The sequence below is a fragment of the Bufo bufo genome, chromosome 8 (assembly GCF_905171765.1).
Source record: "Bufo bufo chromosome 8, aBufBuf1.1, whole genome shotgun sequence".
Lineage (NCBI taxonomy): Eukaryota > Metazoa > Chordata > Amphibia > Anura > Bufonidae > Bufo > Bufo bufo.
The window spans coordinates 127,570,423-127,642,511 of NC_053396.1; positions in this window are offsets into that span (position 1 = coordinate 127,570,423).

Here is a 72,089-nt window from a genome sequence, read left to right on the forward strand (position 1 = left end):
TCAGAATTACTGGATGATTCTGGACTTGCTCAATTACAAAAGATCATGATATATGTGGGATTCATGGACACAGGACTACAGCAAACCACCAGCCCTAACCCATGGGAATTTGAATGACATTTTGCACATTTGGATCCATTTTTTTAGTTTGCTGAATTTACTTTCTAGCATGCGTCTCTCCTCCTTTTTCCTTTTTTTTATACATCCAGTGGACAATATTATGTTACCCATACTATGCCAGGTTGGAAAAAGATGTGATAATATCATGAATTCTTCCTTTCCATTTAAATAATAATTTTTATGAGGAAATAGTGACACAATTTTATATTTTGTATTAGTTTTTCTAAAGTATTGTGGGGTGTCAAAAATCTTTGTATGTCACAGGTGAATATGTTTGCACAGGTGTCTTGTGTGATCCGGACTGATTATTTTACCTGCCCTGGATTTCAATGTCCCTCCCTGTGGGCGGACACTCCAGAGGTGAGCCCTATTTCAGCCCGGCACACACCAGACGCCATAGATCATGACTAAGGACAACATCGTCCGAAACGCGTAGATCGTGGGGACAAGTGGGTCATTGTGTCACTGTCGCTGTATGCACCGATATGCTGGTGATTTGAATAAAGACCGGGAATTTTTTCATTACGTCCTTCTGGTGCTGGAGCATTTCTTTCATCGTGCAAATACATTGTGACATCATAATGGAATCCTCAATACTATTTTCTGCTGACCATACATTGTGACATCATAATGGAACCCTGGATACTATCATCTTATTACTATACATTGTGACATCATAATGGTATTCTGGATACTATTATCTCCTGACCATACATTGTGACATCATAATGGAACCCTGGATACTATTATATGCTGACAATACATTGTGACATCATAATGGAATCCTGAATACTATTATCTGCTCACCTTACATTGTGACATCATAATGGAATCCTGGATACTATCAACTGCTGACCATATATTGTGACATCATAATGGAACCCTGGATTCTATTTTATGCTGACAATACATTGTGACATCATAATGGAATCCTCAATACTATTTTCTGCTGACCATACATTGTGACATCATAATGGAACCCTGGATACTATCATCTTATTACTATACATTGTGACATCATAATGGTATTCTGGATACTATTATCTCCTGACCATACATTGTGATATCATAATGGAACCCTGGATACTATTATATGCTGACAATACATTGTGACATCATAATGGAATCCTGGATACTATTATCTGCTCACCTTACATTGTGACATCATAATGGAATCCTGGATACTATCACCTGCTGACTATACATTGTGACATCATAATGGAATCCTGAATACTATTTTTATTTTTATTTTTTATTTTTTTTGCAAATACAATTAATATAGAAAATAACCAAAGTGATAAGATCATACCCAACCCACCCCGCGAACCCCTTTCCCCCCCACCTTGCAGGAAAAAAAAGGGGAAAAGGGGGAAGCCGGATTAATTAACCATGTCCCAATTCTTCCACAGTTTGCTCCACCCTAAGTAGGATCCTCTTTGTTTATACAGAATCCTCTCATAGCTTTTCACTTTCTCAACCAAACCCAACCAATTATTACAATCTGGGGCAGAGGAGGAGAACCATGTTCTAGATATGAGAAGCCTGGCTAGGAACAAAACCTTTATCAGCAGTCGGCATTTCATAGGCTGGCAGTTAACCTCCGATAAGTCTCCCAGGACCCATATCCTGGGGGACAAGGGAACGTCAATGTTGAGTTTCCGAGCCAAGTTAGTTTGCACCAATCTCCAATACTTGCCCACCATTGGGCAGTCCCAGAACAGATGTAAATGATCTGCCTCAGGATCTCCACAACGTGGGCAATCAGAGGAGGCTCTAAATCCTCTCCTACATAGCCATATAGGTGTTACGTATATTTTGTGCATAATATTAAATTGTACGACAGTGTGGTTAAAATTATGTGAAACAAAATTTAAACTTTCCCCTATCTTCTCCCAGTCTGGAGGGCCCGCCTCTAAAGGTAAGGTGGACCAAGATCTCTGTCCTGGAGAGAGAACATCCAAAAAAAAAAATTTCATTAAGTGTCTATAGCAATGTGATACTTTAACTTTCGTGACAGCTTTCTTAGAGATTAAATCATGTAAAAATTCAGGAGTATCTACAGTAAATAAGTGACTATTAGAAGTACTAGAAAGTGCTAACCTCAATTGAAAATATGGGTACCAAGCCACCTCACCAACATTTTACTTTTGCTTTAGCTCCATAAAGGAGAGAATTTGTCCGCCCCTGACCACTTGGTGCAAGTACTGAACATTTTTGATCCTCCAATACTGCCGACAGTTTGGGTCGTCTAAATTCAAAAGCTTTAAATTGTGCCATAATGGGGTACACATGAGTGATGCCTTAACTCTACACCAACTCCTTATAGCCAACCAAGCCTTTGTGGCCATTCTGCAGAAAAATTTATAACCAATCTGTGTGTTTGATAGATAGTCAGACTCTAGTACGGTGAAAAAAATCAGAAAAACCTGAGTCTTTCACCAGTTTATGTCACGGAACCATGAACCAGACGTACAACAAGAGATAAGTGAAAATAAGAAGGCTTTATTGAAAATAAAGCTGTAAAGCAAAAGTCCAAACGGATAGTGAAACCGAGCAGAGTCCTTGCGAAGCCAGAGGTCAGGAACCAGAAGGGTAGTCAGACGAAGCCAGGATCAGGAACCAGCAGGGTAGTCAGACGAAGCCAGGATCAGGAACCATCATATTGGAACCCTGGATACTATTAAATGCAGACAATACATTGTGACATCATAATGGAATCCTGGATACTATTATCTGCTGACCATACATTGTGACATTATAATGGAACCCTGGATACTATTATATGCTGACAATACATTGTGACATCATAATGGAATCCTGAATACTATTATCTGCTCACCTTACATTGTGACATCATAATGGAATCCTGGATACTATCAACTGCTGACCATATATTGTGACATCATAATGGAACCCTGGATTCTATTTTATGCTGACAATACATTGTGACATCATAATGGAATCCTCAATACTATTTTCTGCTGACCATACATTGTGACATCATAATGGAACCCTGGATACTATCATCTTATTACTATACATTGTGACATCATAATGGTATCCTGGATACTATTATCTCCTGACCATACATTGTGACATCATAATGGAACCCTGGATACTATCACCTGCTGACCATCCATTGTGACATCATAATGGAATCCTGGATACTATCATCTGCTCACCTTAATTTGTGACATCATAATGGAATCCTGGATACTATCACCTGCTGACAATACATTGTGACATCATAATGGAATTCTAAATACTATCACCTGCTGACCATACATTGTGACATCATAATGGAATCCTGAATACTAATATCTGCTGACCATCCATTGTGAAATCATAATAGAACACTGGATACTATTATCTGTTGACCATACATTGTGACATCATAATGGAATCCTGTATGCTATTATCTGCTGACCATCCATTCTGTCATTGGAAATTTTTCAGTATGCATTGAGTTGTAAAATTCTTTGGTATTTTTAGCAAGTTTACATGTTTTACATCTTGTGTATCCACATTTGGAGAACCCAATGTATTTTAACCATGTAGGTGGATTTTTGGGGTGCATGGGAGTATACATGGAGGGGGAGAGCGTTGTACCCAATGCATCAGGTCTTTTAGATACTATCCGGCATCCATGTCTCAGGGTTTCCCTCAAAATATGATCTTCATATAGGATAGGGAGACATCTGTGAATTATATTCTTGATTTCCGCAAATTGTCTGCTGTATGTAAGTACAATTGTTGGTATACTATTATTATTTGTTTGGGGGATATCAGATTTAATATGGTTTTTGTTATTATATTCGTCCATTCGTCCCCTAGTAGCGGAATTGAAATCTTTTTTTACTTTTTTTACTATCTAAGATTATAACTGCATATATATTACTTGGACTAATATTACATCCCGTAACCTAAACAGCACGGTGTGAGCGCTGACATTCCCAGCCAAACATGGCTTTTGCTGCATGTATTGACCGTAAATCCAAAGCGGACAAAGTGTTTTCAACATGTGAATTAATCCCTAGTGATGAAAGCGGCATGAAATTCCAATTACAGGAATTGGAGAGACTTTTAACACATGAGATCAAAATCTGGTGGGACCACACGACCCTGATAAAATATGTGGAAAAGGATATGATACCAAGGGGTCTCAGATTAAAAAAGGTCCCAACCACGATATTCTCAGAGTCATTTGTCTCGAGTTGGAACAAAGCACTGAGCGACTGCTCACTACAATTAATGTCTTTGATCATAGAACATGAGGCAGAGAGACTCATCCACATACACACAGAAATGGACACATGCAAAAATGCCTTAGAAAAATACAAAACATGTGAAAATTTTGCAAAAAAAGAAGAAGAGATCATGATATCCATCAAGGAATTGGAGGATAATATAATGGATATGAAGCACCGCAAATTTCAAAGGGATCTATACGACTATAATAACAACCAAGTATATGAATGGGGGAGAAGGGAAAATCCATATGGTACACCTAAATCTATCTTGAAGAAGAAACACATTAACAAAAAATACACCAAAAATAATAAAAAAAACTCAAATAAACAGGATTTACCTCGCAGGGTCAGTTTCAGTAATTCAGAACCTGAAACCTCTGAATCCTGTGAATCATTGGGAGATGAAATGATGACTGATCCACGCACCTGTGAACTGCACCAGTCAAAACCCTCTTATTATCAGAGAAATAGAAGTAACCGGGACAGACTGGAGCAATCAAAAAACGACACAGAAGGGGGGGCCGCAAACACAAAAAGACCCCACCAGATGTCGACCCGTTTACAGAACAAATGAATGCTGGATCCTCTGAGAGTACTGTGATTTTAGATGTTATAAATCTGTCTGGTCAGGAATTAACCCCCGCCCAGACAAATGTACTCTCCCTTGGTTTGAATTTCGTGCCTAATACAAATTTTGACCCTTTTTCTACTATTATGCAGATGAATAGATTCATTAGGAATCTCACACTGAGAAGGTGCTTCTTTGAGTCTCCCCCTCCACATGAGGATCCAGCGACAAACAAGGATAAAAAAATAGCTGATAATATTTATACCAATTTATCTTTCAAAGAACAACAATCCTTGCTTTGTCTCATGGATCTTCATGGTGAGGGGGAAATACTATATGATGATATTGGACAACATGATTTCATGACCCCTAATAAAAACTACTACCCTTTGAAATACCGTACCACCTGCATGGATACATTTCAAGAAGTAGTAGAGAGTGAATTACTTAGAGTACAGGATTCGATCCCTATTGTCAAAAAACATAATTTGAATACATTACAGAGAACTGCTTTAAAACAATTAGAAGACAATAAAGACCTTGTAATAAAAATGGCGGATAAAGGAGGGTCTGTGGTGGTGCTCGACAGAACATGTTATCACTCACTGATGTTGGGGGTCCTGTCTGACACCACTACTTACCATATCCTCAAACAGAATCCCCTTATAATGTATAAAAAGGAACTGGTCTTAGTTCTAAATAAAGGTTTGGCAAAGGGACATATAACTCAGAAACAATTTGACTTTCTCAATGTTGAACACCCTGTTACTCCCATAATTCACGCTCTCCCTAAGATGCACAAAGGGGTCAACCCTCCGCCATTACGCCCCATAGTATCGGGTATTGGATCCCTAACGGAGAAGTTGGGAGAATGGTTGGACTCAGTGCTACAACCTCTAGTCAAAAGATCGCCAGGATATATAAGAGATACTACCAGTGTACTTAAATATATGTATGATTGCACATGGTCTAAAAAATATACCTGGGTTACACTGGACGTTGTGGCACTGTATCCTTCCATTCCCCACTCATATGCTCTCCTAGCCCTAGAATACAATCTACACAAATATAGTGGCTACTCTGAAATGTTTATCGATTTTGTGTTGGAGGTCACAATGTACCTCCTAACACATAATTATTTTGTATTTGACGAGGTCTTTTATGTCCAGGTCTCGGGTGTTTCTATGGAGCTAAATTCTCCCCGTCTTTGGCTAACATAGCCATGTCTTTTTGGGAGGAAAATTATGTTTTCTCAGTTGACAATCCGTTCTCTGAGTGTTTGGTCTGGTATGGCAGATACATCGATGATTTGCTCCTCATCTGGGGAGGCGATGTGTCTGCCATACCAGACTTTCGCTCGCTATTTGAACCAAAATACATACAATCTTAGGTTTACCTGTGTGCATCATGCCACAACTATTCCATTTCTGGATTTGACTCTGATTGGGGTTGCGGGTCAGGTGGTGTTAACGGAGACCTACCGCAAAGAGGTATCTGGCAACACCATCCTGAGGGCGAATTCCCATCACCCTCTCCATACCATTAAAAGTATCCCTGTCGGGTGAATTTATAAGAGCTAGAAGGAACTGCAGTACAGATAAGGCATTCAATGAAGAATGCATGAAGATATGGAGACGTCTTAAAATGCGAGGTTATCCTCAATGGATGCTCCATAGGGGTTTTAAAATTGCCAAAAATAAATCAAGAGCTATATTATTAAACCTCAACCCCAATAAAGAGGGAGAATCAGTAAAAAAAGATTTCAATTCCGCTACTAGGGGACGAATGGACGAATATAATAACAAAAACCATATTAAATCTGATATCCCCCAAACAAATAATAATAGTATACCAACAATTGTACTTACATACAGCAGACAATTTGCGGAAATCAAGAATATAATTCACAGATGTCTCCTATCCTATATGAAGATCATATTTTGAGGGAAACCCTGAGACATGGATGCCGGATAGTATCTAAAAGACCTGATACATTGGGTACAACGCTCTCCCCCTCCATGTATATCTCCCATGCACCCCAAAAATCCACCTACATGGTTAAAATACATTGGGTTCTCCAAATGTGGATACACAAGATGTAAAACATGTAAAGTTGCTAAAAATACCAAGAATTTTACAACTCAATGCATACTGAAAAATTTCCAATTAAAAGTTTTATAAACTGCAATACAATAGGAGTCATATATGCCATTAATTGTACATCTTGTGATCTGACATATGTCGGTTGCACCAGCAGGAAATTCAAAGATCGACTGCGTGAACACCTCAATTATATACTGAACCCAATAGCTACAGGAGTCTCTAATGCAGCACATCACTTTATAGATGTTCATAACCGTAATATAGATACATTTAGTACCTTTGCTTTCGAACGGGTTACAATGTCTCAAAGAGGGGGTAATATTAAACAAAAAATCCTCCTCAGGGAAGCTTTTTGGATTTGGAGACTGAACACAAGATTTCCATACGGTCTCAATCTCAAAAAAGAATTAATGTACTTGTATTAATATCTACATGCAGCATAACCAAGGTTTTGCCTTGTTTTTACACATACCCATATATATATTTTTTATGGTTATTTTTAATTTTTGTGTGCACTATCTCTGAAGTTCATGATTGAGTCACTGCTTAACTGGTGTATGGGCCTGACATGCACATAATTATAAGAGATTTTCCCTATGAGGGTCATGTATATTATATTTGAGACACCAATATTGTGATGGTATGCCTGTCCTGCTGCGCTTTAATTGTGCGCTCCAGCACATATGCACACTGTTTGTTTGTATAATGCCGGCCTATAAACTCTAAAGACAGGCATTATCCGTTGGTGTACTTCTCATGGTCTCTTTCTGAATCAACATTTCTCTCCCTTTTTTTTTCCTTCACGATCTCTTCAGAGATTATGTCTGGACAGACATTTAAAATATCAAAATGTAGTTGAATTATGGATGGGAATGGAAATAGAGAAATAAGGATATGAAAAGACATAGGATGATGACAACAGTATCCAAATGTGTCCTGTCAGTAGATCAATAAAAAAATTTTTTTTAATCTAGACCAAAACCACAGGTAACAGAAATAAAATGTATGGCATCTGTCTATTCCTTAAAGAGAAATATAATACATCCACAAATTCTGTTTAGACCGATGCTATACATATTTCTTTCATAGTACTAAGTTATCATCATATTGAATCACTAAGTTGCCTTTATATGAAACGGTCTGTATCTTGGAGTGTAGGGCACTGTTCACATGAAACAGAATTTCCTTTCCCTCTTTTTAGCAAGATAGATGTGAATACAAATTGATGATTTGTCTCAGGTGAACTGGCAATGTGATTAGTGATTTTCGAACACACTATAATTATATCAATGTGCTTAAACTTGCCATGAATCTAAGTGTTTGTTCACACTCTGCGTTATTTTTGCTCAGAATTACTGGATGATTCTGGACTTGCTCAATTACAAAAGATCATGATATATGTGGGATTCATGGACACAGGACTACAGCAAACCACCAGCCCTAACCCATGGGAATTTGAATGACATTTTGCACATTTGGATCCATTTTTTTAGTTTGCTGAATTTACTTTCTAGCATGCGTCTCTCCTCCTTTTTCCTTTTTTTTATACATCCAGTGGACAATATTATGTTACCCATACTATGCCAGGTTGGAAAAAGATGTGATAATATCATGAATTCTTCCTTTCCATTTAAATAATAATTTTTATGAGGAAATAGTGACACAATTTTATATTTTGTATTAGTTTTTCTAAAGTATTGTGGGGTGTCAAAAATCTTTGTATGTCACAGGTGAATAGTTTGCACAGGTGTCTTGTGTGATCCGGACTGATTATTTTACCTGCCCTGGATTTCAATGTCCCTCCCTGTGGGCGGACACTCCAGAGGTGAGCCCTATTTCAGCCCGGCACACACCAGACGCCATAGATCATGACTAAGGACAACATCGTCCGAAACGCGTAGATCGTGGGGACAAGTGGGTCATTGTGTCACTGTCGCTGTATGCACCGATATGCTGGTGATTTGAATAAAGACCGGGAATTTTTTCATTACGTCCTTCTGGTGCTGGAGCATTTCTTTCATCGTGCAAATACATTGTGACATCATAATGGAATCCTCAATACTATTTTCTGCTGACCATACATTGTGACATCATAATGGAACCCTGGATACTATCATCTTATTACTATACATTGTGACATCATAATGGTATTCTGGATACTATTATCTCCTGACCATACATTGTGACATCATAATGGAACCCTGGATACTATTATATGCTGACAATACATTGTGACATCATAATGGAATCCTGAATACTATTATCTGCTCACCTTACATTGTGACATCATAATGGAATCCTGGATACTATCAACTGCTGACCATATATTGTGACATCATAATGGAACCCTGGATTCTATTTTATGCTGACAATACATTGTGACATCATAATGGAATCCTCAATACTATTTTCTGCTGACCATACATTGTGACATCATAATGGAACCCTGGATACTATCATCTTATTACTATACATTGTGACATCATAATGGTATTCTGGATACTATTATCTCCTGACCATACATTGTGATATCATAATGGAACCCTGGATACTATTATATGCTGACAATACATTGTGACATCATAATGGAATCCTGGATACTATTATCTGCTCACCTTACATTGTGACATCATAATGGAATCCTGGATACTATCACCTGCTGACTATACATTGTGACATCATAATGGAATCCTGAATACTATTTTTATTTTTATTTTTTATTTTTTTTGCAAATACAATTAATATAGAAAATAACCAAAGTGATAAGATCATACCCAACCCACCCCGCGAACCCCTTTCCCCCCCACCTTGCAGGAAAAAAAAGGGGAAAAGGGGGGAAGCCGGATTAATTAACCATGTCCCAATTCTTCCACAGTTTGCTCCACCCTAAGTAGGATCCTCTTTGTTTATACAGAATCCTCTCATAGCTTTTCACTTTCTCAACCAAACCCAACCAATTATTACAATCTGGGGCAGAGGAGGAGAACCATGTTCTAGATATGAGAAGCCTGGCTAGGAACAAAACCTTTATCAGCAGTCGGCATTTCATAGGCTGGCAGTTAACCTCCGATAAGTCTCCCAGGACCCATATCCTGGGGGACAAGGGAACGTCAATGTTGAGTTTCCGAGCCAAGTTAGTTTGCACCAATCTCCAATACTTGCCCACCATTGGGCAGTCCCAGAACAGATGTAAATGATCTGCCTCAGGATCTCCACAACGTGGGCAATCAGAGGAGGCTCTAAATCCTCTCCTACATAGCCATATAGGTGTTACGTATATTTTGTGCATAATATTAAATTGTACGACAGTGTGGTTAAAATTATGTGAAACAAAATTTAAACTTTCCCCTATCTTCTCCCAGTCTGGAGGGCCCCGCCTCTAAAGGTAAGGTGGACCAAGATCTCTGTCCTGGAGAGAGAACATCCAAAAAAAAAAATTTCATTAAGTGTCTATAGCAATGTGATACTTTAACTTTCGTGACAGCTTTCTTAGAGATTAAATCATGTAAAAATTCAGGAGTATCTACAGTAAATAAGTGACTATTAGAAGTACTAGAAAGTGCTAACCTCAATTGAAAATATGGGTACCAAGCCACCTCACCAACATTTTACTTTTGCTTTAGCTCCATAAAGGAGAGAATTTGTCCGCCCCTGACCACTTGGTGCAAGTACTGAACATTTTTGATCCTCCAATACTGCCGACAGTTTGGGTCGTCTAAATTCAAAAGCTTTAAATTGTGCCATAATGGGGTACACATGAGTGATGCCTTAACTCTACACCAACTCCTTATAGCCAACCAAGCCTTTGTGGCCATTCTGCAGAAAAATTTATAACCAATCTGTGTGTTTGATAGATAGTCAGACTCTAGTACGGTGAAAAAAATCAGAAAAACCTGAGTCTTTCACCAGTTTATGTCACGGAACCATGAACCAGACGTACAACAAGAGATAAGTGAAAATAAGAAGGCTTTATTGAAAATAAAGCTGTAAAGCAAAAGTCCAAACGGATAGTGAAACCGAGCAGAGTCCTTGCGAAGCCAGAGGTCAGGAACCAGAAGGGTAGTCAGACGAAGCCAGGATCAGGAACCAGCAGGGTAGTCAGACGAAGCCAGGATCAGGAACCATCATATTGGAACCCTGGATACTATTAAATGCAGACAATACATTGTGACATCATAATGGAATCCTGGATACTATTATCTGCTGACCATACATTGTGACATTATAATGGAACCCTGGATACTATTATATGCTGACAATACATTGTGACATCATAATGGAATCCTGAATACTATTATCTGCTCACCTTACATTGTGACATCATAATGGAATCCTGGATACTATCAACTGCTGACCATATATTGTGACATCATAATGGAACCCTGGATTCTATTTTATGCTGACAATACATTGTGACATCATAATGGAATCCTCAATACTATTTTCTGCTGACCATACATTGTGACATCATAATGGAACCCTGGATACTATCATCTTATTACTATACATTGTGACATCATAATGGTATCCTGGATACTATTATCTCCTGACCATACATTGTGACATCATAATGGAACCCTGGATACTATCACCTGCTGACCATCCATTGTGACATCATAATGGAATCCTGGATACTATCATCTGCTCACCTTAATTTGTGACATCATAATGGAATCCTGGATACTATCACCTGCTGACAATACATTGTGACATCATAATGGAATTCTAAATACTATCACCTGCTGACCATACATTGTGACATCATAATGGAATCCTGAATACTAATATCTGCTGACCATCCATTGTGAAATCATAATAGAACACTGGATACTATTATCTGTTGACCATACATTGTGACATCATAATGGAATCCTGTATGCTATTATCTGCTGACCATCCATTCTGTCATTGGAAATTTTTCAGTATGCATTGAGTTGTAAAATTCTTTGGTATTTTTAGCAAGTTTACATGTTTTACATCTTGTGTATCCACATTTGGAGAACCCAATGTATTTTAACCATGTAGGTGGATTTTTGGGGTGCATGGGAGTATACATGGAGGGGGAGAGCGTTGTACCCAATGCATCAGGTCTTTTAGATACTATCCGGCATCCATGTCTCAGGGTTTCCCTCAAAATATGATCTTCATATAGGATAGGGAGACATCTGTGAATTATATTCTTGATTTCCGCAAATTGTCTGCTGTATGTAAGTACAATTGTTGGTATACTATTATTATTTGTTTGGGGGATATCAGATTTAATATGGTTTTTGTTATTATATTCGTCCATTCGTCCCCTAGTAGCGGAATTGAAATCTTTTTTTACTTTTTTTACTATCTAAGATTATAACTGCATATATATTACTTGGACTAATATTACATCCCGTAACCTAAACAGCACGGTGTGAGCGCTGACATTCCCAGCCAAACATGGCTTTTGCTGCATGTATTGACCGTAAATCCAAAGCGGACAAAGTGTTTTCAACATGTGAATTAATCCCTAGTGATGAAAGCGGCATGAAATTCCAATTACAGGAATTGGAGAGACTTTTAACACATGAGATCAAAATCTGGTGGGACCACACGACCCTGATAAAATATGTGGAAAAGGATATGATACCAAGGGGTCTCAGATTAAAAAAGGTCCCAACCACGATATTCTCAGAGTCATTTGTCTCGAGTTGGAACAAAGCACTGAGCGACTGCTCACTACAATTAATGTCTTTGATCATAGAACATGAGGCAGAGAGACTCATCCACATACACACAGAAATGGACACATGCAAAAATGCCTTAGAAAAATACAAAACATGTGAAAATTTTGCAAAAAAAGAAGAAGAGATCATGATATCCATCAAGGAATTGGAGGATAATATAATGGATATGAAGCACCGCAAATTTCAAAGGGATCTATACGACTATAATAACAACCAAGTATATGAATGGGGGAGAAGGGAAAATCCATATGGTACACCTAAATCTATCTTGAAGAAGAAACACATTAACAAAAAATACACCAAAAATAATAAAAAAAACTCAAATAAACAGGATTTTACCTCGCAGGGTCAGTTTCAGTAATTCAGAACCTGAAACCTCTGAATCCTGTGAATCATTGGGAGATGAAATGATGACTGATCCACGCACCTGTGAACTGCACCAGTCAAAACCCTCTTATTATCAGAGAAATAGAAGTAACCGGGACAGACTGGAGCAATCAAAAAACGACACAGAAGGGGGGGCCGCAAACACAAAAAGACCCCACCAGATGTCGACCCGTTTACAGAACAAATGAATGCTGGATCCTCTGAGAGTACTGTGATTTTAGATGTTATAAATCTGTCTGGTCAGGAATTAACCCCCGCCCAGACAAATGTACTCTCCCTTGGTTTGAATTTCGTGCCTAATACAAATTTTGACCCTTTTTCTACTATTATGCAGATGAATAGATTCATTAGGAATCTCACACTGAGAAGGTGCTTCTTTGAGTCTCCCCCTCCACATGAGGATCCAGCGACAAACAAGGATAAAAAAATAGCTGATAATATTTATACCAATTTATCTTTCAAAGAACAACAATCCTTGCTTTGTCTCATGGATCTTCATGGTGAGGGGGAAATACTATATGATGATATTGGACAACATGATTTCATGACCCCTAATAAAAACTACTACCCTTTGAAATACCGTACCACCTGCATGATACATTTCAAGAAGTAGTAGAGAGTGAATTACTTAGAGTACAGGATTCGATCCCTATTGTCAAAAAACATAATTTGAATACATTACAGAGAACTGCTTTAAAACAATTAGAAGACAATAAAGACCTTGTAATAAAAATGGCGGATAAAGGAGGGTCTGTGGTGGTGCTCGACAGAACATGTTATCACTCACTGATGTTGGGGGTCCTGTCTGACACCACTACTTACCATATCCTCAAACAGAATCCCCTTATAATGTATAAAAAGGAACTGGTCTTAGTTCTAAATAAAGGTTTGGCAAAGGGACATATAACTCAGAAACAATTTGACTTTCTCAATGTTGAACACCCTGTTACTCCCATAATTCACGCTCTCCCTAAGATGCACAAAGGGGTCAACCCTCCGCCATTACGCCCCATAGTATCGGGTATTGGATCCCTAACGGAGAAGTTGGGAGAATGGTTGGACTCAGTGCTACAACCTCTAGTCAAAAGATCGCCAGGATATATAAGAGATACTACCAGTGTACTTAAATATATGTATGATTGCACATGGTCTAAAAAATATACCTGGGTTACACTGGACGTTGTGGCACTGTATCCTTCCATTCCCCACTCATATGCTCTCCTAGCCCTAGAATACAATCTACACAAATATAGTGGCTACTCTGAAATGTTTATCGATTTTGTGTTGGAGGTCACAATGTACCTCCTAACACATAATTATTTTGTATTTGACGAGGTCTTTTATGTCCAGGTCTCGGGTGTTTCTATGGGAGCTAAATTCTCCCCGTCTTTGGCTAACATAGCCATGTCTTTTTGGGAGGAAAATTATGTTTTCTCAGTTGACAATCCGTTCTCTGAGTGTTTGGTCTGGTATGGCAGATACATCGATGATTTGCTCCTCATCTGGGGAGGCGATGTGTCTGCCATACCAGACTTCGCTCGCTATTTGAACCAAAATACATACAATCTTAGGTTTACCTGTGTGCATCATGCCACAACTATTCCATTTCTGGATTTGACTCTGATTGGGGTTGCGGGTCAGGTGGTGTTAACGGAGACCTACCGCAAAGAGGTATCTGGCAACACCATCCTGAGGGCGAATTCCCATCACCCTCTCCATACCATTAAAAGTATCCCTGTCGGTGAATTTATAAGAGCTAGAAGGAACTGCAGTACAGATAAGGCATTCAATGAAGAATGCATGAAGATATGGAGACGTCTTAAAATGCGAGGTTATCCTCAATGGATGCTCCATAGGGGTTTTAAAATTGCCAAAAATAAATCAAGAGCTATATTATTAAACCTCAACCCCAATAAAGAGGGAGAATCAGTAAAAAAAGATTTCAATTCCGCTACTAGGGGACGAATGGACGAATATAATAACAAAAACCATATTAAATCTGATATCCCCCAAACAAATAATAATAGTATACCAACAATTGTACTTACATACAGCAGACAATTTGCGGAAATCAAGAATATAATTCACAGATGTCTCCCTATCCTATATGAAGATCATATTTTGAGGGAAACCCTGAGACATGGATGCCGGATAGTATCTAAAAGACCTGATACATTGGGTACAACGCTCTCCCCCTCCATGTATACTCCCATGCACCCCAAAAATCCACCTACATGGTTAAAATACATTGGGTTCTCCAAATGTGGATACACAAGATGTAAAACATGTAAAGTTGCTAAAAATACCAAAGAATTTTACAACTCAATGCATACTGAAAAATTTCCAATTAAAAGTTTTATAAACTGCAATACAATAGGAGTCATATATGCCATTAATTGTACATCTTGTGATCTGACATATGTCGGTTGCACCAGCAGGAAATTCAAAGATCGACTGCGTGAACACCTCAATTATATACTGAACCCAATAGCTACAGGAGTCTCTAATGCAGCACATCACTTTATAGATGTTCATAACCGTAATATAGATACATTTAGTACCTTTGCTTTCGAACGGGTTACAATGTCTCAAAGAGGGGGTAATATTAAACAAAAAATCCTCCTCAGGGAAGCTTTTTGGATTTGGAGACTGAACACAAGATTTCCATACGGTCTCAATCTCAAAAAAGAATTAATGTACTTGTATTAATATCTACATGCAGCATAACCAAGGTTTTGCCTTGTTTTTACACATACCCATATATATATTTTTTATGGTTATTTTTAATTTTTGTGTGCACTATCTCTGAAGTTCATGATTGAGTCACTGCTTAACTGGTGTATGGGCCTGACATGCACATAATTATAAGAGATTTTCCCTATGAGGGTCATGTATATTATATTTGAGACACCAATATTGTGATGGTATGCCTGTCCTGCTGCGCTTTAATTGTGCGCTCCAGCACATATGCACACTGTTTGTTTGTATAATGCCGGCCTATAAACTCTAAAGACAGGCATTATCCGTTGGTGTACTTCTCATGGTCTCTTTCTGAATCAACATTTCTCTCCCTTTTTTTTTCCTTCACGATCTCTTCAGAGATTATGTCTGGACAGACATTTAAAATATCAAAATGTAGTTGAATTATGGATGGGAATGGAAATAGAGAAATAAGGATATGAAAAGACATAGGATGATGACAACAGTATCCAAATGTGTCCTGTCAGTAGATCAATAAAAAAAATTTTTTTTAATCTAGACCAAAACCACAGGTAACAGAAATAAAATGTATGGCATCTGTCTATTCCTTAAAGAGAAATATAATACATCCACAAATTCTGTTTTAGACCGATGCTATACATATTTCTTTCATAGTACTAAGTTATCATCATATTGAATCACTAAGTTGCCTTTATATGAAACGGTCTGTATCTTGGAGTGTAGGGCACTGTTCACATGAAACAGAATTTCCTTTCCCTCTTTTTAGCAAGATAGATGTGAATACAAATTGATGATTTGTCTCAGGTGAACTGGCAATGTGATTAGTGATTTTCGAACACACTATAATTATATCAATGTGCTTAAACTTGCCATGAATCTAAGTGTTTGTTCACACTCTGCGTTATTTTTGCTCAGAATTACTGGATGATTCTGGACTTGCTCAATTACAAAAGATCATGATATATGTGGGATTCATGGACACAGGACTACAGCAAACCACCAGCCCTAACCCATGGGAATTTGAATGACATTTTGCACATTTGGATCCATTTTTTTAGTTTGCTGAATTTACTTTCTAGCATGCGTCTCTCCTCCTTTTTCCTTTTTTTTATACATCCAGTGGACAATATTATGTTACCCATACTATGCCAGGTTGGAAAAAGATGTGATAATATCATGAATTCTTCCTTTCCATTTAAATAATAATTTTTATGAGGAAATAGTGACACAATTTTATATTTTGTATTAGTTTTTCTAAAGTATTGTGGGGTGTCAAAAATCTTTGTATGTCACAGGTGAATATGTTTGCACAGGTGTCTTGTGTGATCCGGACTGATTATTTTACCTGCCCTGGATTTCAATGTCCCTCCCTGTGGGCGGACACTCCAGAGGTGAGCCCTATTTCAGCCCGGCACACACCAGACGCCATAGATCATGACTAAGGACAACATCGTCCGAAACGCGTAGATCGTGGGGACAAGTGGGTCATTGTGTCACTGTCGCTGTATGCACCGATATGCTGGTGATTTGAATAAAGACCGGGAATTTTTTCATTACGTCCTTCTGGTGCTGGAGCATTTCTTTCATCGTGCAAATACATTGTGACATCATAATGGAATCCTCAATACTATTTTCTGCTGACCATACATTGTGACATCATAATGGAACCCTGGATACTATCATCTTATTACTATACATTGTGACATCATAATGGTATTCTGGATACTATTATCTCCTGACCATACATTGTGACATCATAATGGAACCCTGGATACTATTATATGCTGACAATACATTGTGACATCATAATGGAATCCTGAATACTATTATCTGCTCACCTTACATTGTGACATCATAATGGAATCCTGGATACTATCAACTGCTGACCATATATTGTGACATCATAATGGAACCCTGGATTCTATTTTATGCTGACAATACATTGTGACATCATAATGGAATCCTCAATACTATTTTCTGCTGACCATACATTGTGACATCATAATGGAACCCTGGATACTATCATCTTATTACTATACATTGTGACATCATAATGGTATTCTGGATACTATTATCTCCTGACCATACATTGTGATATCATAATGGAACCCTGGATACTATTATATGCTGACAATACATTGTGACATCATAATGGAATCCTGGATACTATTATCTGCTCACCTTACATTGTGACATCATAATGGAATCCTGGATACTATCACCTGCTGACTATACATTGTGACATCATAATGGAATCCTGAATACTATTTTTATTTTTATTTTTTATTTTTTTTGCAAATACAATTAATATAGAAAATAACCAAAGTGATAAGATCATACCCAACCCACCCCGCGAACCCCTTTTCCCACCACCTTGCAGGAAAAAAAAGGGGAAAAGGGGGAAGCCGGATTAATTAACCATGTCCCAATTCTTCCACAGTTTGCTCCACCCTAAGTAGGATCCTCTTTGTTTATACAGAATCCTCTCATAGCTTTTCACTTTCTCAACCAAACCCAACCAATTATTACAATCTGGGGCAGAGGAGGAGAACCATGTTCTAGATATGAGAAGCCTGGCTAGGAACAAAACCTTTATCAGCAGTCGGCATTTCATAGGCTGGCAGTTAACCTCCGATAAGTCTCCCAGGACCCATATCCTGGGGGACAAGGGAACGTCAATGTTGAGTTTCCGAGCCAAGTTAGTTTGCACCAATCTCCAATACTTGCCCACCATTGGGCAGTCCCAGAACAGATGTAAATGATCTGCCTCAGGATCTCCACAACGTGGGCAATCAGAGGAGGCTCTAAATCCTCTCCTACATAGCCATATAGGTGTTACGTATATTTTGTGCATAATATTAAATTGTACGACAGTGTGGTTAAAATTATGTGAAACAAAATTTAAACTTTCCCCTATCTTCTCCCAGTCTGGAGGGCCCGCCTCTAAAGGTAAGGTGGACCAAGATCTCTGTCCTGGAGAGAGAACATCCAAAAAAAAAAATTTCATTAAGTGTCTATAGCAATGTGATACTTTAACTTTCGTGACAGCTTTCTTAGAGATTAAATCATGTAAAAATTCAGGAGTATCTACAGTAAATAAGTGACTATTAGAAGTACTAGAAAGTGCTAACCTCAATTGAAAATATGGGTACCAAGCCACCTCACCAACATTTTACTTTGCTTTAGCTCCATAAAGGAGAGAATTTGTCCGCCCCTGACCACTTGGTGCAAGTACTGAACATTTTTGATCCTCCAATACTGCCGACAGTTTGGGTCGTCTAAATTCAAAAGCTTTAAATTGTGCCATAATGGGGTACACATGAGTGATGCCTTAACTCTACACCAACTCCTTATAGCCAACCAAGCCTTTGTGGCCATTCTGCAGAAAAATTTATAACCAATCTGTGTGTTTGATAGATAGTCAGACTCTAGTACGGTGAAAAAAATCAGAAAAACCTGAGTCTTTCACCAGTTTATGTCACGGAACCATGAACCAGACGTACAACAAGAGATAAGTGAAAATAAGAAGGCTTTATTGAAAATAAAGCTGTAAAGCAAAAGTCCAAACGGATAGTGAAACCGAGCAGAGTCCTTGCGAAGCCAGAGGTCAGGAACCAGAAGGGTAGTCAGACGAAGCCAGGATCAGGAACCAGCAGGGTAGTCAGACGAAGCCAGGATCAGGAACCATCATATTGGAACCCTGGATACTATTAAATGCAGACAATACATTGTGACATCATAATGGAATCCTGGATACTATTATCTGCTGACCATACATTGTGACATTATAATGGAACCCTGGATACTATTATATGCTGACAATACATTGTGACATCATAATGGAATCCTGAATACTATTATCTGCTCACCTTACATTGTGACATCATAATGGAATCCTGGATACTATCAACTGCTGACCATATATTGTGACATCATAATGGAACCCTGGATTCTATTTTATGCTGACAATACATTGTGACATCATAATGGAATCCTCAATACTATTTTCTGCTGACCATACATTGTGACATCATAATGGAACCCTGGATACTATCATCTTATTACTATACATTGTGACATCATAATGGTATCCTGGATACTATTATCTCCTGACCATACATTGTGACATCATAATGGAACCCTGGATACTATCACCTGCTGACCATCCATTGTGACATCATAATGGAATCCTGGATACTATCATCTGCTCACCTTAATTTGTGACATCATAATGGAATCCTGGATACTATCACCTGCTGACAATACATTGTGACATCATAATGGAATTCTAAATACTATCACCTGCTGACCATACATTGTGACATCATAATGGAATCCTGAATACTAATATCTGCTGACCATCCATTGTGAAATCATAATAGAACACTGGATACTATTATCTGTTGACCATACATTGTGACATCATAATGGAATCCTGTATGCTATTATCTGCTGACCATCCATTCTGTCATTGGAAATTTTTCAGTATGCATTGAGTTGTAAAATTCTTTGGTATTTTTAGCAAGTTTACATGTTTTACATCTTGTGTATCCACATTTGGAGAACCCAATGTATTTTAACCATGTAGGTGGATTTTTGGGGTGCATGGGAGTATACATGGAGGGGGAGAGCGTTGTACCCAATGCATCAGGTCTTTTAGATACTATCCGGCATCCATGTCTCAGGGTTTCCCTCAAAATATGATCTTCATATAGGATAGGGAGACATCTGTGAATTATATTCTTGATTTCCGCAAATTGTCTGCTGTATGTAAGTACAATTGTTGGTATACTATTATTATTTGTTTGGGGGATATCAGATTTAATATGGTTTTTGTTATTATATTCGTCCATTCGTCCCCTAGTAGCGGAATTGAAATCTTTTTTTACTTTTTTTACTATCTAAGATTATAACTGCATATATATTACTTGGACTAATATTACATCCCGTAACCTAAACAGCACGGTGTGAGCGCTGACATTCCCAGCCAAACATGGCTTTTGCTGCATGTATTGACCGTAAATCCAAAGCGGACAAAGTGTTTTCAACATGTGAATTAATCCCTAGTGATGAAAGCGGCATGAAATTCCAATTACAGGAATTGGAGAGACTTTTAACACATGAGATCAAAATCTGGTGGGACCACACGACCCTGATAAAATATGTGGAAAAGGATATGATACCAAGGGGTCTCAGATTAAAAAAGGTCCCAACCACGATATTCTCAGAGTCATTTGTCTCGAGTTGGAACAAAGCACTGAGCGACTGCTCACTACAATTAATGTCTTTGATCATAGAACATGAGGCAGAGAGACTCATCCACATACACACAGAAATGGACACATGCAAAAATGCCTTAGAAAAATACAAAACATGTGAAAATTTTGCAAAAAAAGAAGAAGAGATCATGATATCCATCAAGGAATTGGAGGATAATATAATGGATATGAAGCACCGCAAATTTCAAAGGGATCTATACGACTATAATAACAACCAAGTATATGAATGGGGGAGAAGGGAAAATCCATATGGTACACCTAAATCTATCTTGAAGAAGAAACACATTAACAAAAAATACACCAAAAATAATAAAAAAAACTCAAATAAACAGGATTTACCTCGCAGGGTCAGTTTCAGTAATTCAGAACCTGAAACCTCTGAATCCTGTGAATCATTGGGAGATGAAATGATGACTGATCCACGCACCTGTGAACTGCACCAGTCAAAACCCTCTTATTATCAGAGAAATAGAAGTAACCGGGACAGACTGGAGCAATCAAAAAACGACACAGAAGGGGGGGCCGCAAACACAAAAAGACCCCACCAGATGTCGACCCGTTTACAGAACAAATGAATGCTGGATCCTCTGAGAGTACTGTGATTTTAGATGTTATAAATCTGTCTGGTCAGGAATTAACCCCCGCCCAGACAAATGTACTCTCCCTTGGTTTGAATTTCGTGCCTAATACAAATTTTGACCCTTTTTCTACTATTATGCAGATGAATAGATTCATTAGGAATCTCACACTGAGAAGGTGCTTCTTTGAGTCTCCCCCTCCACATGAGGATCCAGCGACAAACAAGGATAAAAAAATAGCTGATAATATTTATACCAATTTATCTTTCAAAGAACAACAATCCTTGCTTTGTCTCATGGATCTTCATGGTGAGGGGGAAATACTATATGATGATATTGGACAACATGATTTCATGACCCCTAATAAAAACTACTACCCTTTGAAATACCGTACCACCTGCATGGATACATTTCAAGAAGTAGTAGAGAGTGAATTACTTAGAGTACAGGATTCGATCCCTATTGTCAAAAAACATAATTTGAATACATTACAGAGAACTGCTTTAAAACAATTAGAAGACAATAAAGACCTTGTAATAAAAATGGCGGATAAAGGAGGGTCTGTGGTGGTGCTCGACAGAACATGTTATCACTCACTGATGTTGGGGGTCCTGTCTGACACCACTACTTACCATATCCTCAAACAGAATCCCCTTATAATGTATAAAAAGGAACTGGTCTTAGTTCTAAATAAAGGTTTGGCAAAGGGACATATAACTCAGAAACAATTTGACTTTCTCAATGTTGAACACCCTGTTACTCCCATAATTCACGCTCTCCCTAAGATGCACAAAGGGGTCAACCCTCCGCCATTACGCTCCATAGTATCGGGTATTGGATCCCTAACGGAGAAGTTGGGAGAATGGTTGGACTCAGTGCTACAACCTCTAGTCAAAAGATCGCCAGGATATATAAGAGATACTACCAGTGTACTTAAATATATGTATGATTGCACATGGTCTAAAAAATATACCTGGGTTACACTGGACGTTGTGGCACTGTATCCTTCCATTCCCCACTCATATGCTCTCCTAGCCCTAGAATACAATCTACACAAATATAGTGGCTACTCTGAAATGTTTATCGATTTTGTGTTGGAGGTCACAATGTACCTCCTAACACATAATTATTTTGTATTTGACGAGGTCTTTTATGTCCAGGTCTCGGGTGTTTCTATGGGAGCTAAATTCTCCCCGTCTTTGGCTAACATAGCCATGTCTTTTTGGGAGGAAAATTATGTTTTCTCAGTTGACAATCCGTTCTCTGAGTGTTTGGTCTGGTATGGCAGATACATCGATGATTTGCTCCTCATCTGGGGAGGCGATGTGTCTGCCATACCAGACTTCGCTCGCTATTTGAACCAAAATACATACAATCTTAGGTTTACCTGTGTGCATCATGCCACAACTATTCCATTTCTGGATTTGACTCTGATTGGGGTTGCGGGTCAGGTGGTGTTAACGGAGACCTACCGCAAAGAGGTATCTGGCAACACCATCCTGAGGGCGAATTCCCATCACCCTCTCCATACCATTAAAAGTATCCCTGTCGGTGAATTTATAAGAGCTAGAAGGAACTGCAGTACAGATAAGGCATTCAATGAAGAATGCATGAAGATATGGAGACGTCTTAAAATGCGAGGTTATCCTCAATGGATGCTCCATAGGGGTTTTAAAATTGCCAAAAATAAATCAAGAGCTATATTATTAAACCTCAACCCCAATAAAGAGGGAGAATCAGTAAAAAAAGATTTCAATTCCGCTACTAGGGGACGAATGGACGAATATAATAACAAAAACCATATTAAATCTGATATCCCCCAAACAAATAATAATAGTATACCAACAATTGTACTTACATACAGCAGACAATTTGCGGAAATCAAGAATATAATTCACAGATGTCTCCCTATCCTATATGAAGATCATATTTTGAGGGAAACCCTGAGACATGGATGCCGGATAGTATCTAAAAGACCTGATACATTGGGTACAACGCTCTCCCCCTCCATGTATACTCCCATGCACCCCAAAAATCCACCTACATGGTTAAAATACATTGGGTTCTCCAAATGTGGATACACAAGATGTAAAACATGTAAAGTTGCTAAAAATACCAAAGAATTTTACAACTCAATGCATACTGAAAAATTTCCAATTAAAAGTTTTATAAACTGCAATACAATAGGAGTCATATATGCCATTAATTGTACATCTTGTGATCTGACATATGTCGGTTGCACCAGCAGGAAATTCAAAGATCGACTGCGTGAACACCTCAATTATATACTGAACCCAATAGCTACAGGAGTCTCTAATGCAGCACATCACTTTATAGATGTTCATAACCGTAATATAGATACATTTAGTACCTTTGCTTTCGAACGGGTTACAATGTCTCAAAGAGGGGGTAATATTAAACAAAAAATCCTCCTCAGGGAAGCTTTTTGGATTTGGAGACTGAACACAAGATTTCCATACGGTCTCAATCTCAAAAAAGAATTAATGTACTTGTATTAATATCTACATGCAGCATAACCAAGGTTTTGCCTTGTTTTTACACATACCCATATATATATTTTTTATGGTTATTTTTTAATTTTTGTGTGCACTATCTCTGAAGTTCATGATTGAGTCACTGCTTAACTGGTGTATGGGCCTGACATGCACATAATTATAAGAGATTTTCCCTATGAGGGTCATGTATATTATATTTGAGACACCAATATTGTGATGGTATGCCTGTCCTGCTGCGCTTTAATTGTGCGCTCCAGCACATATGCACACTGTTTGTTTGTATAATGCCGGCCTATAAACTCTAAAGACAGGCATTATCCGTTGGTGTACTTCTCATGGTCTCTTTCTGAATCAACATTTCTCTCCCTTTTTTTTTCCTTCACGATCTCTTCAGAGATTATGTCTGGACAGACATTTAAAATATCAAAATGTAGTTGAATTATGGATGGGAATGGAAATAGAGAAATAAGGATATGAAAAGACATAGGATGATGACAACAGTATCCAAATGTGTCCTGTCAGTAGATCAATAAAAAAAATTTTTTTTAATCTAGACCAAAACCACAGGTAACAGAAATAAAATGTATGGCATCTGTCTATTCCTTAAAGAGAAATATAATACATCCACAAATTCTGTTTTAGACCGATGCTATACATATTTCTTTCATAGTACTAAGTTATCATCATATTGAATCACTAAGTTGCCTTTATATGAAACGGTCTGTATCTTGGAGTGTAGGGCACTGTTCACATGAAACAGAATTTCCTTTCCCTCTTTTTAGCAAGATAGATGTGAATACAAATTGATGATTTGTCTCAGGTGAACTGGCAATGTGATTAGTGATTTTCGAACACACTATAATTATATCAATGTGCTTAAACTTGCCATGAATCTAAGTGTTTGTTCACACTCTGCGTTATTTTTGCTCAGAATTACTGGATGATTCTGGACTTGCTCAATTACAAAAGATCATGATATATGTGGGATTCATGGACACAGGACTACAGCAAACCACCAGCCCTAACCCATGGGAATTTGAATGACATTTTGCACATTTGGATCCATTTTTTTAGTTTGCTGAATTTACTTTCTAGCATGCGTCTCTCCTCCTTTTTCCTTTTTTTTATACATCCAGTGGACAATATTATGTTACCCATACTATGCCAGGTTGGAAAAAGATGTGATAATATCATGAATTCTTCCTTTCCATTTAAATAATAATTTTTATGAGGAAATAGTGACACAATTTTATATTTTGTATTAGTTTTTCTAAAGTATTGTGGGGTGTCAAAAATCTTTGTATGTCACAGGTGAATATGTTTGCACAGGTGTCTTGTGTGATCCGGACTGATTATTTTACCTGCCCTGGATTTCAATGTCCCTCCCTGTGGGCGGACACTCCAGAGGTGAGCCCTATTTCAGCCCGGCACACACCAGACGCCATAGATCATGACTAAGGACAACATCGTCCGAAACGCGTAGATCGTGGGGACAAGTGGGTCATTGTGTCACTGTCGCTGTATGCACCGATATGCTGGTGATTTGAATAAAGACCGGGAATTTTTTCATTACGTCCTTCTGGTGCTGGAGCATTTCTTTCATCGTGCAAATACATTGTGACATCATAATGGAATCCTCAATACTATTTTCTGCTGACCATACATTGTGACATCATAATGGAACCCTGGATACTATCATCTTATTACTATACATTGTGACATCATAATGGTATTCTGGATACTATTATCTCCTGACCATACATTGTGACATCATAATGGAACCCTGGATACTATTATATGCTGACAATACATTGTGACATCATAATGGAATCCTGAATACTATTATCTGCTCACCTTACATTGTGACATCATAATGGAATCCTGGATACTATCAACTGCTGACCATATATTGTGACATCATAATGGAACCCTGGATTCTATTTTATGCTGACAATACATTGTGACATCATAATGGAATCCTCAATACTATTTTCTGCTGACCATACATTGTGACATCATAATGGAACCCTGGATACTATCATCTTATTACTATACATTGTGACATCATAATGGTATTCTGGATACTATTATCTCCTGACCATACATTGTGATATCATAATGGAACCCTGGATACTATTATATGCTGACAATACATTGTGACATCATAATGGAATCCTGGATACTATTATCTGCTCACCTTACATTGTGACATCATAATGGAATCCTGGATACTATCACCTGCTGACTATACATTGTGACATCATAATGGAATCCTGAATACTATTTTTATTTTTATTTTTTATTTTTTTTGCAAATACAATTAATATAGAAAATAACCAAAGTGATAAGATCATACCCAACCCACCCCGCGAACCCCTTTCCCCCCCACCTTGCAGGAAAAAAAAGGGGAAAAGGGGGAAGCCGGATTAATTAACCATGTCCCAATTCTTCCACAGTTTGCTCCACCCTAAGTAGGATCCTCTTTGTTTATACAGAATCCTCTCATAGCTTTTCACTTTCTCAACCAAACCCAACCAATTATTACAATCTGGGGCAGAGGAGGAGAACCATGTTCTAGATATGAGAAGCCTGGCTAGGAACAAAACCTTTATCAGCAGTCGGCATTTCATAGGCTGGCAGTTAACCTCCGATAAGTCTCCCAGGACCCATATCCTGGGGGACAAGGGAACGTCAATGTTGAGTTTCCGAGCCAAGTTAGTTTGCACCAATCTCCAATACTTGCCCACCATTGGGCAGTCCCAGAACAGATGTAAATGATCTGCCTCAGGATCTCCACAACGTGGGCAATCAGAGGAGGCTCTAAATCCTCTCCTACATAGCCATATAGGTGTTACGTATATTTTGTGCATAATATTAAATTGTACGACAGTGTGGTTAAAATTATGTGAAACAAAATTTAAACTTTCCCCTATCTTCTCCCAGTCTGGAGGGCCCGCCTCTAAAGGTAAGGTGGACCAAGATCTCTGTCCTGGAGAGAGAACATCCAAAAAAAAAAATTTCATTAAGTGTCTATAGCAATGTGATACTTTAACTTTCGTGACAGCTTTCTTAGAGATTAAATCATGTAAAAATTCAGGAGTATCTACAGTAAATAAGTGACTATTAGAAGTACTAGAAAGTGCTAACCTCAATTGAAAATATGGGTACCAAGCCACCTCACCAACATTTTACTTTTGCTTTAGCTCCATAAAGGAGAGAATTTGTCCGCCCCTGACCACTTGGTGCAAGTACTGAACATTTTTGATCCTCCAATACTGCCGACAGTTTGGGTCGTCTAAATTCAAAAGCTTTAAATTGTGCCATAATGGGGTACACATGAGTGATGCCTTAACTCTACACCAACTCCTTATAGCCAACCAAGCCTTTGTGGCCATTCTGCAGAAAAATTTATAACCAATCTGTGTGTTTGATAGATAGTCAGACTCTAGTACGGTGAAAAAAATCAGAAAAACCTGAGTCTTTCACCAGTTTATGTCACGGAACCATGAACCAGACGTACAACAAGAGATAAGTGAAAATAAGAAGGCTTTATTGAAAATAAAGCTGTAAAGCAAAAGTCCAAACGGATAGTGAAACCGAGCAGAGTCCTTGCGAAGCCAGAGGTCAGGAACCAGAAGGGTAGTCAGACGAAGCCAGGATCAGGAACCAGCAGGGTAGTCAGACGAAGCCAGGATCAGGAACCATCATATTGGAACCCTGGATACTATTAAATGCAGACAATACATTGTGACATCATAATGGAATCCTGGATACTATTATCTGCTGACCATACATTGTGACATTATAATGGAACCCTGGATACTATTATATGCTGACAATACATTGTGACATCATAATGGAATCCTGAATACTATTATCTGCTCACCTTACATTGTGACATCATAATGGAATCCTGGATACTATCAACTGCTGACCATATATTGTGACATCATAATGGAACCCTGGATTCTATTTTATGCTGACAATACATTGTGACATCATAATGGAATCCTCAATACTATTTTCTGCTGACCATACATTGTGACATCATAATGGAACCCTGGATACTATCATCTTATTACTATACATTGTGACATCATAATGGTATCCTGGATACTATTATCTCCTGACCATACATTGTGACATCATAATGGAACCCTGGATACTATCACCTGCTGACCATCCATTGTGACATCATAATGGAATCCTGGATACTATCATCTGCTCACCTTAATTTGTGACATCATAATGGAATCCTGGATACTATCACCTGCTGACAATACATTGTGACATCATAATGGAATTCTAAATACTATCACCTGCTGACCATACATTGTGACATCATAATGGAATCCTGAATACTAATATCTGCTGACCATCCATTGTGAAATCATAATAGAACACTGGATACTATTATCTGTTGACCATACATTGTGACATCATAATGGAATCCTGTATGCTATTATCTGCTGACCATCCATTCTGTCATTGGAAATTTTTCAGTATGCATTGAGTTGTAAAATTCTTTGGTATTTTTAGCAAGTTTACATGTTTTACATCTTGTGTATCCACATTTGGAGAACCCAATGTATTTTAACCATGTAGGTGGATTTTTGGGGTGCATGGGAGTATACATGGAGGGGGAGAGCGTTGTACCCAATGCATCAGGTCTTTTAGATACTATCCGGCATCCATGTCTCAGGGTTTCCCTCAAAATATGATCTTCATATAGGATAGGGAGACATCTGTGAATTATATTCTTGATTTCCGCAAATTGTCTGCTGTATGTAAGTACAATTGTTGGTATACTATTATTATTTGTTTGGGGGATATCAGATTTAATATGGTTTTTGTTATTATATTCGTCCATTCGTCCCCTAGTAGCGGAATTGAAATCTTTTTTTACTTTTTTTACTATCTAAGATTATAACTGCATATATATTACTTGGACTAATATTACATCCCGTAACCTAAACAGCACGGTGTGAGCGCTGACATTCCCAGCCAAACATGGCTTTTGCTGCATGTATTGACCGTAAATCCAAAGCGGACAAAGTGTTTTCAACATGTGAATTAATCCCTAGTGATGAAAGCGGCATGAAATTCCAATTACAGGAATTGGAGAGACTTTTAACACATGAGATCAAAATCTGGTGGGACCACACGACCCTGATAAAATATGTGGAAAAGGATATGATACCAAGGGGTCTCAGATTAAAAAAGGTCCCAACCACGATATTCTCAGAGTCATTTGTCTCGAGTTGGAACAAAGCACTGAGCGACTGCTCACTACAATTAATGTCTTTGATCATAGAACATGAGGCAGAGAGACTCATCCACATACACACAGAAATGGACACATGCAAAAATGCCTTAGAAAAATACAAAACATGTGAAAATTTTGCAAAAAAAGAAGAAGAGATCATGATATCCATCAAGGAATTGGAGGATAATATAATGGATATGAAGCACCGCAAATTTCAAAGGGATCTATACGACTATAATAACAACCAAGTATATGAATGGGGGAGAAGGGAAAATCCATATGGTACACCTAAATCTATCTTGAAGAAGAAACACATTAACAAAAAATACACCAAAAATAATAAAAAAAACTCAAATAAACAGGATTTACCTCGCAGGGTCAGTTTCAGTAATTCAGAACCTGAAACCTCTGAATCCTGTGAATCATTGGGAGATGAAATGATGACTGATCCACGCACCTGTGAACTGCACCAGTCAAAACCCTCTTATTATCAGAGAAATAGAAGTAACCGGGACAGACTGGAGCAATCAAAAAACGACACAGAAGGGGGGGCCGCAAACACAAAAAGACCCCACCAGATGTCGACCCGTTTACAGAACAAATGAATGCTGGATCCTCTGAGAGTACTGTGATTTTAGATGTTATAAATCTGTCTGGTCAGGAATTAACCCCCGCCCAGACAAATGTACTCTCCCTTGGTTTGAATTTCGTGCCTAATACAAATTTTGACCCTTTTTCTACTATTATGCAGATGAATAGATTCATTAGGAATCTCACACTGAGAAGGTGCTTCTTTGAGTCTCCCCCTCCACATGAGGATCCAGCGACAAACAAGGATAAAAAAATAGCTGATAATATTTATACCAATTTATCTTTCAAAGAACAACAATCCTTGCTTTGTCTCATGGATCTTCATGGTGAGGGGGAAATACTATATGATGATATTGGACAACATGATTTCATGACCCCTAATAAAAACTACTACCCTTTGAAATACCGTACCACCTGCATGGATACATTTCAAGAAGTAGTAGAGAGTGAATTACTTAGAGTACAGGATTCGATCCCTATTGTCAAAAAACATAATTTGAATACATTACAGAGAACTGCTTTAAAACAATTAGAAGACAATAAAGACCTTGTAATAAAAATGGCGGATAAAGGAGGGTCTGTGGTGGTGCTCGACAGAACATGTTATCACTCACTGATGTTGGGGGTCCTGTCTGACACCACTACTTACCATATCCTCAAACAGAATCCCCTTATAATGTATAAAAAGGAACTGGTCTTAGTTCTAAATAAAGGTTTGGCAAAGGGACATATAACTCAGAAACAATTTGACTTTCTCAATGTTGAACACCCTGTTACTCCCATAATTCACGCTCTCCCTAAGATGCACAAAGGGGTCAACCCTCCGCCATTACGCCCCATAGTATCGGGTATTGGATCCCTAACGGAGAAGTTGGGAGAATGGTTGGACTCAGTGCTACAACCTCTAGTCAAAAGATCGCCAGGATATATAAGAGATACTACCAGTGTACTTAAATATATGTATGATTGCACATGGTCTAAAAAATATACCTGGGTTACACTGGACGTTGTGGCACTGTATCCTTCCATTCCCCACTCATATGCTCTCCTAGCCCTAGAATACAATCTACACAAATATAGTGGCTACTCTGAAATGTTTATCGATTTTGTGTTGGAGGTCACAATGTACCTCCTAACACATAATTATTTTGTATTTGACGAGGTCTTTTATGTCCAGGTCTCGGGTGTTTCTATGGGAGCTAAATTCTCCCCGTCTTTGGCTAACATAGCCATGTCTTTTTGGGAGGAAAATTATGTTTTCTCAGTTGACAATCCGTTCTCTGAGTGTTTGGTCTGGTATGGCAGATACATCGATGATTTGCTCCTCATCTGGGGAGGCGATGTGTCTGCCATACCAGACTTCGCTCGCTATTTGAACCAAAATACATACAATCTTAGGTTTACCTGTGTGCATCATGCCACAACTATTCCATTTCTGGATTTGACTCTGATTGGGGTTGCGGGTCAGGTGGTGTTAACGGAGACCTACCGCAAAGAGGTATCTGGCAACACCATCCTGAGGGCGAATTCCCATCACCCTCTCCATACCATTAAAAGTATCCCTGTCGGTGAATTTATAAGAGCTAGAAGGAACTGCAGTACAGATAAGGCATTCAATGAAGAATGCATGAAGATATGGAGACGTCTTAAAATGCGAGGTTATCCTCAATGGATGCTCCATAGGGGTTTTAAAATTGCCAAAAATAAATCAAGAGCTATATTATTAAACCTCAACCCCAATAAAGAGGGAGAATCAGTAAAAAAAGATTTCAATTCCGCTACTAGGGGACGAATGGACGAATATAATAACAAAAACCATATTAAATCTGATATCCCCCAAACAAATAATAATAGTATACCAACAATTGTACTTACATACAGCAGACAATTTGCGGAAATCAAGAATATAATTCACAGATGTCTCCCTATCCTATATGAAGATCATATTTTGAGGGAAACCCTGAGACATGGATGCCGGATAGTATCTAAAAGACCTGATACATTGGGTACAACGCTCTCCCCCTCCATGTATACTCCCATGCACCCCAAAAATCCACCTACATGGTTAAAATACATTGGGTTCTCCAAATGTGGATACACAAGATGTAAAACATGTAAAGTTGCTAAAAATACCAAAGAATTTTACAACTCAATGCATACTGAAAAATTTCCAATTAAAAGTTTTATAAACTGCAATACAATAGGAGTCATATATGCCATTAATTGTACATCTTGTGATCTGACATATGTCGGTTGCACCAGCAGGAAATTCAAAGATCGACTGCGTGAACACCTCAATTATATACTGAACCCAATAGCTACAGGAGTCTCTAATGCAGCACATCACTTTATAGATGTTCATAACCGTAATATAGATACATTTAGTACCTTTGCTTTCGAACGGGTTACAATGTCTCAAAGAGGGGGTAATATTAAACAAAAAATCCTCCTCAGGGAAGCTTTTTGGATTTGGAGACTGAACACAAGATTTCCATACGGTCTCAATCTCAAAAAAGAATTAATGTACTTGTATTAATATCTACATGCAGCATAACCAAGGTTTTGCCTTGTTTTTACACATACCCATATATATATTTTTTATGGTTATTTTTTAATTTTTGTGTGCACTATCTCTGAAGTTCATGATTGAGTCACTGCTTAACTGGTGTATGGGCCTGACATGCACATAATTATAAGAGATTTTCCCTATGAGGGTCATGTATATTATATTTGAGACACCAATATTGTGATGGTATGCCTGTCCTGCTGCGCTTTAATTGTGCGCTCCAGCACATATGCACACTGTTTGTTTGTATAATGCCGGCCTATAAACTCTAAAGACAGGCATTATCCGTTGGTGTACTTCTCATGGTCTCTTTCTGAATCAACATTTCTCTCCCTTTTTTTTTCCTTCACGATCTCTTCAGAGATTATGTCTGGACAGACATTTAAAATATCAAAATGTAGTTGAATTATGGATGGGAATGGAAATAGAGAAATAAGGATATGAAAAGACATAGGATGATGACAACAGTATCCAAATGTGTCCTGTCAGTAGATCAATAAAAAAAAATTTTTTTAATCTAGACCAAAACCACAGGTAACAGAAATAAAATGTATGGCATCTGTCTATTCCTTAAAGAGAAATATAATACATCCACAAATTCTGTTTTAGACCGATGCTATACATATTTCTTTCATAGTACTAAGTTATCATCATATTGAATCACTAAGTTGCCTTTATATGAAACGGTCTGTATCTTGGAGTGTAGGGCACTGTTCACATGAAACAGAATTTCCTTTCCCTCTTTTTAGCAAGATAGATGTGAATACAAATTGATGATTTGTCTCAGGTGAACTGGCAATGTGATTAGTGATTTTCGAACACACTATAATTATATCAATGTGCTTAAACTTGCCATGAATCTAAGTGTTTGTTCACACTCTGCGTTATTTTTGCTCAGAATTACTGGATGATTCTGGACTTGCTCAATTACAAAAGATCATGATATATGTGGGATTCATGGACACAGGACTACAGCAAACCACCAGCCCTAACCCATGGGAATTTGAATGACATTTTGCACATTTGGATCCATTTTTTTAGTTTGCTGAATTTACTTTCTAGCATGCGTCTCTCCTCCTTTTTCCTTTTTTTTATACATCCAGTGGACAATATTATGTTACCCATACTATGCCAGGTTGGAAAAAGATGTGATAATATCATGAATTCTTCCTTTCCATTTAAATAATAATTTTTATGAGGAAATAGTGACACAATTTTATATTTTGTATTAGTTTTTCTAAAGTATTGTGGGGTGTCAAAAATCTTTGTATGTCACAGGTGAATATGTTTGCACAGGTGTCTTGTGTGATCCGGACTGATTATTTTACCTGCCCTGGATTTCAATGTCCCTCCCTGTGGGCGGACACTCCAGAGGTGAGCCCTATTTCAGCCCGGCACACACCAGACGCCATAGATCATGACTAAGGACAACATCGTCCGAAACGCGTAGATCGTGGGGACAAGTGGGTCATTGTGTCACTGTCGCTGTATGCACCGATATGCTGGTGATTTGAATAAAGACCGGGAATTTTTTCATTACGTCCTTCTGGTGCTGGAGCATTTCTTTCATCGTGCAAATACATTGTGACATCATAATGGAATCCTCAATACTATTTTCTGCTGACCATACATTGTGACATCATAATGGAACCCTGGATACTATCATCTTATTACTATACATTGTGACATCATAATGGTATTCTGGATACTATTATCTCCTGACCATACATTGTGACATCATAATGGAACCCTGGATACTATTATATGCTGACAATACATTGTGACATCATAATGGAATCCTGAATACTATTATCTGCTCACCTTACATTGTGACATCATAATGGAATCCTGGATACTATCAACTGCTGACCATATATTGTGACATCATAATGGAACCCTGGATTCTATTTTATGCTGACAATACATTGTGACATCATAATGGAATCCTCAATACTATTTTCTGCTGACCATACATTGTGACATCATAATGGAACCCTGGATACTATCATCTTATTACTATACATTGTGACATCATAATGGTATTCTGGATACTATTATCTCCTGACCATACATTGTGATATCATAATGGAACCCTGGATACTATTATATGCTGACAATACATTGTGACATCATAATGGAATCCTGGATACTATTATCTGCTCACCTTACATTGTGACATCATAATGGAATCCTGGATACTATCACCTGCTGACTATACATTGTGACATCATAATGGAATCCTGAATACTATTTTTATTTTTATTTTTTATTTTTTTTGCAAATACAATTAATATAGAAAATAACCAAAGTGATAAGATCATACCCAACCCACCCCGCGAACCCCTTTCCCCCCACCTTGCAGGAAAAAAAAGGGGAAAAGGGGGAAGCCGGATTAATTAACCATGTCCCAATTCTTCCACAGTTTGCTCCACCCTAAGTAGGATCCTCTTTGTTTATACAGAATCCTCTCATAGCTTTTCACTTTCTCAACCAAACCCAACCAATTATTACAATCTGGGGCAGAGGAGGAGAACCATGTTCTAGATATGAGAAGCCTGGCTAGGAACAAAACCTTTATCAGCAGTCGGCATTTCATAGGCTGGCAGTTAACCTCCGATAAGTCTCCCAGGACCCATATCCTGGGGGACAAGGGAACGTCAATGTTGAGTTTCCGAGCCAAGTTAGTTTGCACCAATCTCCAATACTTGCCCACCATTGGGCAGTCCCAGAACAGATGTAAATGATCTGCCTCAGGATCTCCACAACGTGGGCAATCAGAGGAGGCTCTAAATCCTCTCCTACATAGCCATATAGGTGTTACGTATATTTTGTGCATAATATTAAATTGTACGACAGTGTGGTTAAAATTATGTGAAACAAAATTTAAACTTTCCCCTATCTTCTCCCAGTCTGGAGGGCCCGCCTCTAAAGGTAAGGTGGACCAAGATCTCTGTCCTGGAGAGAGAACATCCAAAAAAAAAAATTTCATTAAGTGTCTATAGCAATGTGATACTTTAACTTTCGTGACAGCTTTCTTAGAGATTAAATCATGTAAAAATTCAGGAGTATCTACAGTAAATAAGTGACTATTAGAAGTACTAGAAAGTGCTAACCTCAATTGAAAATATGGGTACCAAGCCACCTCACCAACATTTTACTTTTGCTTTAGCTCCATAAAGGAGAGAATTTGTCCGCCCCTGACCACTTGGTGCAAGTACTGAACATTTTTGATCCTCCAATACTGCCGACAGTTTGGGTCGTCTAAATTCAAAAGCTTTAAATTGTGCCATAATGGGGTACACATGAGTGATGCCTTAACTCTACACCAACTCCTTATAGCCAACCAAGCCTTTGTGGCCATTCTGCAGAAAAATTTATAACCAATCTGTGTGTTTGATAGATAGTCAGACTCTAGTACGGTGAAAAAAATCAGAAAAACCTGAGTCTTTCACCAGTTTATGTCACGGAACCATGAACCAGACGTACAACAAGAGATAAGTGAAAATAAGAAGGCTTTATTGAAAATAAAGCTGTAAAGCAAAAGTCCAAACGGATAGTGAAACCGAGCAGAGTCCTTGCGAAGCCAGAGGTCAGGAACCAGAAGGGTAGTCAGACGAAGCCAGGATCAGGAACCAGCAGGGTAGTCAGACGAAGCCAGGATCAGGAACCAGCAGGGTAGTCAGACGAAGCCAGGATCAGGAACCAGAAGCAGCAGCAGTCTTAGAAGCATGTGAACACAAGAGGACCAAGCAAGGAACTGAAGCCACAGACCTCCTATATATATGAGCTAGGCATCCAGCTCCTCCCAGGGGAAGGAGGAGCCGCAGGGTGGAAGGCTACAAGAAACCCAGAAACCTAAGATGGCCGCCAGCACATGTCAAACGAAGGAGAGCAGCAAGCAGGTAAGACCATGACAGTACCTCCCCCTCAAGGGCCCCTCCTCCGCGGAGCACAAAACGGTTTCTGAGGGAAGCGTGCGTGGAAGGCTCGGAGCAAGGCAGGAGCATGGACATCTGCGGAGGGAACCCAGGAACGCTCCTCTGGACCATAACCACGCCAATGGACCAAAAACTGCAACCGACCGCGGACCAGGCGTGAGTCCAGGATATTGCTCACCTCATATTCCTCACGATTGCCCACTTGGACCGGACGAGGCCGAGGAACCGAGGAAGTGAAACGATTACACACCAGTGGCTTCAACAGGGAGACATGAAACACGTTGGAGATCCGCATGCCAGGAGGAAGCGCAAGGGCATAGGCTACCGGGTTTACCCTGCGAAGCACTCGGAAGGGACCAACAAAGCGAGGCGCCAGCTTGGGAGTGGGCACTCGAAGGTTGAGGTTGCGGGTGGACAACCATACACGGTCTCCGACCTGGTAGGAAGGAGCAGGCGCTCGTCTGCGATCAGCCTGGAGTCTCTGGCGCTGCGCAGAGACCTCAAGGGACTTCTGGATCTGTACCCAAGAAGCACGTAGGACGGAAAGGTGATCCTCCACAGCCGGAATATCCTGGGGAGAGAATACCTCCGGTAACACGGCAGGTTGGAACCCATAATTGGCCATGAAGGGAGACGTCCCAGAGGAAGAGTTCACTGCCGTGTTCCTGGCAAACTCAGCCCAAGGCAGGAGGTCAACCCAATTGTCTTGGTGATCGGAGACATAGCAACGAAGGAATTGCTCCAAGGCCTGATTGGATCGTTCTGCGGCCCCATTGGACTGAGGGTGGTAGGCCGAGGAGAAGGAGAGATGAATCCCCAACTGGGAGCAAAAGGCGCGCCAGAACCTGGACACAAACTGACTCCCCCGATCCGACACAATCTCCTTAGGCAAACCGTGCAACCGGAAGACCTCCCTGGCAAAAATCGTGGCCAACTCTTGTGCAGAGGGTAACTTCTTGAGAGGAACACAGTGGCACATTTTGGAAAACCGATCCACAATCATGAGAATGACCGTATGGCCTCGGGATGCAGGGAGGTCCACAATGAAATCCATCCCCAGGTGTGACCATGGGCGCTCCCCGGTGGCTATGGGTTGCAGAAGGCCCAACGGAAGGTGCCGAGGGGACTTACTCTGGGCACAAACGGAGCATGCCGCTACATATGCGGCGATGTCGGAACGTAGGGAAGGCCACCAGAACAGACGTGAAACAGCCCAGGACAGCTGATTCTTTCCAGGATGCCCCGCGGTCTTGGAGTTATGGTAGGTTCGCAACAACCGAGTGCGCAACTCCTCAGGCACAAAACATCTGCCGTTGGGTCTCCCAGAGGGAGCACCAGATTGAGCCGCCAAAATCTGCTCACCCAGGGGAGAGGTCAGGCTGGTGCGAATGGCGGCCAGGATCTGATTCGGAGGTATGACCGAAGTCGGAATCGACTCCTCCCTGGACAGCTCGGAGTACTGCCGTGATAAGGCATCCGCCCTGATGTTCTTGGAACCGGGTAGGTAGGAGACCACGTAATTAAAACGTGACAAGAACAGAGCCCATCTGGCCTGACGTGGTGTCATCTCTTGGCCTCAGAAAGGTAGGTCAGATTCTTGTGGTCCGTCAGGATGAGAACCGGAACCACCGAACCCTCGAGCAAGTGCCTCCATTCTTTAAGGGCCTGCACGATGGCCAATAACTCCCTGTCACCAATCTGATAGTTGCACTCCGCGGAAGACAGTTTCCGGGAGTAAAACCCACAAGGAAGCAGAGGACCCTCTGGTGTTCTACGCTGAGACAGAAGGGCGCCTACTCCCGTCTCAGACGCGTCCACCTCGAGGACAAAGGGCAACCCAGGGTTGGGATGCGACAGAATCGGAGCCGACACAAAGGCGGACTTTAGGGCCTCAAAAGCTCGGATGGCCTCGAGCGGCCAGACCTGGGAATTACTGCCCTTCCTGGTCAGATCCGTGAGAGGCTTGGCCAGCATGGAAAAGTCCCTGATGAACTTCCGATAATAATTGGCGAAGCCCAAAAAGTGCTGCAGGGAACGAAGACCACTGGGCTGGGGCCACTGTAAGACAGCCGAAACCTTCTCAGGATCCATGGAGAACCCCTCAGCGGAAATGATGTAACCTAAGAAGGTTACCTGGGATCGGTGAAATTCGCATTTCTCAAGCTTACCGAACAGCTTGTTCTCTCGTAACCGTTGCAACACTCGTCTGACATCCAGAATGTGGGCCTCCATGGATTCAGAATATACCAAGATGTCATCCAAATAGACTACCACACACTGCTGCAACAGGTCACGGAAAACATCGTTGATGAATTCCTGAAAGACTGCGGGCGCATTGCACAACCCAAAGGGCATAACCAAGGATTCGTAATGACCGGTCCTGGTGTTAAACGCGGTCTTCCACTCATCGCCCGCCTTGATCCTTACCAGGTTATATGCCGCCCTCAGGTCGAGTTTGGTAAAGACCGTGGCCCCTTTAAGGCGATCGAACAGCTCGGAAATCAAGGGTATCGGGTAAGCGTTCTTGATCGTGATGCGATTGAGACCCCTGTAATCGATGCAAGGCCTCAACTCACCGCCCTTCTTTTTCACAAAGAAAAATCCAGCCCCTGCCGGGGACGAAGATTTGCGAATGTGTCCGCGTGAAAGCGCCTCCCTCACGTACTCCTCCATGGCCTCATTCTCCGCTACCGACAGTGGATAGACTTTGCCACGAGGAGGAACGGCACCAGATTGTAACTCTATGGCACAATCGTATGGGCGGTGCGGAGGTAGGGCAACCGCGCGCACCTTATCGAATACATCCCGGTACTCCTCGTATTCAGGAGGCAACAGAGAGTCCGAGGAAGTACACAGCAACTTGACAGACCCATGGATGCAACTAGCCCCACACTGCGGTGACCACGAGAGGATCTCGACCGATCTCCAATCGAAAGTCGGATTATGCTTCTGGAGCCAGGGGTACCCCAAGACCACCGAGTAGTGTGGAGACGAAATAACCTGGAGGCAGACCGACTCTCTGTGAACGGCACCAATGGCTATCCCCACTGGAAGGGTCTCATGAGTCACGTGTGGCGGCAGAAGGGGTCTGCCGTCTATCGCCTCAAGAGCCAGTGGGGAACCTCGAGCCTGCAGAGGAATGGAATTGGCGGCAGCGAACACACTATCAATGAACAAACCACCAGCACCAGAGTCCACCAATGCCTGGGTCGTCACCGAGCCCCCGACCCAGGAGAGGACAACAGTGATCAGTGGTTTGTCAACACGGGAAACCGGGGACGAGGAGACTCCACCCAAGATCTGCCCCCGACAGGATCTCAGGGTACGAGCGTTTCCCGGACGGTTCGGACATGCCAACCGAAAATGCCCACCGAGACCACAGTACATGCATCGGCCCTCGCGTCTCCGGAGTGCCCTCTCCCCCTCGGACAGGCGAGCAAACCCCAGCTGCATGGGTTCACCCCCAGACAAGTCATCCCCAGGAGGCGTGGGAGGAGAGGGAGGCACGGGTGGGACAGCAAACGTAGGCACCAATCTGTTAAAAGACCTCCGCAGGTTCTCCTTAAAGGAAGGTCTCTCCCTGAGTCTGGTGTCAATCAAAATCAGGAAAGAAATAAGAGACTCGAGCTCAACTGGTAGGTCCTTAGCTGCAACCTCATCCTTCAAGGCATCCGAGAGACCATGAGAGAAAGCAGCGACCAGAGCCTCATTATTCCAGCCCACCTCTGCTGCCAGGGTACGAAACTCAATGGCGTATTCAGCTACGGATCGTGAACCCTGTCTGATGGACATAAGGAGCTTCGCAGCAGAGGCAGCACGAGCCGGCACATCGAATACCTTCCGAAGAGAAGCAACAAAACCGGAGAACTCGGCAACCACCGGATTGTTGTTCTCCCATAAAGGGCTGGCCCAGGCCAAGGCCTTGTCCGAGAGCAGCGAGATCAAGAAGCCCACCTTTGATCTCTCAGTAGGAAAGGCATGTGGCAGCAACTCGAAATAAATGCCCACCTGGTTAAGGAAACCTCGGCACTGAGTTGGCTCTCCCCCAAAGCGCTGTGGAAGAGGGGCAGAACCGGTCATACCCCGAAACACCGCAGGCGCAACAACAGGTGTCGGGGTAGACTCTGGCGCAACAACCGGAGCGGCAGTAGGAGCGAGCCCAGGAGCGACAACCGACCCATCGGCAACGGGAGCGAAATGAGCCGTGCGTTCAAGCAGGGTTTGCAACGCCACAGCGAACCGACCCAACATGTGATCCTGCTGATCAAGTCTGGCAACCAGCGTGGGTAGCGAGGATGGCCCTGTACCGTCAGAATTCATGGCTTGGTCCTAATGTCACGGAACCATGAACCAGACGTACAACAAGAGATAAGTGAAAATAAGAAGGCTTTATTGAAAATAAAGCTGTAAAGCAAAAGTCCAAACGGATAGTGAAACCGAGCAGAGTCCTTGCGAAGCCAGAGGTCAGGAACCAGAAGGGTAGTCAGACGAAGCCAGGATCAGGAACCAGCAGGGTAGTCAGACGAAGCCAGGATCAGGAACCAGCAGGGTAGTCAGACGAAGCCAGGATCAGGAACCAGAAGCAGCAGCAGTCTTAGAAGCATGTGAACACAAGAGGACCAAGCAAGGAACTGAAGCCACAGACCTCCTATATATATGAGCTAGGCATCCAGCTCCTCCCAGGGGAAGGAGGAGCCGCAGGGTGGAAGGCTACAAGAAACCCAGAAACCTAAGATGGCCGCCAGCACATGTCAAACGAAGGAGAGCAGCAAGCAGGTAAGACCATGACAGTTTACAACAGAAATTGCTATTTTCCCAATCATTAAAAAGGCAAAGTTGGGAGGCCACAAAGTAACCCCTAAAATAGGGGAGGTTGAGACCTCCCTGATTTTAGGGCATAGAAAAGTAGAGCACCTTCAATTTCACGCGCTTCCTCCCCCATAATAAATCGTTAAGCATCCGCTCTATCAATCTAAAATATTTGTCCTCAATCCATACAGGCGAGTTGAGCAGGACGTAAAGAACCTGGGGCAGCACTACCATTTTTATTAATGAAATTCTGTCCGCTCTTGCAGGCAGAATTTTTTGCCATATCTTAATTTTAGCTCTCAACTTTATCAACAAAGGAATCAAGTTGAGTTGTAGATATTCCTGAAGTTTGGCAGAAACTGTTATCCCCAGGTACTTTATTGAGTCAGAGATCGATAGCCGATTATCCCAATCTCCTCGCAACTTGTCTATAGGGAGGAGGACGGTCTTCTCCCAGTTGACCTCCAGGCCAGACGAGTCGGAAAAAAGCCCAACCAATTCCATTATACGAGGAAGGGTGTTTTATGTTTGATGAATAAACAACAGGATGTCGTCTGCGTAGAGGGATACGCGATCATGCTTCCCCATTATACCAAAGCCGGCCACTCTCGAGTCCTGCCTTATGCTGGCTGCTAAGGGTTCAATATATATATTAAATAGAAGAGGGGAAAGGGGACAGCCTTGACGGGTGCATCTTCCTAAAATAAAGCTCTCTGTCATCGTATCGTTAATCCTGATCCTAGCAGCTGGGGAGTTATATAATAGCTGAACCATCGCCATAAATCTGGGGCCAAAACTTATTTTTTTCATCACCTCCCAGAGAAAAGTCCACTCCACCCTGTCGAAGGCCTTGGTAGCATCCAGCGAAAGGATGGAGCGGGCGCTACACCCAGGGGACTGAATATTCATAATTAGCCTATGCAGATTGTGGTGAGTGCCCCTTTTTGGCATAAAGCCATTTTGATCTGGATGAATGATGGCAGATATAACCCGAGAGAGCCTCCTAGCCAGGACTTTTGATAGTAGCTTAGCATCAGTATTTAGTAGCGAAATTGGTCTATAAGAACTCAAATCTACCAGGTCTTTATCTTTTTTGGGGATTAGGACTATCAAGGCCTCCATCATAGAATATGGTAGACCCCCTCCCTGAATTGCTTGAGAAAGGACATCTAGCATATGAGGAAGGATCACATCACTGTACTTGTAATCCTGAATACTATTATCTGCTGACCATCCATTGTGACATCATAATGGAACCCTGGATACTATTAAATGCTGTCCATCCATTGTGACATCATAATGGAACCCTAAATACTATTAAATGCTGACAATACATTGTGACATCATAATGGAATCCTGGATACGATCATCTTATTACTATACATTGTGACATCATAATGGAATCCTGGATACTATTATCTGCTGACCATATATTGTGACATCATAATGGAACCCTGGATACTATCACCTGCTGACCATACATTGTGACATCATAATGGAATCCTGAATCCTATTATCTGCTGACGATCTATTGTGACATCATAATGGAACCCTGGATACTTTTAAATGCTGACAATACATTGTGACATCATAATGGAATCCTGAATGCTGTTATCTGCTGACCATCCATTGTGACATCATAATAAAGCCTGGATACTAGTATATATGCTGACCATACATTGTGACATCATAATGGAATCCTAGATACTATCACCTGCTGACCATACATTGTGACATCATAATGGAATCCTGGATACTATAATCTGCTCACCTTAAATTGTGACATCACAATGGAATCCTGGATACTATCACCTGCTGAACATACATTGTGACATCAAAATGTAATCCTAGATACTATCATCTAATTACTATACATTGTGATATCATAATGTAATCCTAGATACTATCACCTGCTAACCATACATTGTGACATCATAATGGAATACTGAATACTATTATCTGCTTACCATACATTGTGACATCATAATAGAATCCTGGATACTATCATCTGCTCAACTTACATTGTGACATTATACTGGAATCCTGGATACTATCACCTGCTGACAATACATTGTGACATCATAATGGAATCCTAAATACTATCACCTGCTGACCATACATTGTGACATCATAATGGAATCCTGAATACTAATATCTGCTGACCATCCATTGTGACATCAATAGAACCCTGGATACTATTATCTGCTGACCATAGATTGTGACATCATAATGGAATCCTGTATGCTATTATCTGCTGACCATACATTGTGACATCATAATGCAATCCTGGATACTATTATCTGCTGACCATATATTGTGACATCAAAATGGAATCCTCAATACTATTTTCTGCTGACCATACATTGTGACATCATAATGGAATCCTGGATACTATCATCTTATTACTATACATTGTGACTAGGGATGAGCGAACCCGAACTGTATAGTTCGGGTTCGTACCGAATTTTGGGGTGCCCGTGACACGGACCCGAACATTTTCGTAAAAGTCCGGGTTCGGGTTCGGGGTTCGGCGCTTTCTTGGCGCTTTTTGAAAGGCTGCAAAGGGCGAGATTAGGCAGATTAACTCCTCCAAAAGACTTCATTCTGTGATCGATCTGCAGCTGTGGATCATTGAAGTGCTATTATTGACTTGCTCACTTTTTTGAGGCTGCCCAGAGCGTTTTTAGATCACTTTTTTTCTGGGGTGATCGGCGGCCATTTTGTGACTTGTGGTGCGCCAGCACAAGCTATCACCAAGTGTATTTAACCATCGATAGTGTGGTTATTTTGTGCTATATCCTACATCAGCTGCAGGCTGAGCCTGTGTCACCGAAGTGCATTTAACCATCAACAGTCTGGTTATTTTTTGGCCATATACTACATCAGCTGCAGGCTGAGCCTGTGTCACCGAAGTGCATTTAACCATCGACAGTCTGATTATTTTTTGGCCATATACTACATCTGGTGCAGGCTGAGCCTGTGTCACCCAAGTGCATTTAACCAGTGTGGTTATTTTTTGGCCATATATTACATCAGGGGCAAGTTGAGCATGTCACCCTGCGCCTAAAAATAGACCTGACATTTCTATTCAACCAAATCTGTACTGTTTTAGCTGGTCAAGTTATTTGTAGTGACCGTAAAAGCACACTTTTTTTTCTGGGTTGAAAAACCATTCCCAAATTTGCCATTCTCAAAATAACTAGTTTCTGGTATTTGAGGCCTACTTGAAATCTATCCCAAAAAGAATATCTTACATTGAAGCTAGTGATAGTGTCATTCAGAAAAACCTAAGACACACGCTAGCGTGCTGATAGAAGTCTGATTCTGTGATTAAACCTATACCTGTAACACAGCGCAAAAAAAAACAGGCCTCACATCTCTATTTAACCAAATCTGTACTGTTTTAGCTGGTCAAGTTATTTGTAGTGACCGTAAAAGCACACTTTTTTTTCTGGGTTGAAAAACCATTCCCAAATTTGCCATTCTCAAAATTGTGGTGAAAGGGAACAATGAGGAAAACATCTAATAAGGGACGCAGACGTGGACATGGTCGTGGTGGTGTTAGTGGACCCTCTGGTGCTGGGAGAGGACGTGGCCGTTCTGCCACAGCCACACGTCCTAGTGAACCAACTACCTCAGGTCCCAGTAGCCAGCAGAATTTACAGCGATATTTGGTGGGGCCCAATGCCGTTCTAAGGATGGTAAGGCCTGAGCAGGTGCAGGCATTAGTCAATTGGGTGGCCGACAGTGGATCCAGCACGTTCACATTATCTCCCACCCAGTCTTCTGCAGAAAGCGCACAGATGGCGCATGAAAACCAAGCCCATCGGTCTGTCACATCACCCCCATGCATATCAGGGAAACTGTCTGAGCCTCAAGTTATGCAGCAGTCTCTTATGCTGTTTGAAGACTCTGCTGCCAGGGTTTCCCAAGGGCATCCAGGGGTGGAAGAGATAGAATGCACTAACACACAACCACTTATTTTTCCTGATGATGAGGACATGGGAATACCACCTCAGCACGTCTCTGATGATGACGAAACACAGGTGCCAACTGCTGCGTCTTTCTGCAGTGTGCAGACTGAACAGGAGGTCAGGGATCAAGACTGGGTGGAAGACGATGCAGGGGACGATGAGGTCCTAGACCCCACATGGAAGGAAGGTCGTGCCACTGACTTTCACAGTTCGGAGGAAGAGGCAGTGGTGAGACCGAGCCAACAGCGTAGCAAAAGAGGGAGCAGTGGGCAAAATCAGAACACCCGCCGCCAAGAGACTCCGCCTGCTACTGACCGCAACCATCTGGGACCGAACACCCCAAAGGCAGCTTCAAGGAGTTCCCTGGCATGGCACTTCTTCAAACAATGTGCTGACGACAAGACCCGAGTGGTTTGCACGCTGTGCCATCAGAGCCTGAAGCGAGGCATTAACGTTCTGAACCTTAGCACAACCTGCATGACCAGGCACCTGCATGCAAAGCATGAACTGCAGTGGAGAAAACACCTTAAAAACAAAGAAGTCACTCAGGCTCCCCCTGCTACCTCTTCTGCTGCTGCTGCCTCGGCCTCTTCTGCTGCTGCCGCCGCCTCGGCCTCTTCCTCCGCCTCTGGAGGAACGTTGGCACCTGCCGCCCAGCAAACATGGGATGTACCACCAACACCACCACCTGCGTCACCAAGCATCTCAACCATGTCACACGGCAGCGTTCAGCTCTCCATCTCACAAACATTTGAGAGAAAGCGTAAATTCCCACCTAGCCACCCTCGATCCCTGGCCCTGAATGCCAGCATTTCTAAACTACTGGCCTATGAAATGCTGTAATTTAGGCTGGTGGACACACACAGCTTCAAATAGCTCATGTCACTTGCTGTCCCACAGTATGTTGTTCCCAGCCGCCACTACTTCTCCAAGAGAGCCGTGCCTTCCCTGCACAAACAAGTGTCCGATAAAATCAAGTGTGCACTGCGCAACGCCATCTGTGGCAAGGTCCACCTAACCACAGATACGTGGACCAGTAAACACGGCCAGGGACGCTATATCTCCCTAACTGCACACTGGGTAAATGTAGTGGCGGCTGGGCCCCAGGCGGAGAGCTGTTTGGCGCACGTCCTTCCGCCGCCAAGGATCGCAGGGCAACATTCTTTGCCTCCTGTCTCCTCCTCCTCCTACTCAGCTTCCTCCTCCTCTTCTTCCACCTGCTCATCCAGTCAGCCACACACCTTCACCACCAACTTCAGCACAGCACGGGGTAAACGTCAGCAGGCCATTCTGAAACTCATATGTTTGGGGGACAGGCCCCACACCGCACAGGAGTTGTGGCGGAGTATAGAACAACAGACCGACGAGTGGTTGCTGCCGGTGAGCCTCAAGCCCGGCCTGGTGGTGTGCGATAATGGGCGAAATCTCGTTGCAGCTCTGGGACTAGCCGGTTTGACGCACATCCCTTGCCTGGCGCATGTGCTGAATTTGGTGGTGCAGAAGTTCATTCGCAACTACCCCGACATGTCAGAGCTGCTGCATAAAGTGCGGGCCGTCTGTTCGCGTTTCCGGCGTTCACACCCTGCCGCTGCTCGCCTGTCTGCGCTACAGCGTAACTTCGGCCTACCCGCTCACCGCCTCATATGTGACGTACCCACCAGGTGGAACTCCACCTTGCATATGCTGGACAGACTGTGCGAGCAGCAGCAGGCCATAGTGGAGTTTCAGCTGCAGCACGCACGGGTCAGTCGCACTGCGGATCAGACACACTTCACCACCAATGACTGGGCCTCCATGCGAGACCTGTGTGCCCTGTTGCGCTGTTTCGAGTACTCCACCAACATGGCCAGTGGCGATGACGCCGTTATCAGCGTTACAATACCACTTCTATGTCTCCTTGAGAAAACACTTAGGGCGATGATGGAAGAGGAGGTGGCCCAGGAGGAAGAGGAGGAAGAGGGGTCATTTTTAGCACTTTCAGGCCAGTCTCTTCAAAGTGACTCAGAGGGAGGTTTTTTGCAACACCAGAGGCCAGGTACAAATGTGGCCAGACAGGGCCCACTACTGGCGGACGAGGAGGACGAGGATGAGGAGGAGGTGGAGGAGGATGAGGATGAAGCATGTTCACAGCGGGGTGGCACCCAAAGCAGCTCGGGCCCATCACTGGTGCGTGGCTGGGGGGAAACACAGGACGATGACGATACGCCTCCCACAGAGGACAGCTTGTCCTTACCTCTGGGCAGCCTGGCACACATGAGCGACTACATGCTGCAGTGCCTGCGCAACGACAGCAGAGTTGCCCACATTTTAACTTGTGCGGAATACTGGGTTGCCACCCTGCTGGATCCCCGGTACAAAGACAATGTGCCCACCTTACTTCCTACACTGGAGCGTGATAGGAAGATGCGCGACTACAAGCGCACGTTGGTAGACGCGCTACTGAGAGCATTCCCAAATGTCACAGGGGAACCAGTGGAAGCCCAAGGCGAAGGCAGAGGAGGAGCAAGAGGTAGCTGTGTCACGGCCAGCTCCTCTGAGGGCAGGGTTAGCATGGCAGAGATGTGGAAAAGTTTTGTCACCACGCCACAGCTAACTGCACCACCACCTGATACGGAACGTGTTAGCAGGAGGCAACATTTCACTAACATGGTGGAACAGCACCTGTGCACACCCCTCCACGTACTGACTGATGGTTCGGCCCCATTCAACTTCTGGGTCTCCAAATTGTCCACGTGGCCAGAGCTAGCCTTTTATGCCTTGAAGGTGCTGGCGTGCCCGGCGGCCAGCGTTTTGTCTGAACGTGTATTCAGCACGGCAGGGGGCGTCATTACAGACAAACGCAGCCGCCTGTTTACAGCCAATGTGGACAAGCTGACGTTCATAAAAATGAACCAGGCATGGATCCCACAGGACCTGTCCATCCCTTGTGCAGATTAGATATTAACTACCTCCCCTTAACAATATATTATTCTACTCCAGGGCACTTCCTCATTCAATACTATTTTTTATTTCATTTTACCATTATATTGCGGGGCAACCCAAAGTTGAATGAACCTCTCCTCTGCCTGGGTGCCTGGGCCTAAATGTGTGACAGTGGCCTGTTCCAGTGGTGGGTGACGTGAAGCCTGATTCTCTGCTATGACATGAAGACAGATTCTGCGCTGACATAAGGCCAGATTCTCTGTTACGGGACCTCTCTCCTCTGCCTGGGTGCATGGGCCTAAATGTGTGACAGTGGCCTGTTCCAGTGGTGGGTGACGTGAAGCCTGATTCTCTGCTATGACATGAAGACAGATTCTGCGCTGACATAAGGCCAGATTCTCTGTTACGGGACCGCTCTCCTCTGTCTGGGTGCCGGGGCCTAAATGTGTGACAGTGGCCTGTTCCAGTGGTGGGTGACGTGAAGCCTGATTCTCTGCTATGACATGAATACAGATTCTGCGCTGACATAAGGCCAGATTCTCTGTTACGGGACCTCTCTCCTCTGCCTGGGTGCCTGGGCCTAAATGTGTGACAGTGGCCTGTTCCAGTGGTGGGTGACGTGAAGCCTGATTCTCTGCTATGACATGAAGACAGATTCTGCGCTGACATAAGGCCAGATTCTCTGTTACGGGACCTCTCTCCTCTGCCTGGGTTGCTGGGCCTAAATGTGTGACAGTGGCCTGTTCCAGTGGTGGGTGACGTGAAGCCTGATTCTCTGCTATGACATGAAGACAGATTCTGTGCTGACATCAGGCCAGATTCTCTGTTACGGGACCTTTCTCCTCTGCCTGGGTGCCGGGGCCTAAATGTGTGACAGTGGCCTGCTCCAGTGGTGGGTGACTTGAAGCCTGATTCTCTGCTATGACATGAAGACTGATTCTGCGCTGACATGAAGCCAGATTCTCTGCTATGGCATGAAGAGACTGATTCTCTGCGGACATGAAGCCAGATTCTTTGCTATGGCATAAAGAGACTGATTCTCTGATGACGTGAAGCCAGATTCTCTGCTATGGGACCTCTGTCCAATTGATATTGGTTCATTTTTATTTTAATTCATTTCCCTATCCACATTTGTTTGCAGGGGATTTACCTACATGTTGCTGCCTTTTGCAGCCCTCTAGCTCTTTCCTGGGCTGTTTTACAGCCTTTTTAGTGCCCAAAAGTTCGGGTCCCCATTGACTTCAATAGGGTTCGGGTTCGGGACGAAGTTCGGATCGGGTTCGGATCCCGAACCTGAACATTTCTGGGAAGTTCGGCCGAACTTCTCGAACCCGAACATCCAGGTGTTCGCTCAACTCTAATTGTGACATCAAAATGGAATCCTGGATACTATCATCTGCTCACCATACATTGTGACATCATAATGGAATCCTGGATACTATCACCTGCTGACCATACATTGTGACATCATAATGGAATCCTGAATCCTGTTATCTGCTGACCATCCATTGTGACATCATAATGGAACCCTGGATACTATTAAATGCTGAGAATACATTGTGACATCATAATGGAATCCTGGATACTATTATCTGCTGAACATACATTGTGACATCATAATGGAATCCTGGATACTATCACCTGCTGACCATACATTGTGACATCATAATAGAATCCTGGATACTATTATCTGCTGAACATACATTGTGACATAATAATGTAATCCTAGATACTATTATCTGCTGACCATACATTGTGACATAATAATGTAATCCTAGATACTATTATCTGCTGACCATACATTGTGACATCATAATAGAACCCTGGATACTATTATCTGCTGACAATACATTGTGACATCATAATGGAATCCTCAATACTATTTTCTGCTGACCATACATTGTGACATCATAATGGAATCATGGATGCTATCATCTTATTACTATACAATGTGACATCATAATGGAATAATGAATATTAATTTCTGCTGACCATCCATTGTGACATCATAATAGAACCCTGGATACTATTATATGTTGACAATACATTGTGACATAATAATGGAATCCTAGATACTATCACCTGCTGACCATACATTGTGACATTATAATGGAATCCTGAATACTATTATCTGCTGACCATCCATTGTGACATCACAATGGAATCCTGGATACTATCACCTGCTGACAATACATTGTGACATCATAATGGAATCCTAAATACTATTACCTGCTGACCATACATTGTGACATCATAATGGAATCCAGGATACCATCATCTGCTAACCATACATTGTGACATCATAATGGAATCCTGCATACTATCATCTTATTACTATACATTGTGACATCATAATGGAATCCTAGATACCATCATCTGCTAACCATACATTGTGATATCAAAATGGAACCCTGGATACTATTAAATGCTGACAATACATTGTGACATCATAATGGAATCTTGGATACTATCATCTTATTACAATACATTGTGACATCATAATGGAATCCTGGATACTATTTTCTGCTGACCATATATTGTGACATCATAATGGAACCCTGGATACTATTTTATACTGACAATACACTGTGACATCAAAATGGAATCCTGGATACTATCATCTGCTCACCTTACATTGTGACATCATAATAGGAATCCTGGATACTATTAAATGCAGACAATACATTGTGACATCATAATGGAACCCTGGATACTATTAAATGCAGACAATACATTGTGACATCATAATGGAATCCTGGATACTATTATCTGCTGACCATCCATTGTGTCATCATAATAAAGCCTGGATACTATTATATGCTGACCATACATTGTGACATCATAATGGAATCCTAGATACTATCACCTGCTGACCATACATTGTGACATCATAATAGAACCCTGGATACCATCATCTGCTGACCATACATTGTGACATCATAATGGAATCCAGTATACTATCATCGAATTACTATACATTGTGAAATCATAATGGAATCCCGAATACATTATGACATCATAATGTAATCCTAGATACTATCATCTAATTACTATACATTGTGATATCATAATGTAATCCTAGATACTATAACCTGCTGACCATACATTGTGACATCATAATGGAATCCTGAATACTATTATCTGCTTACCATACATTGTGACATCATAATAGAACCCTGGATACTATTATCTGCTGACAATACATTGTGGCATCATAATGGAATCCTCAATACTATTTTCTGCTGACCATACATTGTGACATCATAATAGAACCCTGGATACCATCATCTGCTGACCATACATTGTGACATCATAATGAAATCATGGATAGTTTTATCTGCTGACCATACATTGTGACATCATAATGGAACCCTGGATACTATTATATGCTGACAATACATTGTGACATCATAATGGAATCAAGGATACTATTATCTGCTCACCTTACATTGTGACATCATAATAGAATCCTGGATACTATCAACTGCTGACCATACATTGTGACATCATAATGGAATCCTGAATACTATTATCTGCTGACCATCCATTGTGACATCATAATTAAGCCTAGATACTATTATATGCTGACCATACATTGTGACATCATAATGGAATCCTGGATACTATCATCTGCTCACCTTACATTGTGACATCACAATGGAATCCTGGATACTATCACCTGCTGAACATACATTGTGACATCATAATGTAATCCTAGATACGATCATCTAATTACTATACATTGTGACATCATAATGGAATCCCGGATACATTATGACATCATAACGTAATCCTAGATACTATCATCTAATTACTATACATTGTGATATCATAATGTAATCCTAGATACTATCACCTGCTGACCATACATTGTGACATCATAATGGAATCCTGAATACTATTATCTGCTTGCCATACATTGTGACATCATAATAGAATCCTGGATACTATCATCTGCTCACCTTACATTGTGACATCATACTGGAATCCTGGATACTATCACCTGCTGACAATACATTGTGACATCATAATGGAATCCTAAATACTATCACCTGCTGACCATACATTGTGTACATTGTGACATCATAATGGAATCCTGAATACTAATATCTGCTGACCATCCATTGTGACATCATAATAGAACCCTGGATACTATTATCTGCTGACCATACATTGTGACATCATAATGGAATCCTGTATGCTATTATCTGCTGACCATATATTGTGACATCATAATGGAATCCTGGATACTATTATCTGCTGAGCATACAGTGTGACATCATAATGGAATCCTCAATACTATTTTCTGCCGACCATACATTGTGACATCATAATGGAATCCTGGATACTATCATCTTATTACTGTACATTGTGACATTATAATGGAATCCTGAATACTATTATCTGCTGACCATCCATTGTGACATCATAATAGAACCCTGGATACTATTATATGCTGACAATACATTGTGGCCTCATAATGGAATCCTAGATACTATCATCCTATTACTGTACATTTTGACATCATAATGGAATCCTGAATACTATTATCTGCTGACCATCCATTGTGACATCATAATAGAACCCTGGATACTATTATATGCTGACCATACATTGTGACATCATAATAGAATCCTGAATACTAATATCTGCTGACCATACATTGTGACATCATAATAGAACCCTGGATACCATCATCTGCTGACCATACATTGTGACATCATAATGGAATCCTGGATACTATCATCTTATTACTATACATTGTGACATCATAATGGAATCCTGGATACTATTATCTGCTGACCATACATTGTGACATCATAATGGAACCCTGGATACTATTATATGCTGACAATACATTGTGACATCATAATGGAATCCTGGATACTATTATCTACTCACCTTACATTGTGACATCATAATGGAATCCTGGATACTATCAACTGCTCACCATACATTGTGATATCATAATGGAATCCTAAATATTATTATCTGCTGTCCATCCATTGTGACATCATAATGGAATCCTGGATACTATCATCTGCTAACCATACATTGTGACATCATAATGGAATCCTTGATACTATCATCTTATTACTATACATTGTGACATCATAATGGAATCCTGGATACTATTATCTGCTGACCATATATTGTGACATCATAATGGAACCCTGGATACTATTTTATGCTGACAATACATTGTGACATCAAAATGGAATCCTGGATACTATCATCTGATCACCATACATTGTGACATCATAATGGAATCCTGAATACTATTATCTGCTGACGATCCATTGTGACATCATAATGGAACCCTAGATACTATTAAATGCTGACAATACATTGTGACATCATAATGGAATCCTGGATACTATTATCTGTTGACCATCCATTGTGACATCATAATAAAGCCTGGATACTATTATATGCTGACCATACATTGTGACATCATAATGGAATCCTAGATACTATTACCTGCTGACCATACATTGTGACATCATAATGGAATCCTGGATACTATCATCTGCTCACCTTACATTGTGACATCACAATGGAATCCTGGATACTATCACCTGCTGACCATACATTGTGACATCATAATGGAATCCTCAACACTATTTTCTGCTGACCATACATTGTGACATCATAATAGAATCCTAGATACTATTATCTGCTAACCATACATTGTGACATCATAATGGAACCCTGGATACTATTATATGCTGACAATACATTGTGACATCATAATGGAATCCTGGATACTATTATCTGCTCACCTTACTGTAACGGTCACTTCCACACACACACAGGGGGAAGGGTAGTGACCACTGCGCTCCACCCTCACCCCTGGCCCTGCCTACTTGCCTCACGAGTCCTGATGACAGGGGACAACTGGACGGCAATCCCTAACTTAGGATATGTGCAGGGAAGACAGACAAGACAAAATACGGAACATGAACGGACCAGGTCAGAACCAAGAGAGCTACGCAGTACAACGGATTAAGCAAAGAATGGTCAGGAGAAGCCGGGGTCAAATACCAGGAGAGTAGCAAAGTACAAGAGGAGTCCTAAGAGAGTAGTCAGGTGGGAGCCGAGGTTACAATACCAGGATGTATGCGCAGTACAGGAGGAGCAGGCAGAGGATCGTCAGGGAACAGGATCAGGTAAATATTCAGTAGTCCAACAAATAGGCAGGAGCCTAGAAATTAACAGGCAACCTGTAGCCAGCAGGCTGCCTGTATTTATAGTGGGGAGTGAGGGTCACTCCCCACTATAAATACAGGCAGCATCACATGACCGACAGACCAACCAGTCGAGCACCGAGTGATCAGCTCGGCGCTCAAGGCAGACTAGGAGCAGGGAGCCACCCAGCTAGTAAAGCCGCCCTAAGAATGAGGTCAAACACAGAACCTCATTCCAAAAGCTAAGCAACAGTTCTGCGGGCAATGGGGAACCGAGTGCACCTTCGGAACCCCGTGACACTTACATTGTGACATCATAATGGAATCCTGGATACTATCACCTGCTGACCATACATTGTGACATCATAATGGAATCATAGATGCTATCATCTTATTACTATACATTGTGACATCATAATGGAATCCTGGATACTATTATATGTTGACAATACATTGTGACATCATAATGGAATCCTAGATACTATCACCTGCTGACCATACATTGTGACATCATAATGGAATCCTGAATACTATTATCTGCTGACCATCCATTGTGACATCATAATGGAATCCTGTATACTATTATCTGCTGACCATACATTGTGAAATCATAATAGAATCTTGGATACCATCACCTGCTGACCATCCATTGTGACATCATAATAGAACCCTGGATACTATTATATGTTGACAATACATTGTGACATCATAATGGAATCCTAGATACTATCACCTGCTGACCATACATTGTGACATCATAATCGAATCCTGAATACTATTATCTGCTGACCATCCATTGTGACATCATAATGGAATCCTGGATACTATCACCTGCTGACAATACATTGTGACATCATAATGGAATCCTAAATACTATCACCTGCTGACCATACATTGTGACATCCTTATGAAATCCTGGATACCATCATCTGCTAACCATACATTGTGACATCATAATGGAATCCTGCATACTATCATCTTATTACTCTACATTGTGAAATCATAATGAAATCCTGGATACCATCATCTGCTAACCATACATTGTGACATCAAAATGGAACCCTGGATACTATTAAATGCTGACAATACATTGTGACATCATAATGGAATCTTGGATACTATCATCTTATTACTATACATTGTGACATCATAATGGAATCCTGGATACTATTATCTGCTGACCATATATTGTGACATCATAATGGAACCCTAGATACTATTTTATGCTGACAATACATTGTGACATCAAAATGGAATCCTGGATACTATCATCTGCTCACCTTACACTGTGACATCATAATAGGAATCCTGGATACTATTATCTGCTGACGATCCATTGTGACATCATAATGGAACCCTGGATACTATTAAATGCAGACAATACATTGTGACATCATAATGGAATCCTGGATACTATTATCTGCTGACCATCCATTGTGACATCATAATAAAGCCTGGATACTATTATATGCTGACCATACATTTTGAATATTATAATGGAATCCTAGATACTATCACCTGCTGACCATACATTGTGATATCATAATGGAATCCTGGATACTATCATCTGCTCACCTTACATTGTGACATCACAATGGAATCCTGGATACTATCACCTGCTGAACATACATTGTGACATCATAATGTAATCCTAGATATGATCATCAAATTACTATACATTGTGACATCATAATGGAATCCCGAATACATTATGACATCATAATGGAATCCTAGATACTATCATCTAATTACTGTACATTGTGATATCATAATGTAATCCTAGACACTATCACCTGCTGACCATACATTGTGACATCATAATGGAATCCTGAATACTATTATCTGCTTACCATACATTGTGACATCATAATAAAACCCTGGATACTATTATCTGCTGACAATACATTGTGACATCATAATGGAATCCTCGATACTATTTTCTGCTGACCATACATTGTGACATCATAATAGAACCCTGGAAACCATCATCTGCTGACCATACATTGTGACAACATAATGGAATCCTGGATACTATCATTTTATTACTATACATTGTGATATCATAATGGAATCCTGGATAATTTTATCTGCTGACCATACATTGTGACATCATAATGGAACCCTGGATACTATAATATGCTGACAATACATTGTGACATCATAATGGCATCCTGGATACTATCAACTGCTGACCATACATTGTGACATCATAATGGAATCCTGAATACTATTATCTGCTGACCATCCATTGTGACATCATAATTAAGCATGGATACTATTATATGCTGACTATACATTGTGACATCATAATGGAATCCTAGATACTATCACCTGCTGACCATACATTGTGACATCATAATGGAATCCTGGATACTATCATCTGCTCACCTTACATTGTGACATCACAATGGAATCCTGGATACTATCACCTGCTGAACATACATTGTGACATCATAATGTAATCCTAGATACGATCATCTAATTACTATACATTGTGACATCATAATGGAATCCCAATTTATGACATCATAACGTAATCCTAGATACTATCATCTAATTACTATACATTGTGATATCATAATGTAATCCTAGATACTATCACCTGCTGACCATACATTGTGACATCATAATGGAATCCTGAATACTATTATCTGCTTGCCATACGTTGTGACATCATAATAGAATCCTGGATACTATCATCTGCTCACCTTACATTGTGACATCATACTGGAATCCTGGATACTATCACCTGCTGACAATACATTGTGACATCATAATGGAATCCTAAATACTATCACCTGCTGACCATACATTGTGACATCATAATGGAATCCTGAATACTAATATCTGCTGACCATCCATTGTGACATCATAATAGAACCCTGGATACTATTATCAGCTGACCATACATTGTGACATCATAATGGAATCCTGTATGCTATTATCTGCTGACCATATATTGTGACATCATAATGCAATCCTGGATACTATTATCTGCTGAGCTTACAGTGTGACATCATAATGGAATCCTCAATACTATTTTCTGCCGACCATACATTGTGACATCATAATGGAATCCTGGATACTATCATCTTATTACTATGCATTGTGACATCATAATGGAATCCTGAATACTATTACCTGCTGACCATCCATTGTGACATCATAATAGAACCCTGGATACTATTATATGCTGACAATACATTGTGACATCATAATGGAATCCGAGATACTATCACCTGCTGACCATACATTGTGACATCATAATGGAATCCTGAATACTAATATCTGCTGACCATACATTGTGACATCATAATGCAATCCTGAATACTAATATCTGCTGACCATACATTTTGACATCATAATAGAACCCTGCATACTATTATCTGCTGACAATACATTGTGACATCATAATGGAATCCTCAATACTATTTTCTGATGACCATACATTGTGACATCATAATAGAACCCTGGATACCATCATCTGCTGACCATACATTGTGACATCATAATGGAATCCTGGATACTATCATCTTATTACTATACATTGTGACATCATAATGGAATCCTGGATACTATTATCTGCTGACCATACATTGTCACATCATAATGGAACCCTGGATACTATTATATGCTGACAATACATTGTGACATCATAATGGAATCCTAGATACTATTATGTGCTCACCTTACATTGTGACATTATAATGGAATCCTGGATACTATCAACTGCTGACCATACATTGTGACATCATAATGGAATCCTGAATATTATTATCTGCTGTGCATGCATTGTGACATCATAATGGAATCCTGGATACCATCATCTGCTAACCATACATTGTGACATCATAAAGGAATCCTTGATATTATCATCTTATTACTATACATTGTGACATCATAATGGAATCCTGGATACTATTATCTGCTAACCATATATTGTGACATCATAATGGAACCCTGGATACTATTTTATGCTGACAATACATTGTGACATCAAAATGGAATCCTGGATACTATCATCTGATCACCATACATTGTGACATCATAATGGAATCCTGAATACTATTATCTGCTGACGATCCATTGTGACATCATAATGGAATCCTGGATACTATTATCTACTGACCATCCATTGTGACATCATAATAAAGCCTGGATACTTTTATATGCTTACCATACATTGTGACATCATAATGGAATCCTAGATACTATTACCTGCTGACCATACATTGTGACATCATAATGGAATCCTGGATACTATCACCTGCTGACCATACATTGTGACATCATAATGTAATCCTAGATATGATCATCGAATTACTATACATTGTGACATCATAATGGTATCCTGGATACATTTTGACATCATAATGTAATCCTAGATACTATCACCTGCTGACCATACATTGTGACATCATATTGGAATCCTGAATACTATTATCTGCTTACCATACATTGTGACATCATAATAGAATCCTGGATACTATCATCTGCTCACCTTACATTGTGACATCATACTGGAATCCTGGATACTTTCACCTGCTGACAATACATTGTGACATTATAATGGAATCTTAAATACTATCACCTGCTGACCATACATTGTGACATCATAATGGAATCCTCAACACTATTTTCTGCTGACCATACATTGTGACATCATAATAGATTCCTGGATACTATCATCTTATTACTATGCATTGTGACATCATAATGGAATTCTAGATACTATTATCTGCTGACCACACATTGTGACATCATAATGGAACCCTGGATACTATTATATGGTGATAATACACTGTGACATCATAATGGAATCCTGGATACTATTATCTGCTCACCTTACATTGTGACATCATAATGGATTCCTCGATATTATCACCTGCTGACCATACATTGTGACATCATAATGGAATCCTGAATCCTATTATCTGCTGACCATCCTTTGTGACATCATAATGGAACCCTGGATACTATTAAATGCTGAGAATACATTGTGACATCATAATGGAATCCTGGATACTATTATCTGCTGAACATACATTGTGACATCATAATGGAATTCTGGATACTATCACCTGCTGACCATACATTGTTACATCATAATAGAATCCTGGATACTATTATCTGCTGAACATACATTGTGACATCATAATGTAATCCTAGATACTATCAACTGCTGACCATACATTGTGACATCATAATGGAATCCTGAATACTATTATCTGCTGACCATACATTGTGACATCATAATAGAACCCTGGATACATTTATCTGCTAACAATACATTGTGACATCATAATAGATTCCTCAATACTATTTTATGCTGACCATACATTGTGACATCATAATGAAATCCTGGATGCTATCATCTTATTACTATACATTGTGACAACATAATGGAATCCTGAATATTATTATCTGCTGACCATCTATTGTGACATCATAATAGAACCCTGGATACTATTATATGCTGAAAATACATTGTGACATCATAATGGAATCCTAGATACTATCACCTGCTGACCATACATTGTGACATTATAATGGAATCCTGAATACTATTATCTGCTGACCATTCATTCTGACATCATAATGGAGTCATGGATACTATCACCTGCTGATAATATATTGTGACATCATAATGGAATCCTAAATACTATCACCTGCTGACCATACATTGTGACATCATAATGGAATCCTGGATACCATCATCTGCTAACCATACATTGTGACATCATAATGGAATCCTGGATAGTATCATCTTATTACTATACATTGTGACATCATAATGGAATCCTGGATACTATTATCTGCTGACCATATATTGTGACATCATAATGGAATCCTGAATACTATTTTATGCTGACAATACATTGTGACATCAAAATGGAATCCTGGATACTATCACCTGCTGACCATACATTGTGACATCATAATGGAATCTTGAATACTATTATCTGCTGACGATCCATTGTGACATCATAATGGAATCCTGGATACTATTAAATGCTGACAATACATTGTGACATCATAATGGAATCTTGGATACTATCATCTTAATACTATACATTGTGACATCATAATGGAATCCTGGATACTATTATCTGCTGACCATATATTGTGACATCATAATGGAATCCTAGATACTATCAATTGCTGACCATACATTGTGACATCATAATGGAACCCTGGATACGATTATATGCTGATAATACATTGTGACATCATAATGGAATCCTGGATACTATTATCTGCTCACCTTACATTGTGACATCATAATGGAAACCTGGATACTATCAACTGCTGACCATATATTGTGTCATCATAATGGAACCCTGGATACTATTTTATGCTGACAATACATTGTGACATCAAAATGGAATCCTGGATACTATCATCTGCTCACCATACATTGTGACATCATAATGGAATCCTGGATACTATCACCTGCTGACCATACATTGTGACATCATAATGGAATCCTGAATCCTATTATCTGCTGACCATCCATTGTGACATCATAATGGAACCCTGGATACTATCATCTTATTACTATACATTGTGACATCATAATGTAATCCTGGATACTATTTTCTGCTGACCATATATTGTGACATCATTCGGAAGCCTGGATACTATTTTATGCTGACAATACATTGTGACATCAAAATAGGATCCTGGATACTATCATCTGCTCACCTTTCATTGTGACATCATAATGGAATCCTGGATACTATTATCTGCTGACGATCCATTGTGACATCATAATGGAACCCTGGATACTATTAAATGCTGAGAATACATTGTGACATCATAATGGAATCCTGGATACTATTATCTGCTGAACATACATTGTGACATCATAATGGAATCCTGGATACTATCACCTGCTGACCATACATTGTGACATCATAATAGAATCCTAGATACTATTATCTTCTGAACATACATTGTGACATCATAATGTAATCCTAGATACTATCAACTGCTGACCATACAGTGTGACATCATAATGGAATCCTGAATACTATTATCTGCTGACCATACATTGTGACATCATAATAGAACCCTGGAAACTATTATCTGCTAACAATACATTGTGACATCATAATGGAATCCTCAATACTATTTTCTGCTGACCATACATTGTGACATCATAATGGAATCCTGGATGCTATCATCTTATTACTATACATTGTGACATCATAATGGAATCCTTAATATTATTATCTGCTGACCATCTATTGTGACATCATAATAGAACCCTGGATACTATTATATGCTGACAATACATTGTGACATCATATTGGAATCCTAGATACTATCACCTGCTGACCATACATTGTGACATCATAATGGAATCCTGAATACTATTATCTGCTGACCATCCATTGTGACATCATAATGGAATCCTGGATACTATCACCTGCTGATAATACATTGTGACATCATAATGGAATCCTAAATACTATCACCTGCTGACCATACATTGTGACATCATAATGGAATCCTGGATACCATCATCTGCTAACCATACATTGTGACATCATAATGGAATCCTGGATACTATCATCTTATTACTATACATTGTGACATCATAATGGAATCCTGGATACTATTATCTGCTGACCATATATTGTGACATCATAATGGAACCCTGAATACTATTTTATGCTGACAATACATTGTGACATCAAAATAGAATCCTGGATACTATCACCTGCTGACCATACATTGTGACATCATAATGGAATCCTGAATACTATTATCTGCTGACGATCCATTGTGACATCATAATGGAACCCTGGATACTATTAAATGCTGACAATACATTGTGACATCATAATGGAATCTTGTATACTATCATCTTATTACTATACATTGTGACATCATAATGGAATCCTGGATACTATTATCTGCTGACCATATATTGTGACATCATAATGGAAGCCTGGATACTATTTTATGCTGACAATACATTGTGACATCAAAATGGAATCCTGGATACTATCATCTGCTCACCTTACATTGTGACATCATAATGGAATCCTGTATACTATTAAATGCTGACAATACATTGTGACATCATAATGGAATCCTGGACACTATCACCTGCTGACCATACATTGTGACATCATAATAAAGCCTGGATACTATTATATGCTGACCATACATTGTGACATCATAATAGAATCCTGGATACTATCATCTGCTCACCTTACATTTTGACATCACAATGGAATCCTGGATACTATCACCTGCTGAACATACTTTGTGACATCACAATGGAATCCTAGATACGATCATCTAATTACTATACATTGTGACATCATAATAGAATCCCGGATACATTATGACTTCATAATGTAATCCTAGATACTATCATCTAATTACTATACATTGTGATATCATAATGTAATCCTGGATACTATCACCTGCTGACAATACATTGTGACATCATAATGGAATCCTAAATACTATCACCTGCTGACCATACATTGTGACATCATAATGGAATTCTCAATACTATTTTCTGCTGACCATACATTGTGACATCATAATAGAACCTTGGATACCATCATCTGCTGACCATACATTGTGACATCATAATGGAATCCTCAATACTATTTTCTGCTGACCATACATTGTGACATCATAATGGAACCCTGGATACTATCATCTTATTACTATACATTGTGACATCATAATGGTATCCTGCATACTATTATCTGCTGACCATACATTGTGACATCATAATGGAACTCTGGATACTATTATATGCTGACAATACATTGTGACATCATAATGGAATCCTGGATGCTATTATCTGCTCACCTTACATTGTGACATCATAATGGAAACCTGGATACTATCAACTGCTGACCATATATTGTGACATCAAAATGGAACCCTGGATACTATTTTATGCTGACAATACATTGTGACATCGAAATGGAATCCTGGATACTATAATCTGCTCACCGTACATTGTGACATCATAATGGAATCCTGGATACTATCAACTGCTTCCCATACATTGTGACATCATAATGTAATCCTGAATACTATTATCTGCTAAACATACATTGTGACATCATAATGTAATCCTAGATACTATCAACTCATGAAAATACATTGTGACATCATAATAGAATCCTGAATACTATTATCTGCTGACCATACATTGTGACATCATAATAGAACCCTGGATACTATTATCTGCTGACAATACATTGTGACATCATAATGGAATCCTCAATACTATTTTCTGCTGACCATACATTGTGACATCATAATGGAACCCTGGATACTATTAAATGCTGACAATACATTGTGGCATCATAATGGAATCCTGGATACTATTATCTGCTGAACATACATTGTGACATCATAATGGAATCCTGGATACTATAACCTGCTGACCATACATTGTGACATCATAATAGAATCCTGGATACTATTATCTGCTGACCATACATTGTGACATCATAATGGAATCCTCAATACTATTTTCTGCTGACCATACATTGTGACATCATAATGGAACCCTGGATACTATTAAATGCTGACAATACATTGTGGCATCATAATGAAATCCTGGATACTATTATCTGCTGAACATACATTGTGACATCATAATGGAATCCTGGATACTATAACCTGCTGACCATACATTGTGACATCATAATAGAATTTTGGATACTATTATCTGCTGAACATACATTGTGACATCATAATGCAATCCTAGATACTATCAACTGCTGACCATACATTGTGACATCATAATGGAATCCTGAAAACTATTATCTGCTGACCATACATTGTGACATCATAATAGAACCCTGAATACTTTTATCTGCTGACAATACATTGTGACATCATAATGGAATCCTCAATACAATTTTCTGCTGACCATACATTGTGACATCATAATAGAACCCTGGATACCATCATCTGCTGACCATACATTGTGACATCATAATAGAATCCTGGATACTATCATCTTATTACTATACATTGTGACATCATAATGGAATCCTAGATACTATCATCTGCTGACCATACATTGTGACATCATAATGGAACCCTGGATACTATTATATGCTGACAATACATTGTGACATCATAATGGAATCCTGAATACTATTATCTGTTTACCTTACATTGTGACATCATAATGGAATCCTGGATACTATCAACTGCTGACCATATATTGTGACATCATAATGGAACCCTGGATTCTATTTTATGCTGACAATACATTGTGACATCAAAATGGAATCCTGGATACTATCATCTGCTCACCTTACATTGTGACATCACAATGCAATCCTGGATACTATCACCTGCTGAACATACATTGTGTCATCATATTGTAATCCTAGATATGATCATCTAATTACTATACATTGTGACATCACAATGGAATCCCGGATACATTATGACATCATAATGTAATCCTAGATACTATCATCTAATTACTATACATTGTGATATCATAATGTTATCCTAGATACTATCACCTGCTCACCATACATTGTGACATCATAATGGAATCCTGAATGCTATTATCTGCTTACCATACATTGTGACATCATAATAGAATCCTGGATACTATCATCTGCTCACCTTACATTGTGACATCATACTGGAATCCTGGATACTATCACCTGCTGACAATACATTGTGACATCATAATGGAATCCTAAATACTATCACCTGCTGACCATACATTGTGACATCATAATGGAATCCTGAATACTAATATCTGCTGATCAGCGTAGCGGCATGACGTAGCGGCGCAGCTACGTGGGCGTGCCGCGTGTCCGCATGGGTACCGCTCCCCTGTTTGTCCATCTCGCTCTCGTCCCCTGGCGTCCTCTCCCTCTTCCACAGCGTGGGACCGCTGTGTGAAAACGATGCACTAGAGCCGTTCCGGAGCCGTCAGCGGTGGTGACCTGTTCCATGGGTATCGAGGAATGACCGAGGAATGCATCATGCCACGGAATCGAAGCCCCATTGCGGAACGCTGAGAGACATCAGGGAAGACTCGGACCGCTCAAGTCATCAAACCTGCACAACCCATTAAATCCGGGCCCCTCAACCGTACCAGGCCATCAGGCGATCGCTGCGTGCTGAGACTGCATATCTCCCCCTGGCCGGTTGGCTGAAGGTCGGTGAGGCTGTGTGTTAGTTTACCTATTGCTAGCCTATACTATCAACTAACATATCTCACTAACTCTGTGTTGAATTATACCATTTTATGTGGTTGGGAAAAAAAAAAGGAGGGCAGCTGACCGGTTGCGGGCCACGGATATTACACCAGCCGTTGTTGAATCTCTGATGCATCCTGCAGATATGGCGACATAATGATCCCCCTCTAGCATTCCTGGAGGAACTATTGTTTGAAATAAGAGGGCTTCACCTCCTAGCCCTATGGTATGAGAGGGCTATGCGCTACGGAGGCCTTCTTTAACTCCACCGCCAGCTGTTTGCATGAGGTTGCTGTGTACTGAGATTGCATATCCCCCCCCTGGGCGGTTGGCTGAAGATCGGTGAGATCGTGCGCTGGTTTACCTACTGTTACCCCATACTATCAACTAACAGATTTCACTAACTCGTTGGTGAATTATACCATTTTATGAGGTTGGGAAAAAAAAAAATATAGAAAAGAGAAGGGGCAGCTGACCGGTTGTGTACCCCCATACCACGCAAATGGGAAGTTTGCTGCCTTGATTTACTCTCACGCTTCCCACTCCAGGCCGGAAGGCTGAAGACTGGTGAGATAGCGCCGCCTTATGTGCGATACTAACATTCCACTAACGCGCATCACTCACTAACTTTGTTACATTGTTGGGCCAAACTGGAATGGAACCAGCAGTATGGGGGTTGTGAAGTAGACGACTGCTATTTGACTGTTTTCTAGCATTACTTACATTAACTGCCGTCACTGAATACGTGGGTGAATACCCCTCTTTTGACATTACTTTGCTGTTTATGCACTACCTACAAGAATACTGTCTTATGTTACATGAGTACTTGAATATTTTTGGTGTTTTGGGTTTCCGGCTTGGCCGGGGGGGAGAGGCGATTTTTGCCTTCGGCTTGTACAAGCACGCCGCCCCCCGATCAAACCGGAAAAATTCAATCCGGGGTTAATATATAACTCCACTAAATCCATTAATTGATCGTAGTATGTGGCACTCGTGATTCCGTTAACGAGGCAACGAGTGGGGGACCCACATATTGGGTTGCGTCATGTTGCTATTATAGTTTTGGGGTGATATTGTGACTTTTGTTGCCTTTGGTTTTTTTGGCACGCTGTCTGTTTCTTTAGGTTAGAGTTGCAGACAACATGCCGCCCAAATACAACAGGAAATCAGTGGGCGCTGGATCTCCCAAAACTGGTGGTGGAAGTAGTCCACAGGCTAGAATGGAAAAATATCTGAAATCGCCCACACTTAAGCCCAGAGGGGGAAAAAAAACATCAGAGCCGGTGGTAATGCAGGGGGACCTGCCGATACAGATGGAGCAGTATGGGGGACCTGATGTAGGTAGATTAGACACCATAGACAACAAGTTGGTGGATATATTGACGGTAGTACAGACTACTAATCAATCGGTCCTAGATATCTCCACCACGGTAAAGACACTACAGACGGATTTAACCCCGATTAGAGACGACATGAACAAAATTAGGGCTAGTATTAAACATGTAGAAACCGGTCTGCTGGAGGTCCAAGCAGAACAGCGTCAGATGACTAAAAAGATAGATGACCTGGATAGGGAAAATAAACGGATTAATATGAAGCTGACAGACATGGAGGATAGAGCACGCAGGAACAACTTGAGAATAGTGGACTTTCCTAAGGGTGTAGAGGGGGAGAGTCCCATGGTATTTGTACAAAAATGGCTGATAGAGACATTGGGAGTCCGGGGGGACTCTCCCGCGCTCCACGTGGAGAGAGCCCACAGAATCCCTTTCAAAAAGCCTCCACCGGGTGGTCACCCTCGATCCTTCCTGATCAGAACATTATGCTCGAGTGATAGAGACTGGGTGCTCCGGCGAAAGAGGGAATTAAAGGAGATTGTCCATAACGGGAATCCGATACAGATATACCCCGACTTCTCTAGGGACACACAAAACAAGCGCAGGGATTATTACGACATAAAGAAAAGACTACGAGAGGCTAATATTAAATATTCCATGCTGTATCCTGCCAAACTAAGAGTGGTTTACAGGGACACGGTAATGTTCTTTGATAAACCTAGAGAAGCCCTTGAATGGTTGGATTCTGTTAAGGAATAGACAACATGATATTGGGTTGGGGCTGAGGGATGGTGGTTGGACACAGAAAGATGAGGGGTGACGGGGGGGGGGCCCATGGACGGATGTGCGAAATGGAAGAGGTTGACAGGATGCTTCGCACCAGTGAACCAGTTTGGTGGGATGGGGGGGGGAGTCCCGGTGGGGGTGGGTGGGTGGGGCGAGGGGGGACTGGGAACTGGCCTGGCTGCTGCTGTCTTTGGGGGATGGCGGACGACTCTTTTATAGCTCCATAACATAATGAACGACAAAGTAATAACATGGAACGTTCGTGGTTTAGGGGATAGAACAAAACGGGTCATGGTCTTTGACCTGATTATTCGACACCTCCCTGCAATAGTTGCTCTATTGGAAACACACGCATCACCAGAGATCCCAAAATATCTAATTAAGAAATGGGCGGGGCATCAGTTCCACTCTGGATTTTCTACATATTCTCGCTGGATTAGTGTATACGTCCATCAGAGCATTGATTTTGTCCCACTGGATCAGTCGATTGACAGAGATGGGAGATTTATTTTTCTCTATGCCCGATGGAATGGTAGGAAGTGTGTCTTAGCCTTTTTATATATCCCCCCTCCATTTGCGATGACAGTTCTCAACCAGTTGACGACTTTTATGTATAATAGAGAGCGCTGCCCGGTACTAATATGTGGAGACTTTAACTGCGTACTAGACCCCGCGCTGGATAGAATATCTACTGTAGGGAAAAGTTGGTAGGGAAAGCACTCCCTATTTCAAGGGTTCTGTGAGGAGATAGGACTAAAAGACGTCTGGCGATGGCTGTATGGTAATAAGCAGGTGTTTTCTTGCTTTAGTAAAACATATAGCGCCATGTCCAGAATTGATATCGCCCTGGCCAATAGTGAGATGCTTGACTTTGCATTAAAAATGAAATACGAGATTCACAGAATCTCTGATCACTCACCGATCCTATTAGTTATGAAGATTGGGCAGCAATCTGCTATTACTAGACCGTTCAGACTGAACGTGCACTGGTTAACTATAATAAACGATATTGAGGGGTTAAACAAGGAACTCGCACAGTTTTGGCAAGAAAACATTGGTGCAGCACATATCCACTTCGTGTGGGATGCTATGAAGGCATTTATGCGCGGGTTATACTACGGTAAAAAAAAAAAAAAAAAAATAGAGTTTTTCAAAGAGGAAAAAAGTCTGGAAGAAAAGGTTGCATACTTGGAGGGTAGGATTAGAACAAACAATGATGCGAATATGCGGGCCAAGTTAAAATCTGCTAAGGACCACTATATAAATTTCATGAGGGAAAAAGCCCAGAATCAACAATTTTTCCTAGGCTATGAGCACTTTTGTGAAGGAGGTACCCCGGGTAAACTACTGGTTTCCATAATAACGAACCAAAAGGCCCCCCAAAAGGTTAGACAAATTTTGACAGGTGATGGTCGGAAGCTGGAAATCGCAATGGAGATTGAAGGAGAATTCTTAAAATACTTTAATTCTATTGTTCTGAGTTGGACGATACGGGGTCTAGTATAGAAGACTTTCTCGAACAAATTAAGACCCCCGTATTGTCGGACCTGGATTCGGCTCTCCTGTGCGCCCCCATTTCTCTGGGGGAGCTACAGGCGGTTATGCAGGGGGTTCGGGGCTCTTCGGTTCCCGGGTCAGATGGGCTCCCGTCTGGTATATATAAGAGCCATGCGGGGGTCCTTCTACCCGGGTTATTGCAAGTCCTGAACGAATATGGGAATTGTAGAAAATTGCCCCCGTCTTTGATGGAGGCAATTATTACACTGATTTTGAAGAAGGGGAAGGATGGAAACAAAGTTGAGGACTATCGTCCTATATCTCTGCTCAACGCAGATTATAAGATAATTGCAAAAGTCCTTGCAAACAGGCTAAAAAAGGTAATAACTGACCTAGTACATACAGATCAGACAGGGTTTATCCCCGGGCGACAAATCCAGACCAACATACGTAGGACCAGTCTGAATGTTCAGTTGGGGGGGGGGGGAGGACCGCTCCATCATGTCCTTGGACGCCGCCAAGGCGTTCGACCGGGTGGAGTGGTCCTTTCTCTGGCGGACCATGCATAAGATGAACCTGGGCCAAAAATTTATTGGTTGGGTTAAAATATTATATAATGGACCAATGGCCAGAATTAATATTAATGGGGTGATTTCCCCTGCTATCTGCTTACAGCGCGGGACACGACAGGGTTGCCCACTTTCTCCACTCCTCTTCGCAATCTTTATGGAACCCCTTGCATGTAGGATACGAGCTGAGCCGAGTATTGTGGGATTCGGGAGTAGGGGGGGGGGACGATAAGATCAGCTTGTACGTGGATGACGTGTTGCTCTATTTGAATGACGGGTGGAGAAGCGTCCCACGCGTCATGCAAATAATAGAGGAGTTTGGCAACGTCATACCCATGAGATAAACTGGTCTAAATCCGTCCTCTTTCCCCTGAACCGTGCACCTCTCCAAAATGACCTAAAGGTTAGAACTATTTCCCCACTGGATCACTTAGAATATCTAGGGATAAAAATTGGTAGCTCTATTAGGGAATATAACAAATTAAACATCACCCCCCTGGTCAATAAAGTAAGGGAGAAGATTAGGGTTTGGCAAAAACTACCGCTCTCACAGGTGAACAGAATCGCCTTGATCAAAATGATTTTATTGCCTTGGATATTATATGTGGTCAGCTCCTGTCCTGTCTGGATCGAAGACAGTGTCTTCAATTTGATTGACAGGCTGATTAATGATCTGATATGGGGCAGGAAAAGGGTCCGCATTAAGCTACAATACTTGCGCTTGGCTGAAATAAATGGTGGCCTTGGCCTCCCCCATTTTCAAAGTTATTACTTGTGTTCACAGTTGCAGTGGTGTATCAATACGGGGGATGGTTCACCAACATCCTACATTGCTGGACAACAGCCTATACAGAATATATTTAGCATATTGGAATCTGGACTTCAGGAACGTGAGGGATACACCTGCACTATTGACTTAACGTTACAGAAGGTTTGGAATAAAACAAAGGCACTTATGCAGGTTTCACATGTCCTGGAGTTTACCCCGCTATGGGATAACCCTTCGTTAACAGAGTTCTTAGCCCTAAATGAAAATAATTACTGGACCCGGAGAGGGATCACGCTATTTTCACATATATGCAGTAAGGGACAAATGAAACCAATATGGGAATTGTTTCATGAGATACCAATCACCGCGTTAGAACACTATAGATACGTTCAACTAAAACACGCATTAGCATACGCGCTTAATAAAACTTCTCAGACAATAGGCACTCAGCGATTTTTAGTATTTTGTTATAATTTAATAGGAAAAAAAAGTTAGCGTTTCACAAATCTATAGGAGATTAAAAGAGGAACTAAGTATTGTCACTAAATTTAAAAGTGTAGATAAATGGGAAGCGGATATAGGGGAATGTAATCCTCTTCAATGGCGGGAAATATACCAAAATATCAAGAAAGCCTCCGAATCAAGACAGCACCGTTTGACACAATTCAAAATAGTACATCGACTATATGTTACTCCGAGTCTACTAGTTAAAATCTATGGTAAAAAGGGAAAAGAATTCTGTTGTTTAAAATGCTCCTTTGTAGCTGCGGGTCACGTTCATATGCTATGGGGTTGTCCAGTTATTAACCACCTCAGCCCCGCTAGCTTAAACACCCTTAATGACCAGGCCATTTTTTACACTTCTGACCTACACTACTTTGACCGTTTATTGCTCGGTCATACAACTAACCACCCAAATGAATTTTACCTCCTTTTCTTCTCACTAATAGAGCTTTCATTTGGTGGTATTTCATTGCTGCTGACATTTTTAACTTTTTTAGTTATTAATCGAAATTTAACGATTTTTTTTGCAAAAAAATGACATTTTTCACTTTCAGTTGTAAAATTTTGCAAAAAAAAACGACATCCATCATATATAAATTTTTCTCTAAATTTATTGTTCTAAATGTCTTTGATAAAAAAAAATGTTTGGGTAAAAGTTATAGCGTTTACAAACTATGGTACAAAATGTGAATTTCTGCTTTTTGAAGCAGCTCTGACTTTCTGAGCACCTGGAATGTTTCCGAGGTTCTAGAATGGCCAGACAAATGACCCCATTTCGGAAAGTAGACACCCTAAGGTATTCGCTGATGGGCATAGTGAGTTCATAGAACTTTTTATTTTTTGTCACAAGTTAGCAGAAAATGATGATTTTTTTTTTTTTTCTTACAAAGTCTCATATTCCACTAACTTGTGACC